Raw genomic sequence first — 71,730 nt, 5'->3', positions numbered from 1 at the left:
TTATTAGTCATCATGAGACATTGGGTTGACACCGAGTGGAAGCTCTGCGAGCTACTTCTTTTCCTCCTGCAATGAAAGGATCACATAGAAGTGCAAACTTGACAATCATAGCCATAGAAGCCCTCACTTATGAGGATCACATAGTATCAAAGCTTTGTGCCATTACTACAAACAATACATCGAAATGGTAATAATGTTAACCATCATTGTGGATTCATTGAAGACCTTGAATCCACACTTTACTATGGAATGTCATATACCTTGCATCATGCACATCCTGAATCTCATATTCCAAGATGGACTGAAGATTATTTATGATCCAAAGGCCCTTGGTAGTGAAATGCTATGAGAAGAAAATATAGATGCACTAACATACACCGAACAACCATTTGAACCACTAACAGATGCCAGTACGGCATCTAAACTTGCACCTTTAAAAGTGCTCTTTGCCTGGGTGAGAGGCATCATAATGATGTTCAAGGATCCATGCAACACAAGAAGACAAATGTTGACCTTTGAATATTTTTGAAATAAAAATTCAGAAAAAATATGGGTCGAATGTCCAACGTGTCAGAACTGCACGCTTGACATGTTGGAGGGCACTCGTGCCAAGAGAGAAGGACTTAAGAATATGGCGATGTAGCTCATCTCGACACTGATGAAGGACAAGGACATTTGTAAGACTGACTGGCCCATACTTGATGAATATGTGGGCATCCTCTATCCACAAAGAAATTATTGGTCACTGAGGTCAATACATTAGTCATTGCACTCACAATCCACCTTAAAAACAATATCCCAAGTTTATATTAATTATTGCTATTGGTGTAGAGGGATGTGTTGAGGACCGCATGTGGTGGAATGGATGTGAAGTTGTGGAGATCGAGAAATATTTGCTTTTGCAAAATCAAGTTGTTGCATGTGCGACAATAGTGGATACATTTTAAAATTAGAGGCAGTGGACCCATTTGGCCACCAGAATATGCTCTCCTAGCTTGGAAGTCTACTCAGCTCCAGATCAGGGAGATGGTGAGTCCGGGCAGGGATAAAAGTTACAAGGATGACGACCATCATATGACACCACCTCTACAGCCATGATCAATAGTCAACGCTCAAGGAGCTGGAGAAATACCCCAACATCACGTGTAGTGAGGAGGAATATACTCCCTTGGAATGGTGGAAGGAGGTCAACAAACTATAGCTTCCGAAGTAGTCCAAAATTTTACTCATGTTTATTGTCATGAGCCCAACAAGCACACTAGTGGAATAGCTGTTCTCCATCGGTCGAGGCATCGTCACATATCTCAAAACACACCTTGAGGCAAAGAGGGATAAGGAACTGATGATTTTTCAAGCATTGTTATATCAGCATGATCAATACACTTAGTTTGATGATACCACCAATGATGATGCACACTTTACAAGTTGGTGGCAATATGTTCAATTCATTTATTTCATGTATGCAATTATATTTCATATATAGATTCAATGCTACTCTGTCTAGCTGGTGAACCAAGTAGAATGCCAAGATGGCACTCTATTGGATGTGGCACACACCTTCATACTCATGTAAGGCAGTCTCAAACTTCTACTTCAAACTGTTATTTTTATTTCTAGAGCAAAAAAAAGATTACTTGCCTTGAATTTTTATTTATTTATTACTTGTTTCTGTAGAAATATTGTTAGAATTTTCTCTGAGATTATTTTCTGTATTTAACTCTCTATCCATCTCAATTCTCTTATCTCTATATATTTGTCTCTATTTAGCTTCCATATCTCCCCTTTTAACTTTCAGCATTTAGCTTAAAACTGGGAAACCTATTCATCCAGTATCTCTTTTCCCTTAAGTATGTAATAACATTGCTTTCCATTCATCCTCATCTCTCCCTCTCTAGATCCCTTTCTTCATGCATCTCCTGCCATCTATTTCTCTTAATTTGCCTCTTGATGTAGCAGGTGCAACACTAACTATTGTCACTCTCCATCTCTTTCTTCCATTGTCCCTTTCACGAGTATGAAGCAGGTGCAACACTAACTATTGTCCATCTCTTTCTTGATGTAGCAGGGCCGACGCCCACTATAGCAGAGAAGACCGCGCCACCCATAGGTCCAATTGGGGCCTTCTCTTCTCACACTCCCCCCTCAAGCTGGAGCATAGATGACATATAGGCCTAGCTTGCATGAGAAGGTATCGTAGGACGCCACACTTAGCCCTTTAGTGAATATATCTTTGAGTTGATCTGCACAGGTTACATATGGAATAGAAATAAGTCCTGCGATGATACAATGATGAATCACGTGATAGTCAATTTTGATATGCTTGGTACACATGGGTAAGGTCTGGTTGTTGGCAATGAACATGGCAGCTTGGTTGTCGCACATCATTGGCATAGCCCCTTTAACCAAAAAGCCAAGTTCAAATAAGAATTTACATACCCACAACATCTCGGATGACGTTTCTAGCATTGCTCGATATTCCACCTCGGCACTTGATATCGATGGGACAAGTTGTTTGTGACTTTGCCAAATCACAAGATTTCCACCCACGTACACATCGTAGCTAGTCGTAGACTTTCAGTTCAAATGATCTCCGGCAAATCCTGCATTGGAATACCCGCCTACCTATTGGTGACCATGATGTTTGAAGATAAGTCCTCGTCCTAGAGCATACTTAAGATATGCAACTAGCCGTAGAGTATCCTCCCAATGGACCTCTAGAGCGGCATGCATAAACTAGCTCAAAACATTTACGGTGAAGGCAATGTCAGGTCGAGTCAGCATATCATATATAAGCTTCCCAACTAGGTGTTGATATCGTTTAGGATCAATATAGAGCGGAGATGTAGTACTCCAGAGCTGAGGTTTGCTATTAATTGAATATGCATAGGTCTTTCATCCAAACAAGCCAGCTTCTTGCAAGATATCGAGGATGTACTTGTGATGGTTGAGGATGAGAGCTTCGGGTCTAGAGGCAAATTCAATGCCAAGAAAGTACTTAGGTTCCCCAAGGTTATGAATGTCAAGATGTCGATGCAAAAAGGTCTTGACATCTTTGATGTCCATACGATCACTGCCAATGATGATCATGTCATCTACATAGACGATGAGGATGATGCAACCAACTGAAGTAGTCTTGTGGAATACGGTGGGCTCCACGTCACAAGCCACCAGGCCACAAGTCGAGATGATTTCATTGAACTTAGCAAACCATGCTCACAAGCTCTGTTTGAGGCCATAGAGAGAGCAACGAAGAAGGCATACCTTAGTAGTCTCCCCTTCAACCGAATAGCTAGGAGATTGCTCCATGTAGACGCGCTCAGAATGGTCCCCATAAAGGATGATGTTGGAGATATCAAGCTGATGCAGCATCCAGTCAAAGTGATGGGGGACCATTCTGCCTTAAGGACATATTTTTTCTGTTTTTTTTTTCTGTTTGTTTGTTTCTTTTTCCCTTAACTAACATGGGCCCCCTTCTTCCCTATAAGAGGAAGGTTGCCCTTGTAAGAAAGGAGAGACAAGTGAAAATGATTAGAGGAAATGTAGTCATTTGAATTTTTAGGCATTTTAGAAGTATTTTTGAGAGTTTTTTTGCGAGTTTTAGAAGTTTGAGAGAATTACGAAAATGCCCTCAAGAAGGGGCAGTTAGGGTTTCTTCCCCTTTCTCGTCGCCGGAGTGTCTCCGCCGTCTTTGCCGGCGCCGCCGTCTCCGCCGGCGCCACCGTCTCTGTCGTCCTCAGCAGCTGCAACCGCCCGAAGCATCTTGGAGTCTTGCGCTGCTCCATCGGGGTGGCCCGGTCACCCCTCAGCCTCCTCGGCCGTCTACAGCCATCAAGGTCCCCTCAGACGCCTAAGCCGCCCGCGGCCTCCACGGGGGCCTCGACTGCTTTGGCCGATCACGGCTGCCATAGCGACCACGACCTCCACAGTCGCAATGGCCGCCATAGCGGTCACAGCCGCCAACGCCGCCAGGCAGCTACGGCTGTCCTGCCACCCAACCACCCTCAGGCGTCCGACCGCCGTCGGCCGCCCTCGGCCACCCGACCACCGTCGGCGGCCTGGCCGCCTTGGCCGCTCCATCGAGGTGCCTCATCAACCCTCGGCCGCCCCGGCCACCAAGGCCTCCTCGGCAGCCCCAGCTCTCTCGACCGCCAGCTACCGCCAAGGCCTTCCTCGGCCACTTCAGCCGCCCGCGGCCGCCACGCCCATCTTGGCCGCTTCGGCCGATCACAACCGCGAGGGCCGCCACGGCTGCTTGGTTGTCCTCGATTGCCCGGCCATCGTCGGCAGCGCCCAGCCGCCTTGATCTCGACCGCCGTCGTCCACCGACCACGTCGGCCGCCTTCGGTCGTCCATGCCGTCTCCGGTCTCTCCGGTTGCCTCCAGTCGACCAGGCTGCCTCTGGCCCTCTGACTGTCTCTGGCCTCTCCGGCCTCCAGCCTCCAACCGACCGTCACGGGCTGCCCGATCACGACCTCCACCTCCGGCCGCGCCAGCCGCCGGCAACCGTCTATGGACGCCTTCGGCCTCATCCGGCCAAATACGGCCGCCTCAGCTGCCCTTGGCCGCCCCGACATCCTCTCGTAGACCCGGGCCGCCTTCGGCCACCCTTGACAGCCGTCGACCGCTATGGCCGCCTTGCCTCCTCGGCCGCCTCGGCCGCCCTTAGCCGACCCAACCGCCCTCAGCTGCCTCCGCCGCCCTAGAGCGACGTGCGTCACCACCGTCATCCATACCGCGCACGAGTCCGAATCCCGTATCGGCACCTGCCTCCGCCACCGTGTCCACATGCGCCATATGGGCGCCTAGCGTCCGTTAGAGTAGTTTTGAGAAGAGCAATCACCGGACGACCCGTCGCTGCCACTTTACTTTCGTGAAGTACATGCCGCCGCAGTATGAATCGCCGCCGCAGTATGAATCGCCGCCGCCGTCGCCGCTAATGCTTAGGTCCGTCCACTACTAGTTAGTTACAGCCTTATTTGTCATGGAAGCGACGCCCGATATCTCCGTCGCTGAAGTCCGATAGACTCTAGATGCAGCTGCCTTATGCCGCTGCGCTTTTTTCCCATCACATACCCGCCACTATGGTCTCCTAGAGAAGCTTCAGGGAGACGATCGTTGGATGACATGTCGCCGCTAGTTTACCGCTGCGAAGTTCATGCCGCAATAGGATATACAGCCGCCACTCCACACCGCCAATGCCTATCTTTGTCGCTCTACAACAGAACGAAGCCAGGCCCAACCAGTCACCGCTACCGAAGGGTCCGCCCCGTGCTGCCGCTCCGCTGCTCTGCCCTCCACTCCTTGTGGTGTAAACATGAGCCGCTCGATCCCGGCACGTCATGTTACACCACAAAGTTAACCGCCATGGAAAGAAGACTGTGGATGGAGTTGAGTCGAATCACTAGGGAGAAGGTTTCCTCATAGTCGATGATGTGGACTTGCAAAAAAATACAAGCTACTAAGCTGAGGGTATGCCTTCTTCCTCAAGATTGTAGCGATGTGCAGTCCTATAAGGGTTGTATTTGAGGGTGAACACCTAGAGATAGCTGACAACATTAGTATCTGCTAGTCGACCGACAAGTTCCCAAGTGCCACGACAAACAAGAGCAGAATATTCTTCATCCATAGTTGTTTTCCAGTTAGGAAGCAATACTGCAGCCTCAAGAGATTGAGGAATAGTCTCAGTAGCCAAAGTCAGGGCAAAGTTGTGATAGGACAGTGACAGTCTGTCATACGATAGAGTAGGGATGAAGAGTGTGGGAGTGTGAACCTTTCTGAAGCATGATCGGATGATGAAGATCATCTAGCACTGAAGTTGAGGAGGGAGCAGATTGTTCGTCTGCGAGGAGCTCGTGGGGGTGAAGAGTCAAGGGCCGGAAGGCCAGGGAGGGGCATATACGGTAATAGGGGGGTAGTAGTCTCGGAGGTCGGGAGTAGATCCAGAAGGGGAGCGAAAGTAGTGGAAGGGGCAGATCATGCATAGGAGAGGGTACCGCCGGTGCTACTGGGGAACAGGGGGAGGTGAACGCAAATTCTCCCAATATGTAGAAGTCATGGAAAAATAAGGTGTCGACTCATGAAAAGTAACATCAGCCGAGACGATGTATGTATGACTATCGAGTAGGTAGATCTGGTAGGCCTTATGTGTGCGAGAGTAGCCCACAAACATCCCTTTGTTTCACGAGGAGCAAGTTTAGATTTGGTGGCCGAGTGGTTGTGAGCAAAGGCCACACACCCAGATACTCGAGCCAGCAATGGAAATAGTTCCTGATTGGGATGAAGTAGAAGAAGAGGCATGTCTCTGTTAAGGGGTGTGGAAGGAAGGCGGTTGATGAGGAAGGTGGAGGTCTGAATAGCATCAAACACAGTATTCATGAGGCACATACATCTCAGATAGGATCGTTTGAGTCATGTCGAGAAAGTGATGATGCTTCTGCTAGTTATTCCATTTTGCTGAGAGGTGTGAGGGCACGACATCTGATGAACAATGCCAGCGATTGCGCACAATTATTGAAAATATTTTTGGACAAGTTTTGCAGCATTATCTGTGTGAATGATCTTCAGAGTGCGGGAATATTGAGTCGAGACTTCCTGGAGAAATTGGCGGATCATTGGAAGAGCGTCGGTGCAGTCGCTCAAGAGGTACACCCAAGACACTCGAGAGTAATCATCAATAAGCACCATATAATACCGAAAAGCAAGTATCGATGGAACATGTGATGGACCCCAAACATTGCAATGCACCAAAATCAAAAGGTTTCAAACTAATGGCTTCAACACGTTCAAAAATGGCACGATGATGTTTCCCATTTGACATGATTCACATTCAAAATCCTTAAGTTTTACCCACAGGAGAGCTTGACAGAGCTTTGTGATACTGGGATGGCCAAGTCCGCGATGCCACTCTAGAGAAGTAGACGAATGAGAGAGGAGATAGTTCAGGCCCGTGGATGGTGCCTTGAACACAAGCTCATAGATGTCACCCCGAGTCTTACGCCCCAAACCAATTTGTGCATCATTCCTCAAGTCCTGAAACACACAATGATAAGGCAAAAATGTCACCAAATAGAGGAGAGCTTTAGTTAATGTGCTAACTGAGATGAGATTGACTGAGAAGCTTGGAATATAGAGGATATCATGGAGTGGAAGCTGAGATGTTGGTGATGTAGTGCCTTTGCCCGTAACCAAATAGGGGCCTCCGTCCGCAACAAACACGGATTCAGGGTTGGCGACTTTGGATAGTTGAGAGAGAATGATGTCATCACCCATCACATGATGTGAAGCCCTAGAATCAATGATCCAAGATCACGCTGAAGAGATTAAGAGAGTGCTACCTTGGCCAGATGATGGAGGATCAACTACAGCGGTGGTAAGTGCGATGAAGGAGGAGGCCTGCATATTGGCACGAGACAGATTTGCCTCATGAGGATGAGTAGTCAGTGCAAAGGAGGAGGGTTGCACAAACGCTTGAGCTGGCAGTAGTGAAGCACCCACTGAAGAGGGGACATTACGAGGATGTCCGGGAAGATATCCCCACTTCTGGTAGCATCGAGCGGATGAATGCATCAAATGAGAGCAGTGAATGCATGGAGGACTAGCATATTTGCTGCGACAATGTTCAGAAGAGCAATCACCGGAGTTGTGAGAATTTCTGGATCCTCTACCAGTGAGAACTAGAGCCGTAGAGTTCGAGGTAAGTAGCGTCGAAGAGTTGGATGATATGATAGGAGTGGCCAACGAAGGTCCCTTTAGGGGGGTGAGGCTGTCCACCCGTTTAGCTGCACTAACGACATCAGCCAAGGAGGGAAGATTCATACCACTAAGAATGGATCCGCAGATCTGTGTACTGATGGCAGCAGGAAAAGAGTTGAGAAACAACAAACCTTGGACCCCTCTCGATAGTGTTTTTGTTCCACAAGATCTGTTTTGTATGGCTGATACACTTGTAGGCGGGTATCACATCCACGAAGAGTAGTGTAGACTGTCTTGAGTGGTCCTTTAGAGCCTTGAAGCTTGAACATTTTCTCGAATATGTCAATAGTAGAGGCGATGTTGCTTAGGGGACCATACATTTGGAAGAGCTCGTCTCAAATCTTCTTTGTGGGATAGATGAGTTGCAATGAGTCGGCGAAATCTGGGGAGAGCATCTTGAGGAGCCAGGTGGTGGTCGTACGATCCCCTATGATCTAGTTTGCATAAAGAGGATCATCAGGAGGAGGTGGTTCTTCCATCAGTAGAGAATCGTGCTGATGGATCTTCAGAAATCTGTGGAAGCTAGCAGACCACGTGATGTAATTGAAGCCACATCCAGAGAAGATTGAGCGCGGACCCTGCAATAGGGAGATGAACGGATTAACTAGTCCATTACTAAATGGTGCAGGCATATGAGTATACATGTTGGGGTGCGGCGGATAGTCTACAGAAGAGGCCAGGTCGTTGACGAGGAGGGATATTAGCGAGGATTTCTGGTAGAGATATCGCCGGATAGAGAGAGAGATTTCAGTGAGTGTCCGGCGAGATTCCTATAGCGATATCACCAGATGGAGATAATGTGGATATCGCCAAGCCTGGTCGTGGAGATCAACAGGCAAAGAGGAGACCTGGACATGGAGATCGCCGGGCCAAGTGAATCGTCCGGAAGACGTGGAGATCATCGGAGAAGAGGATGCAAGGATCGCTGGTGAAGGATCGCTGGAGAAGGATCAGGGGAGCCCTATGGCTCTGATACCATGTAGAATTTGGACGTAAACAGTAATCACTTGCATAACCCTAGATTAGGATATTACACAATTTTATATAGTGAGAGAGAGAGAGAGAGAAGAAGAAGAAGAAGAAGAAGAAAAGGTGGGCGCCCACTATAGAAGAGAAAACCGTGCCACCTATAGGGTCCAATTGGTGCCTTCTCTTCTCACACTAAGATATACTATATCCAACATACGAGAATAAAATTAATTATCATACACCTTTAGGTTACATGCTTAATTGGGGAATAATCATAAGTCCTGAAAAGTAGACAATGTAAGGGAAAAAAAATAATTATATCTAAAAGATAAATGTAAGGGAAAAAATAAGCAAAAAATGTTGTCCATCGTCTGCTGTCCAAGGCCTTCGGACAGGACGGTTTTTTCATCAGGGGCAAAAGCTCTGTCCTATCCTACATCTGGCAAACGATTTACCAGCCTGTCAATTGTCCTACCCACCGTACGGGACGATTTTTTTATCCTAGGATGAAAAACAGTATTGTTCATGTATGTGCACTATACTCATGGCTAACCTGCACGGATACTGGCCAGTGGGGTTTTTCATCCTGGAATTTTAAAAAACCATCCTGTCCTGAGCCTCAGATGTTGCATCAAAGGAAATTCATCTGGTGGATGAACCATTTCCTCCACAAGATGGTGGTGCCCATATGGGTTCAGGATGGTTCCTAGACGGTTCCAGATGGGACAGTTACAGTATGGGACGAGATAGTTCCAGACGTGACAGTCCCAGGATGGGACAACTTTAGACGACCCAATAATAGGACGAGGGACAAAACAAGAACCATCCCCAACCATCTTACCGTCCCATCCCATACGACAATGCTCCACAGACTCGCGGTCTCCCAACTCTAAATCGTCCTACCCACCAAACGGGATGATTTTTTCGACCTGGGATGAAAAAACCGCATTGCCCGTGTTGGCGCACTAGACTCATAGCAAACATGCAAGAATCACTGGCTGGATGGATTTTTCATCCCAAAACGAAAAAACACCCTCCTCTCCTGGGCCTCAGACGTTGGAACATCGAGAAATTCGCTTGTCGGCCGCACTAGTTACTCCACAGGATGGTCACCAGATGGGTTCAGGATGGTTCCTGGACGGTTCTAGACGGGACAGCTCCGGGATGGGACGGGACAACTATGGACGACCCAAAAATAACGAGACGAGGGACGAGACGAAAACCATCCGGAACCGTCTTACTGCCCCATCCCAGACAACAATGCAGCACCTCAGACTCACGGCTCCTCAACTCAGCCATCAGGATCCCTGGGCGAAAAAATGGGGCAATTCACTTAAAACGACATCGGGACAGATCTGTCGTCCCCACCCTGTACATCATCCACTCAGAAGTCGTCATCCGAGTCCGTGCCGCCGTCATCCGAGAACGACGACCTGGAGCCACCGGACAAGAACCTCGGGGGCAAATTCGGAAACCGCGGCGGCGCCGGCTTCTTCTCCTCCTCCTCCGCCGCCGCCGCTGTCGCCGCCGCTGCGGCCGCCGCCCCCTCCTCCGCCATGGCCATCTTCTTCCTCCTCTGCTGCAGCCCCCTGGCAATGTCCACACAAGCCTGGTCCACCATCCCCACAAAGTCCCGCACAATGACAAACAGCTGCAGCGTGTGGGCCGTCTTGTCCTTGGACGACCCCACGATATAATACTCCGTCGTCTCCTTAACCTGCTCCATCACTAACCTCTGCTCCTCAGCGAGGGCGTCCAGCTCTCGCCCGGCGCGGTCCAGGAACCCGCTCATCTCGGCCGCGAAATCTCCCGCGCCGACCGAGCCCACCACGGAGCGCGCCCGGGCCAGGCGCGCCGCGAGCGACGCGCAGGCCCTGGCGAGCCCCTCCGGCTCGACCCCGGCGGCCTTCTTCACGTTGGCGTAGTCGACGCCGAGCCCGCCCACGACGGGCAGCCCGAGGGTCAGGTACTCCACCTCCTTCTCCTCGCGCCGGCCGACCGCGGACCCGGACCGGCTCATGGACCGGGCCACGCCGGCGCGGGCGGCGGCGCACCGCTTGCCCTCGCTCCGGACCACCGACTCGACCACGAAGTGCAGCAGCGTGGTCTTCCCGTCGGTGCTCTTCACGTCGGAGAGCTTGCGCAGAGAGGAGAGGTTGAAGGCCTGCGCGTTGCCCCGCGCCGTGCCCGCGTTCATGCGGTTCCCGGCCTTGAGAACCGCCTCCAGCATCCTCATGAACAGCCCCTGGTTCCGCATCTCGCCGCAGGCCAGCGCCATGGCTCGGAGCGACTCGGCCACGTGGCGGACCTCCGGCTCGTAGGTGGCTCGGAAGAGCATGGCCTCGGCGCGGGCGAAGGCGCCCGGGACCCGCCGCAGGAGCTCGAACAGGAACCCCTCCGCGTCGGCCAGCGAGCCCGGGTCGCCGTCGAAGGCCCGGACCGCGGCCTGCTCGTCCGGACCGGGCGCGAGCCGGACCAGCTTCTCCAGCGTGTCGGCGCTGAGCCCGCGGCCTTGCAGCAGCGCCGCCGTTATCTCGGCGCGGGTCGCGGCCAGGGAGCGGAGCACGATAGCCGTGTTCTGCGACTTGCGCGGGTCCAGCAGAAAGATCTGATGTGGCAGGCCCGAGGCTGCTGACGTGGCCGACGGCGCCGCCCCCGCCGGCTTCCGGTCTGCTGCCACGTGGCCGAAGAGCGCCACCATCTGCTCGTCGTCGAAGCGGAAGGACCCGCCTTTTATCCTGTCCCACACCACGCTGTGGTCTGCGTTCGCCGTCGTCATCTTGTCCCAGTGCAACGGCTTCAGCTTCGGCTGCGCCGCCGCCTCCTCCTCCGCCGCCGCCGCCGCCGCCTCTCCCGGCGGCTTTGGCGGCGCCGCCGGTCCCTTTGGCGGCGCTCCCGGCGGCTTCGGCAGCGCTCCCGGTGGCTTCGGCGGCGCTCCCGGCGGCTTCGGCGGCGCCGCCGGTGCCTTTGGCGGCCCTCCCGGTGGCTTCGGTGGCGCTGCCGGTGGCTTTGGCGGCGCCGCCGGTGGCTTTGGCGCCGCCGCCGGTGGTTTCGGTGGCGGAGGTGGCGGAGGGGGCCCCGCTGCCGGTGGCTTTGGCGGCGGAGCCGCTGGTTTCGGCGGCGGTGGTGGTTTCAGCGGCGCCGCTGACGGTGGGTTTAGCGGCAGAGTAGGAGAAGGGGGGAGTTGTCTGGCAGGGGGGAGGGGCAAAGAAGGCTGAGGTGGCGGGTGACGTGGCGGATGAGGTGGAGGGTGAGGTGGCAACGGGGGTGAGGTGGCGAGGGTGAAGGAAGAGGAGCCGGAAGCTTCTGAAAGGTTCGAGAAGAAGTCGTTGACGCGGTCGGGAGAGGAGAGAGAGTCGGATTGAAGGAGAGGAGAGGTCTGGCGGCGGGATTTGGGGCTACGGCGGGGCTCCGGCGGCGCCGCGGCGGCGATCTCCTGGTGGCAGTGCTTGCAGCGTTTGGTCAGGCGAGAGTCGTCCCGGCGGTAGACGACGTCGACGCCGTTCTCGTCCACGATGACGGCTTTCAACGTCCCGCCGCCGCCGGCGGTGGCGGCGCCGCCGTGGCCGTTGTAGCTCTCGATCTTCTTCTGCTTGAAGGTGTAGCGGAAGGCGGCGAAGAAGAGGAGCGCCGAGACGACGAAGGTGCTGGCGGCGGTGGCGACCACGGCCTTCGTTATCGTCACGCCGGAGGTCTTCCCCGCCGCGGCCACCGCCGCCGCCGGCGGCGGCGGCGGCGGCGGAGGAAGCAAGGAAGGAAACGCCGGAATCGAGCTCGGAGGGAAGAAGACTTGCACGTTGCTGGCGCCGGAAGCGGAGGTTATCGCCGTGGAAGAGAAGAACAGCAGCAGAGAAAGCGGGAGGAAGAGGTGATCAGCCATGGAAAATCAGAGAATCGGAACCGATCAATCGTAACAAGATGAGGCGGAGAGCCGATCGGGAGATCGGATCGCCATCGAGGAACACGAATTTCCGCGGATCAATCGAAAATCAGAGCAAGAACAGATTGAAATTACGGATCGAGAAAATTGGGGAAAAAAAGGGGGGGAAACAGATCGGGATTGGCGATTGAGGAGATTTCTGGATTGAAATGCGTGATGAACTCGGAATTCTAGGAAGAATCGGAGGAAGAACAGGCCGGTTGCCTCCGATTTTGCGATCTCCGCGCGCGAGATTTCTTCCTGGATCCCTCTTCTGCGTCTCTTCTGACTGTTTCAAATGGGCAAAGAGAACGCGTGGGATTTTTATATTACCCGATATGCCCTCCGTTCAAGAGCGGTGTACGGAGTAATGAGAAGGGTATTTTGGACTTTTCGGATTCCAACTCTCTAATATCTGAAGTGCGCCTACAAAGTTTGATTCTCCCCGGATGGGTTTGATATTTGTGGGAATACCCTTTATACTCGCATGGGTTATGGATACGGATACAAATATGTAAGAAGGGGGCGTGGTTTGTGGAATATAGAAGGGGTCTTCTTTGGCTGCTTCAAAGTTTGAATCAATGGGTCAACGCGCCTGACTAGACATGCGCGTGCGGTGCGGTGCGGAAATTCGCACCAAATGTGCGAATTTCCGCACCGCACAAACGGCCTGGGCGGTGTGAGGTGCGCTTTTGTGCGGGAAAGCGCACCGCACAACGCACCAAATTCGCACATTCTGAAGGATTTTTTTAAAAAATTTAAATACGATTTGGAAAATGAAATAAGTATATTTAATTCTTAATGTAAGGGGTATAATTACTATGTTTAATTATTAATATAACTAATAATTAATAATTAAAATTAATACGATGGGGCAGCGTCAGACGGGCCAGGGCGGCGCCGCAGTGTCGCCCAGACGGCGTCGCCGAAGAAGACGGTGCCGGCGAACGCGGAGGTGGTTGGACGGGGGCCGCAGGCGGAGGAGGGTGGAGAGAAGATGGGGGGGGTAGTTTTTGCCCGGGGAGGCGGTGCGGCTGTGCCGGGACTGCCCGGCGGCGCTGGCGGCGGCGGCGGGGTGCGGGGTGCGGCACGGGGACGTGTGGCCGGAGACGGTGGCGCGGGCGTGGGGGGTGGGGTACGTGGTGCACAGGTGGGGGCAGGCGGTGGTGGAGGAGCGGGACCGGCCGGGGATGGACGTGGGGTTCTCGTCGACGGGGGCGCTGGTGGAGGGGCGGATGTGCGCGGCTGGGGACGCGGAGAGCGTGGTGTACTTGGTGGAGTGGGCGGTGGGCGGGGGGTGCCCGGGGATGGGCTCGGTGGAGGAGGCGCTGCGCTGGCGCGAGGCGGCGTGGAGGCGGCGTGGGGGCGGCGGAGGGGGTGGAGGCGGCGGGGAGGGCCGGCGGGGGCGAGAGGGGGGGCGGGCGGCGGAAGGCCCGGAGGGGGCACGTGGGGAAGGGGAGGGGCGCGGCGGGGTAGGGGGCGGAGGTGGCGGCGCTGCGGGGCAGGGGAGGGTGGCGGCGTCGCGGGCCAGGGGAGGAGAAGGGGGGAGGGGGCGCGGCGGGGCAAAGGGATGGAGGGGGGGAGGCGGCACGGCGGGGCAGGGGGGGTGGGGGGCGGGGCGGTGGGACAGGGGAGGGGAAGCGGGGGCGCGGCGAGGCAGGGGGGGGGGGAGGGGGGCGGCGCGGCGGGGCGGGCGGGGGGCGGCGCAGCGGGGCACGGGGGTGGAGGGGGGCGGGGACGGCCGGGGGGGGGGGCAGGGGGGCAGGCGGCTGGCCGACGGGGGGTGCAGCGGGGACGACCGAGGGGGGGGGGGGGGGGGGTTGTGAAATGTAAAAAAATCGCACAGCTAAAAAAAATCGCACCCCACCGACCCCTGTGCGATGGGCGGTGCGGTGTGCGAATTTGTTGTGCGAAGGTTCGCACAAGCGCACCGCAGATGCGCCCAACCGCACGAGCGTGAACCGCTCGCACGGTTTGGCGCATGTCTACGCCTGACTTGGTAACATGCGACCCGGATGCTCTAGATGCGTTGACCTTAGGGTTTCATAAATGGAGATAGAGAGAGAAAGAGACAGACTAGAGAGAGATTTGTTTAGAAGATTACAATTAAAGAAAAACCAATTAAAAGTCTTGGAGAGAGAGAGAGAAGGATTTACTTGAAATATTAGAGAGAATATTAATTAAAACTGTCAGAGGAGTTTATAGGAGTCATACCTTTTTATATTTTTTTTAAAATTCTTTTCCCATGATAGATGTTTGCGTCTTCCTTTAGTAATTCTTTTTAGAGGAAGACTGGTCCTCATGGTCCCTACCTCATGGATTAGTCCCATCTTCTGATGTTTATTATTGAAAAGACGGATGATGATGTATAAGAAAGTGATAGGAGCGGGAAGTTTGCATTCTTATTGTTTTTATGTATGGATGGTCCCTACCTCATTCGGCGCCAGTTATGGCATCTCATATGTATTTGGGAATTGCTGGTTCATTCTCCTGCATATGTTCTAACACTCATTTGTTTTGTTGTCCACGAAGTCAGTATATCTCTCATCTCTTGAGATTTGTAGTGTGATATGTTCTTACCTCTTTCATTTAGCTCTCCCCTTTGAAACAAATTATATGAAACTTTCTCTCCTCTAGCACATTCTCTTTCCTGGACTTTTAAGAGATTTGTTTTCTTTTGCTCTCTCTCCCTCGAGACTAGTCCCTTTCTTTGACTTTTTGTCCTCCCATTATAAGCATACCTTTTTCTCCCTCTCCCTTTGTATCTTATGTATGAGAATTTATAACTCATTTCATCTACCTTTTTATCCTTAAGGACCAACTAATAGGAAAGTATCTCTTTCTTGGCCTTTTCTCTCACACAATACAAGAAATGTTTTTATTTTCCTCTCTCTATCTTTGTATGTTCATGCCTCTTTCATCTAGCTGTCTCTGTTAACAGTTTTAATAATAGGAAAGTATCTCTCTTTCTTTCTTGGCCCTTTTTTCCTATCAATTTCAGAAACTTTTTTTCTTCTACATACCTATCTAAATATCTCTCAAAAACCTCCCACAATAAATATCTTCCCCAAAAATGTGGTTATAAACCCAAAATATCGATATGTGTACCTCAAGAAATCTCTTCGAACATGATACACAATCTCTGTAAACCAAAGAAATCTGAAATCTAAAGTATAAATTAGCATGGATTACGCGGTACTGTACTATTATGTTTCTATTTCCTGGAAATTATATGAGCATATTTTGATGCATCTTAGGTTTCTACTATAATGCATGAGACCTCCTTAAGGACAAGTTTATCATAACTGACATCAAACAAATGCCTCAAACAGATAGTATGACATATGAGCAATGTGCATGAAGCAAAATTCCATGGGCAATAAATTTAATGCTGAATTTTCTGTTTTTTACTTGAATTTTCATTCTAACCATGATTGGGAGTAATTACAATGATATGATTTTCAGTTGAATGACTAGCTTATTGGATTTATATTGTCTTCTTTATCGTCCATCCACCAATATCCCAACATGCCACATCTCTATGTCTACTGTCGATCCCTCCCCAACGAATCCACCATCCCCCCTCCGTTACCCTCTTTTGGCCAATTCTTACTAGTTGATGTTCCTCTAATTCCAACCTTTTTCCGTTTACATCTTGCCAGTTTACAGACCCTTGATTCCCATTGTAAAGAATCTAATTGTGCTGTTGACCTACATTCCACCTTTGGTTTAGTCCTGCAACATGCATAGTCCCTCTAGTCATTTATTAGTTGTTAAGCTCTCCCTCAAACATGTCACTGTCACAAGATAGTTGAGGACCAACACTAGTTCAACTAGAAGGATTTATTCAACACATCATTGCACTTGAGCTCTCCTAGCACCATAAGGTAACTCAATCTTTACATTCCACTAAGTCTGTACACTACTAGTTTATGTTTGCCTCAATTTCAAGTGTCATCTCAGGTAGAAAAGTGAATATTTCCACCCTTATAGTATTAATTGAATTTGGGACAAACAACATTAGACCTATCAGAAAAATTAGAAAATAAGGCACTCAGTTATTTCTTATATTCTAAATCACACGCAATCATTTAATAACCTGTGTTACACATCAATTTATCTCGTAACTTGTTATTCTTTAAAAACATTATATCAAATTGAATGTACAAGTCATATATTTCTATAACTGTATCATTACTTTACCTGGTGTTTTAATGTTCTACATTCCTTATTCATGGTAGGAATTACACCTTATTGTACAGTTTTTTAATCATTCAGGTATGCAGTCTTCCTTATTTATTATATCTTAATTCTACGTTCATCATCTGCCCACCATATTCCCATTAATATTTGTTTTAAATTCAGATGAAAATATTTTAGAGTACAAATAAATGGCTGCAAATTTATTGAAAGGCATTATAAATATATCATGGCACTGATATATGTTTTGGAAACTTTTAACCTGATGAGTCAAGAACTACCAAGCTCAATTTATTCATTTTAGCTATTTGAAAGTTGACAAGTGGATAAATTGTGCTTCTGTATTATACTGATATACTCACTATATATTTTCCAAAAGTGGTATTTAAGTATTATTTCTCACCACATAAGATATGTACGATTTGCATCAATAACCAGATGTTGGAGTTTTGAGAATAGTTCCAAAGTTTTTATTGGGATAAAATCTAAAAAACAACTATAATTAGTGTTTACCTGATTTCATCATCTTCTTTTGTGAAATTTCATTGGACCAAGGTGTTCTTTTGGATTTATGTGCCTTGGTGTTGTTCATGAAATCCTTATCCAATCCATAATATTGATGGATTTATCCCATGCGTTTTAATATACAAAGGTGATGTGTGGAAGGTGTTGGGTTATGTGCCTTGGTGTAATCATGGAAAACATGGTTTCCATGAATGCGGAAGGGTTTTATCGATCACAATCGATCTTTCTAATCATACATCACATGTACCTTATGGGGAACTTGTTCCACCCTTGACTTGCCCACTTTGAGATTATTCTAAAGCCATTCATGTGTCCAGCCTCTAGAAGTATCCACGCGAGCACGACGCTCTTGGATCTCTACTTCTTCAATTCTCCTTGCAAATCTTTAAGATCTTCTCACCATGAAGACACTCTCCTTGGTTGAGTGGAGAAGAGAGTAGAATAAAGAAAGGAGGCTCCCAATTCTGGCTAGCTTGGGTATTTAAAATGAGTGCCCCTTCCCTTATTTATATTTTACTTAATTTTTTTCTCCAAAACCCATTAAAGTAAAATATATTCACCAATGCCCCTATGATATTATGTGCGTGACCCGCTAGGCTCATATATCATTCTAGTTAACAACTTTAGTGGCCCAATAACAAGTATTGACCAACCTTATTAATTAACAATATCAACATATATATATCAATTAACTAAGGATCAATTTAACCCAATCAATAGGTTAAGTTTACAGCCTATCAGGTGACAAGCTACACCTTGTGCTCTAAAAGATATCGAGTAGTCTTTGAACACTCTCATGGAACTTTTATTGGCATCGGTTATCGTGTATCTATAATCCATCATCCCTGCGAGACTCTCAAACGGCTTAGGATATGGTTGATCGTCAAACCCTAATCCGTCATTCGATTAGTATTGATGCATAACGGGGATCATTGGAGAACGCCTTCTCTAATATCCTCACTACCCTAGCCAGGGATTTATTGCATCATCTTCCTTGATTCAATCTCCTCTTATACAGAGGGTGGATGATCCCGTCTTGACCACGATCTACTTACTACATCTGAGCTATGGGTTATTTTAATCTCATGTTTAGAGGCTTGTAAGTCATAGTCAAAATATAGTCATCCATTCATGAGATATCATTGTTGATTTAGGTTGCTAGAGAGAACCTACGACATGAGGGGTGAATTAGGTTCTCCTTATTGACCATCTATATTTTATTTACTTATCTAAATGGTGATATTATATATATCTTAAATACTACTTAGATTTATGAGTAGGAGAATAACGAAAATTGATATTTTTTATACAGGTTAGGGCTATTCCCTTACTCCTGTCCCAAGATATCCACTTGGAATTTATAATCAATCCCTAACCAAGTTTTTAGCCCCCCAAGCTAAATCAGCCTGGTTATAGGGATACACGGATATCACCTATCTAAGAATTGAAATGGTGAGCAGCCTTAGGCCCCCTAAGCCCCAGCTCCAATTCACCCTAAACTAATGCAGCTGTTTAATGATCTTAATGTCACACTTCCTAAGTCACTTTAGACAATGATCAATTTCAGCGTTGAAACTCAAATAAAGCAATTTGTTAACGACTACACGAGAGTCAAATAAAATTTACCAACTGACTGTTAATTCATGTAAAGCAAATCAAATGATCCTTAGATGAGATAAAAATTTAACAAATTAATTTCTGCTCAGATTAACTAACTCAGAAATTAGACTCACACTTAGTCAATCTGCTCCAATGAGTTTAGACCCGACCTCAATGTTTAACAATTTGTAAACCCAAACGTAACTATTATAAACCGAACTCAATGAGTTTGGAATTTCTGTTAATATTCTAACAGATTTGATCAATGTAGAATGAAAATCGACGACTGATAGTGGTGGCGACGACGTCAACGCATCGACACTGGACATGTCACCACCGTCATCTGAAGTCAACACGACCGCTGAAGACATGCCGCCATCGTCACCAGATCAAGTCAACACGCCAGCATCAGGCACGTCTCCACCCACGCACGCCCCCTCACGCGTCCTGACACGTCACCAAAGGCAGATCCATAACTGCCCCCTGATGTGACGCGAAACTACGTTGCTCGTCACGTCGCTCGTCTTTATTTTTATTTCTTTTAACTGTATTTTCTCTTTCCTCCAAGGCCTACATGTATAGGCCAATGTTTCAAGAAACAGTTAGGCAGTCATTATTCAAGAATTGAGTTTGTTTTAACTCTTCTTGGAGGACTGCCCAGCCTCCCCTATCCCATCTCCACCCCTACCGCTGCTGCCGTCGCCGTCGTTGTCGTCGCCGACCTCCCTCCCGCTCTTTCTTCTTCTTCTTCCTTCGTCTCTCTCTCTCTCTTTCTCACCCTCTCTTCTCTCCTCCTTTCCGCCCACCACCCTCGCATCAGGTGCCGTGGCGCCCGAAGCACCAGGCTGCCCAGCGCCCCAGCGCAAGGATGCCCAATGCCCACGCGCAAGGCCGTCCAGCACCCACGCGCCTAGCCGCCTCGCGCCCTAGCGCCAGGCCACCCCGCGCCAGGTGCAAGGCCGCCCAATGCCCTAGCGCCAGGCTGCCCGCTCCCAGGCGCAAGGTAGCCCAGCGCCAGAGCACCAGCCCCCCCCCTAGCGCCAGGCCTACCCGCGCCCAAGCGCAAGGCCGCCCAGCGCCTTAGCGCCAGGCCACCCCCGCACCCTAGTGCCTGGCCGCCCTAAGCCAAGGCGCTAGGCCACCCAACGCCCACAACGTTGTCACCAACCGCCCACACAAGCGACACCGCGCAGGCCTCCAACCCGGTTGCCCACGCCCCAGACGCCCTCGCCGCTACAGGTCATCGTGCATACCGTTTTGGTGTCGGGGCGCTGCCCCGCACCCCGCAAGGGGGCGACTCCCCCCTTGACCCCCCGCCAATTGACCGCGCAGTTGGATCTGCAACACCCCATCGAAGCGCATGTCAATCATCCCGCCAACGATGCGTCGAGCAGCCTTGTCTACCGTCTGTCTACTTTCGCCTCTTGTCCACCACGTTTTTTGCCAGGGCTGCTCAATGCCCGAAACTCCTAGTTATTTTGTCCAGTGGGCCATACAACGCCCTGAACGCCGAGCCTCGCCACAATCAGAATTACCCGCATCCTCTTCACGCACTGCGGTGCCGAGGTACACCTGAACTCTTTGGTGTCGAGTGTTTTTCGTCCAGTGCTCTACGAGAATTCATCCACCGCCGTCGGATTTGTTTCTTATTTTCTTGGAATCTTAACAACTAGTGGATTATGTTTACTCGTGATATTTTCTCGCGACGTGAATTCAGATTCATTGAATTTGGAGCTTTGATTTCGTCGTGCTGGTTGAAGACAGTACTCCCGCCCTCGACGAGGAAAGGGACTGCACCACTAGTATTTCACCGGATTTAAGTTTTCGAAGCTGATCGTGTGAATTTTTGTGGTTTGTTTTATCCTTCTACCCAAACCCGTCCTGCCTTTTCCACCATCATTGTCATACCCAACTCCCTAGTCGTCTCTTCCATAGTCGTCTTGCATCAGATAGATTAGGCTTAGGTCTATTTCTTCGGTTTTAATTCAAGAAATACTCACTTACTTTCCTCTGGAGAGGATGTAGATTCTTGATTTTTTATGACTATTCTGCACCCCTGTTCCAAATCCCTTGGTTGTTCCTGCAGTAAAAAACAACAACAAAAATGCAAAAGCAACCAGGAGAAAAACCACCGATGTCTTATTGGGAGAGCTTGATCCCAAGACTCGATGGCACTCACACTTCTTATCACTCCCAACGCACGAGTGTGGTTTGTTTTCTTTCAGCAGATCAAAGCTTTCGTAGCAGCCGTTCTCCTTCTATTCGCCGTCGATTTTTTTCCAATTCAAAAAGAGCAAACTCCCCCTTCCATTTCATTTCCCTTTCTACTCTTCTCCTCATTTCAAATGTCTGTTCTTGTACCGAAAATAACCCTGCATTCTCAATGTGACGGCTATCTCCTCTGAGGGTAATAATGAGATGATACTTTTTATCATGAACATTAACAGAAACTATAGATCATGCATCAATCTTTTCCTAGTAAGCTTTAATAATTTACGCTCATTAGTTTTTACAGTGATCCTAGTTATACATTCATCAACATGGTCCTTGTCATAAAAATGGTCATAAATTTGTCATTAACTTATTACTGAAAATTCATCAAAATTTCAAACTGAAGTTTGATGGTTGACCATAAATCTTCAATCCTTGGTGTCTCAAGTCAATGGATCACTTAAACAACTATTACATGAATCAACCTGATTGACATTTAGGTATTAAACGATTTAGGGATTCTTCAGATCAATTCAATAAACTTTTTCTCCAAAGAGCACCCACTATTTGTCATTAGTGTTGCCACAGTAATAGCCATAGGACAGCTATACTTATCATACAAGTAGGATCAGTTAGTGCTATTCTATCCAGATAATTTGATGTCCGTCTTGACTATCCATCGAATAGGAATATTTAGAATAAATGTTTAAATACTAGTGATCATTGTATTATGATTCCATCATAATTCTTTTTTTTTCTTTTTTTTACCAAAAATCATGGTGCCGGGTACGTCCAACCCTAGGGTTGTGCCCGTAGTCCAATCCAGTCGTGCCCTGGATGCCACCAAGGGGGTTTTTATTTATAAAGTGTAGTGTTTTTCAATGTTTGTGGGCGTGGATCGAGTATATATATCCCAATTACACTCGGATCCCACTCGTCCACGCCCATAGTTAGGGAAAAGAAAAGATACATGAGTGATACCTCACGGACGCTCGAGGAAGTGTGTTCGTCGTCGGTTCTCCTGAGCGATTCCACGAGGTCATTGTAGCGCTTGGTGGCGCTCTAGTTGTGGTGGTTCTTCGTCGTCGTCATGTGTAATCGGAGTGGGCGGAGTGACGCTCTAGTTGAGGCGAGTGCGTTCCACGCCTCGTACGCCAGCACTCCAGGCGATCCTCCAATCCCGCGGGCCTAGCGTCGCGAGGAGGCGGCGTGTGCGGAGGGAGGGCAAGCCAAGACGATCGAGTCAATGACATCCTTGGGCCATGGGCGGAAGCTCCTGCCAAGAATAGAAAAGAGTGGAGTGGGTACGAGCGTGTACCGCATGGTTGGCGAGGGCATCAGCTGTCTGGTTTCCCTCTCTCAGCTGATGACGAAAGCACGCGATACGCGAGCGGCACCGCATGATGTCGTTCCACGCTTGACGTAGTCACCACTGGGAGCATGTGCCTGTACGAAACATATCAACTAATATCTGTGAGTCCGATTCCACGACGATATTATGAAGATTCTGTTCCTCACAGAGAAGGAGACCATCACGTATCGCCATAGCCTCGGCTACTGTATTACTTTGTACGCCATAAAAAGAAGAGAAGGCAAGAAGGAGGCTCCCTGTGTGATCGCGTAGGACGCCTCCGCCCCCTGCTGGCCCTGGGTTCCCTTTTGCCGCACCATCCACATTCAATTTGAGAAAGCCTACTGGCGGTGGGAGCCAATAAACTACTCGATACTGGATGCGGGTGGCGAGGGGGGTCACCGAGATGCCAATAGAGCGGAGGAGGTCGCATGCAAGTGGTGATCGGTTGTCTCGCGGTGTGAGGAGAGGTTGAGTGCGTCGAAGCCACAACTGAACTCGACGCCTGATGTCCACAGCTCGCATAGGTGTACCTGCAAAACGAGACGAATTTCGCCCTTTCCAAATCTCCCATAGAAGATAAGCTATGGTGATGGGGAGGATGGGGCTCCGTGCAGAGCGAGTCGGCGTGAGGATAAACTTGCCGAAACACTCAGACGATGTCAAAGGACGAAGACAGTCGGTGATGAGACGCCAGCAGTCCACTGCCGTCTCGCTATGGAAGAAAAGATGATCTATTGTCTTTGTGTGCGGGAGAGTGGGGCAGTAGTGGCAGCGCGAACTAAGAGAACAGCCTATCCGAGCCACTCGGTCGTCAGTCGGGAGGCCTCGGTGGAGGAGTCTCCAAAGGAAAAAGGAGACACGTGTATGGATCGCCGGATGCCAAATGCGCTGACCCCAGTGCTGTGGGGGAGATTTCACACGGAAATGCTCCCACGAGGAACGACACGTGTATGCTCCATGGGGTGTGAGTGTCCAGATGGCACAATCAGGACTAAGGTCAAGAGGGGTAGTCTGGACCTCAGATAAAGTAGCCAAGGGAAGGCCGTGCTGCTCCCATAGGTGTGGTGTGTTGCTTCTAAGCAACTGGGCCGCTGTGAGGCGCACGCGGTGTGGTACGAACTGAGGATGAGAAGCGAGCGCCGCATCAGCATGCCAGGTGTCGTACCAAGCGCTAATGTCGCCTCGGCCGATGTGCCAACGGGTCACGTGACTCATCTCAAGCCAGTGGCGCTGCCATGTCCGCCATCGCTTGGTGCCCCGAATATCAAGCTCGCGTCGGGCCCATTCTTTATATTTAGCTAAGATGAAACTCCCCAATGGGGAGTGGGTGGTACGCATACGCCATACCAGTTTATTTTGAAGCATGTCTTGGACATCCGAGAGGCGTCTGATCCCTAGACCCCTTCGAGCGTCGACCGACATACTTTCTCCCAAGAAACCCAATGGTGACGTCGCTCCCCCTCAAAAAGACCAGACCATAGGAAGCGTGCACATAGGCGTTCGACAGAGCGGAGAACCGTAAGTGATAGTGAGTGGACCGCCAAAGTGTGTAGCGGGATACTCATGAGGACATGTCGGATTAGTTGGATGCGGCCTCTAGGGGAGAGGAAACGTAGTTTCCATCCCTCTAGTTTTTTCCTTAGCTTGCCTAGCACGGCATCAAAATAATGATGACGAGTAGGGCCAAGGAAGATAGGGCATCTAAGGTAGTCAAATGGAAGCTGTCCTCGTGAGTATCGTGTGGAGTGCTGAATGATCCCAGAGTGCCTCAGAGTGGTGGACGGGCCCACAATAAAGTTGCTCTTCGAAGCGTTGACGAGTTGGCCGGAGGCTTGCTCGTACGCTGTAAGGACACTCATAAATTCCTTGATGAATTTTTTAGATCCATTAAGGAACATGATGGCATCATCAGCAAATAAGGAGTGAGAGATGATCGGGCAACCCCTCTTCGTAAAGTACGGTTGGATGAGGCCTTGGTTGATCGCCCGTGTGAGCGATCGGCAAAAGACCTCCTCCATCAATATAAAGAGGGTGGGTGAGATAGGGTCACCCTGCCTGAGTCCCCGCGTAGCCATGAAAAATCCGGAGGAATTTCCATCCATCAAGAGGGAGAAGTGATTCTCCCTGATGCAAGCGTCGACCAGTGCGATGAACGCATCCGTGAATCCGATGCGGCGCAACACTTCGAGGAGGAAGTTCCACTCAACTCGATCAAAGGCTTTCTCCATATCAAGCTTGATGATGACGTTAGAGCCCAGAATATGAGTGTCTATCGACTGGACTAGCTCGTTACTAGTGTGATGTTGTCATGGATCTATCGACCCTTGACAAAGCCACACTGTTCTGGCGAGATAAGTCTATCAAGGAAGCGTCCAAGTCAGTTTGTAATGATCTTTGATGCAACTTTATAGCATACATTACAAAGACTGATCGGACGACAGTCACGGAAGGAAGTGGGGGTGTCCACTTTTGGAATAAGCGCCAAAAAAGTGGATTTCCAACTCTTTGCGAAGACTTTACGTTGGAACGCTTCCTTGATAGCTAGGACCAAGTCGGTGCCTACCACATCCCAGCACGCCGTATAGAATTTGGCAGTGAAGCCATCGGGTCCTGGGGCTTTGTTACGGCCCAAGGAGAACACTACCTCTTTGATCTCCGCGCGCGTCGGGGTAGCTAGCAAAAGTGCATTTTCCTGGTTGGTCACTAAGGGGGGATGGAGGTGAGAATATCCTCGCTCATAACAGTGGGCTGCGAGGAGAGGAGGGAGTGATAGTACTCCACCCATGCACCTGCTAGCTGGATAGGGTCCTGTCCATGCGTCTCGAGGAGGGTCGTATAGTTCGGGTGGGCTCTGTGACGGATCGAGGCGTGAAAGAAACGTGTGTTCCTATCACCCTCTCGCAGCCATTGGATACGCGATTTTTGGAGATAAAAAATCTCCTGTCGTCGCATAGCATCCTCCAGCTGCTCTCTAAGTCGTAGCTGTCGCTCCCCCATGTCATCTGTCCAACACTCCTGTAGGTGACGGTCGACATCAACCAATTTCCGTTTAAGCTCCTCTACCGGGGAATGGACGTCTCCAAAGACATGGCGGTTCCACCATTTGAGGTGGAACTTGAGGTTGCGCAGACGGTAACTAAAGTTTTCCATAGGTGACGTAGAAATGGAACCGTGCCAATGACTACGTACATATTTATGGAAATCACTATGCTCCAACCACATGGTTTGGAAGCGGAATGGGGGGCGGCGGATTCGATGGCTTGAATCCGGGAGGAGGAGAATCGGTGTGTGGTCCGAGTAAAGTCTCGGAAGGAGCTCTACCGTGAGAGTGCACTGCATCAATGCGGAGCTATTCGTGAAACAGCGGTCAAGCCGTTCGTATATACGCGCATCCGCTTGGCGTTCATTGCACCAAGTCCACTTCTCCCCGGTGGTAGGTGGTTCCACTAACGAAGTGATGTGAATAAAATCATTGAAGGCTTGCATAGAGCGTAGCCGAGGTGGGCGGCCCCCTTTGTGCTCGCTAATGTCCCGTATGCAGTTGAAATCTCCGGCTATAAACCAAGGGAGTTCAACTAGCTACGAGTGAGAGTGAATATGGTGGGCAAGTTCTTCCCAAAGGGCCTCCTGCTCAGTTTGTCTATGCGGAGCATACACAATGGTAAGTAGATAAGGCTTTGGGGAGCACAGCACGTCAAAGGTGACGTATTGTGTTCCTTCGGCCAAGAGTGCGATCGAATAATCTCGCTTCCAAAGAAGCCAGAGTTTATTTGATGGATGGCAGTAAGCATGATCCATCCCAAGTTTCCTCGCGATGGTTGGGGACTGATCCGATGTAAGCATCGGCTCGAGTAGCCCCACGATGCCTAATCTATGCCTAGTAATAAGGGTAAGTAGATGGGTTTGGGTGAGAGGGTTACCTATCCCTCTACAGTTCCAAACAAGACTTGGAATCATAAGTCTATCGGCTCGCGTGACGCACCCGAGATCGGGTGTAGTACGTGCGGCGTGAAGGTGTACGTGATGCATGTCTCGAGCCAGGAGGGGTATCCACATCCGAGTCCTCGGAGAGGGAGATATCATCCTCCACGCCGGTGGAATCCCGACCGCTAGTACTGCTAGCACTGTCCTCCGAGCTAGTGAAAGGGGCTTGACAGTTTGTCAAGCGTTCCACTTGCTCAGAAGGAATATGCAATGGGTGGGGGGCGGGTGTGGGGGTGGGGGAAGGACGTGAAGGGTGTGGAGGGGTGAGGGAGGGGGCGAGAGCGGGTGCAGGGGCGGTGGTGGGGATGGCGGGGGCGGGTGCGGGAGGGGAGGGGGCGAGAGCGGGTGCGGGAGGGGTGGTGGGGATGGGTGGGGGGGATGATGTAGGGGGGTGGGGATTGATGCGGGAGCAAGGTGGGAAGAAGAAGAGGGGTTGTGTGTGGGAGTGTAGGAAGGAAGTGGTGACGGGGAGGATAGCGAGGCGATAGGTGTGGCAGAAGAAGGCGTGGGGGGCGGGGCAGGTGATCGAGGAGGGGCGGTAGATCGGGTGGGGGAAGAGGTGATGCTAGCCTGGGGGGCATCGGGGACCATCAGTAGGGTGAAAGAGTTCGAGGTACGCATGTCCTCGCTGACCTCTTTACCCTTGCGGGAGGAGGGAACTCTAGTGCATGGTGGGGATTTGGGGCGCTTCTCAGCACCCTTCCTCACCCACTGGGAAGTAGGGGGGGAGGCTTAGCCACTAGGGGCTTGGTAGGCCCGCTGGGTCGTGGGGGCGGAGGTGGTGCAATCGTGGGCCGCACCGATGTAACCACAGGTAGGGAACCGAGGGGCGGTTTCGCGCGTTGCCCTTGGGTGTCGGAGATAGTGGCTGCAATGTAATCATCGTAAGCCAAGGGCGGGAGATATTCCTCCTCCGTGGGGGTAGTCTGCGTCGCCTTTTGATGACATGTATGGAGGGTATGTCCTAGGACAGTGCAGTATGTGCAAAACCTCGGGAGGTTTTCGTACACCACAGTCTGACGGATCAGCTCATCTCCATTCCGGATGAGTATCATGCGGTGGAGAGGGGCGAGTAGGTCTATCTCTACACATACTCGTGCATAGCCAGGACGGCTAAAAAGTTGGACATCTTTGTCCGCACGTATGAAAGTGCCGACTGTACTAGCTATAGATTCTAATGCCGCGGGTGTAAACAAATGTGGTCGCAGGCCAGGAAAGCCTATCCACACCGGGACGGAATGGGGAGAAACATCACGTGAGTTCCCTGACTGCTCGACCACCCATCGAAAGGTATGCATCGTGGAGTCCTTCATCGTCCATGTCGTACGGCTCCAGGCCCATCGAAAGTCATCCTCCAGCTCGAAGCGAATGAGTACACTCCGGTGATTCCATGCTCCAATGACCACCGATCCAAGGAAGTTGCCGGGTGCTGCATATACTCTCGTGATGTCATCGATGAGCGGCCGCTTCATCGCGAACCGCCCTATCAGCGTGTAGGCAAATGACGCTGCCATACGTGTTACCTCCTCCTTGGAGAAGGTAACCAAGCGAACACCCTTTGTGTCAATATAACCCCAAGGGGGGATCGAGTTATCATAAAGAGGGGGAAGAGTAGGCTTTGGGAGTGAGGTAGTGGGTGGTGTACGTGTGACGCCCGCCACCCTCGCTGCCCAAGTCATAGTCGGGAGTGATTCTATGACGTTAGTAATGGCCTTGGGGGGGGCCTCATTCACCGAGGTAGGGGGGACATGGTCTCTCGTATCCGGATGATGTGAAGGTGTGGAGGATGCGGTACTATGGTTGACCAAATCACCATGTTGGTCAACATCGTCTGTAGTATCAACACAATCGTCCCGCCTCGAGTTAGCCGGTTGGTCAACGCTAACCAACTGGTCAATCGTAGCGTCGTGGTCAATGGTGATCATTTTTGCACCGTTGACTGTTTGGTCAACGTTGGCCGTTCGGTCAACATTGGCAGTTTGGTCAACGTTGAACATTTGGGCGACGTTGTCCATTTTGTCAAAGCTGACCGTGTGGTCAACGTTGATCGTTTGGTCAATGTTGACCATTTGGTCTGCGTTGACCACATGGTCAGCGGTGGACCGGTTGACTCGGTACGCATTGACCGAGTCAACCAGTTCGCTTCGGTCAATGTTGACTGAGTCAACTCGGTCAGGCTTGACCGAGTCGACCGGGTCGACTCGGTCCAGCTTGGCCAGTGCGACCGGGTCGACCGGATCACTCACAATCGGGTCGACTCTTTGATGAGTCGTTGAGTCGACCGGTTCGACTCGGTCGTTTGCGACCCGGTCGACTCGGCCTTTACTGGCTAGGCCGTCGCGTGCTGAGTCAGCCCAACCGACAGAGTCGACTGGGATTGATTCAGGTGCTGTGGCGAAGTCATTGGGGGAGCAGTGTGTACCCGATGACGCGGCTGCATCGCAGCCGTCGCTCGGGTGGCCTTTCGATGGATCGGACGGCAGGGAGATGTGAGAACGGTCAAAAAAATCAGGCGAGGGTGGCGTGGAATGGGCTTTTAATGCGGCCTCTAACTCTGACACAGTGGAACGGTCAAAGAAGGTGGGTGCTGGCGGTAATTTTACCGCCAACAGTCCAATTTTTTGACCGTTTGTGGTGTCCATCATGGGTCCACCATCTGGACCGTCCTCGGTGTGACACCTGTCGTCACCGACGGTCCGGATGAGCGGACAAGTTTCATCCGTCGTAATAATGGTGGATGCGGGCGCAAAAATGGAACTTTTTTGGGTTTTTTTAAAATTTGTTTTTTTTTGTTTTTCGTTTTTTTGTGATCGTGAGATCCATCCAGGCTGTCACCACCGACGGCCTGGATGGGTCCACATCTGATAATATCTAGCCCGCCAACATCTGATGTGTTAAGCACGTAAGATGGGTGGCTTGGCTGTTCCCTCTGGTTGCCTGACATGTTTGACACGTCAGGCGTCCAGCGAGGATCCTCCGCTGACTCAGCGGCCCGCATGGGATTGCGGGCCGCGTGCCTTCGTTTTTGTTGTTTTTTCGGCGAACGCTCAATAAAACGAAGATTTTACATGAGAAAAACAAAATAAATGTAAAATAAAATGTACCTTGCTATTCTTCATCTCGAGACGAACAATTCAAGCGCAGATTTCACCCAATTTCGTGTAGTATATCGTTCCAATTTCAAAAAATAAAATTCAAAAATAAAAACATACCTTCGAACTTAAAATCTCTCTAGAACGAGCTATACTGATCCGTTTCAGGCGATTTTTGTGTCGATTCCAATAGATTTCACCCTTCCGAATCCAACGAGACCAAAATCAGCTCGATCCGAATCTGACGCAAAAGTTATGAGCAAATTGCCAATTTCGGAGGAGAGAGAAGTTCGGGCGTCTTTCACGTGTTTGCTTGGGGATTCATCCAACCATACTTTTTAAAAACGGATCGCCCATCATAATTCACTAGTTCATTGTGTGTATTCATGGGCTTCATTATAAACATTATACTGGAATAATGATGATTGTAATATTTTATTCAATTATAAACATCACAAATATTTCATTAAATAAAACATGGTGGTTTGATTTGGCTTGATGGCCACATAATATCAATCAGACCGAAGTAATGAAATATTTGTGATGTATGACTTTAGAAGCAACACAAAGAAGCCAAAGTGCGATGAGCAATGTCATGATGTGTGAATTGAACAATTGTGAGTTTAACATGAGCAGTTAGAGATAAAATTTTCACCATGACCAAGACTTACTGAATTTTTGAATCCACTGGAATTTTGTGTGGATCAAACTGTCATCATTATTTGTGCATACTTGAACTGAAATACTACACACACTTTTTTAGAATTCTTTAGAAGGGTTTGAGACCACATAATAAAAATTTTAGGGACTGACTTGGAAGTGTTGGTAATCTAGCCACCCATCGAATATTTTATAAGTCAATGATATCGGAGCAGAACCGATTATTATTTTCTTGATGCTCACGTTAAGTGTCCTATTACCAAGTGCTTTGTCATAGGGGCCTTTCATACACCTTATCTCGTGATATGAGATTCTGAATTGAATCATCCCCAGTACATGATTAATAATTATACTAACATTTTAAAATCACCAAGTCTACCTTATCCTTAACCTCATTTTGTAGAAAGGGAGGTCAAAGATAACTTCTCAGAAACATATATTTAATGATGTATGAAATAAAGACGGGGGTCCCTCATCCCTTATACATGACGAAGATTTGGAATGAAACAGACTATGATTATAAAGTGATAGAGGTCCAAATGTGGGCGACACAAACATCATGGATGTCATGAATGTCTTGTCACATATGAGATACATTACTATGGCCCTTGAGTTTGTTCCATGCATTTGAGATGTAAAAAAAAGTGAGTCATGTATGTAGAAACAACAAAATTTTAGATTTCTAAACAAAGTGAAATACTGTAATTAATTTTTTAGTAACATTGAGCCAATAAGAAATATGGCATGTGACCTTCAAGATGGTAAATAGGAGGAGATTAGCACTGCTTTGAATAGTAATCACTTAAACATGTTATCAAATTAATGTGCTATTATTGATTAAAAAATTAGTATTTACGAGCTGTGTTGATTAATTTTTATAAGAATACAAAGAGGTTCTTCATGAAGAGTAAGTGGAAGCTGTTCTCAAAGTTCGTGACCTGGTGTGCAAAAAGGGATAACTAGAATGAGAACAATATTTTATATTAAAACAAAATAATTTATTTTAAAAGAGTTAAAGACAAAGCTTTTAAAAAGGAATATGTATTTAAAAAATAAAGTATTAGAGTTTTTTCTGATGAAAAGTTCGAGAGAAGATATATACCATATTAGGTCAACAGACTGAATATTTATTTATTATAAAGATAATGTTTTCAGGAAGGTAGCTGGGAATCAAGTTATTCAAACTTATATTTGGATGATCAAGTTATATTCTTACCCATAGATATGAGATAACAAAGCCTCATCTAAGCTTTAGGAAATGCATCTTCCAATTATATAGATATTATGAAGGGTTGTGGCTTTGGGATTCCGAAATTAAGAACAAAATTTTCGGAAGGGACAGTGTATTTTACATATCTCATTTGTTGACATCCTTATCAAAGATTAAAATGACCTGGACTTTTGATATTACAATTTCAAACAAAACATGAATGGAGATGGATAGAATTTTGATATCAATTTGAGGAATCATAAGATACATTTAATCGCATTGCTATTAGACATGGCAAGTATGCAATGGTTCTTTCTATTCTCATAAATGATTACGTCGCATTTGTTTTGTTTAAAGGAGATACCGAACCAGAGTTATTTTAAATAGTAGTTATTTACCTTACAAAAGGAGAAATAATTGCAAATGATAACGGACTTTTATCATTTGAGACTAACTACACATGAGATTCGGTAGAATTACCTCGAAGTGAGCAGGATAGTACAGCGAGTATTCAGTACTGAGGCACCATCAAGTCAGCCAAATTCACTGCACTAAAAGGCAATACTCATTGAAAAGCTTTTTCACAAAAATTATGGACAGAATTCTAAGATAATCTAATATGCATGAGGCAAAAGGCATAGTTTCCTTAATCAATAAGTATGAGGCAATAGTTCCCATAGTCTATCAAAGGTAAAAAATAATCTAATAAGGCAGCTGATCTCAATATGTAGATTTTATCTGTTCCATGCATTAAGATTTTGGCTTGGTAATGGTGTATACTTCATTTACAAGATCATTGTTGAAAAACCTTTTGTGAATAGATATTGTATCACACGTCTCCAATTGTTTAGAGACAAATGATGAATTGAGTATGAATTTTAAGATGATTTTCTGCAAGGTACGCAGTGGGAGCTGATGAACTAAAATAAAAGGCCACTATGTGCATTGGGTTCTTGTTTAGAGATCACAAGTGATCAAATTTTGTATGGAATACTCATGAAATAGAACAAAGTAAAACAAATAGATGTTGTTCATGTAATAGCAATGGGCAAATCACCTTCAAGGGCATTCAGTGAGCTCTATTAATAAGATAGGAGTACTGTTATGACTTGATGTCCAAGAGTAATGTATCTCAGGAGGCACACTACCATGGCTCCACAGATACCAGTCCTTGTCAAGCATATCAGGGACAGCAGAGATCTTTGTAATGGATTACAATGAATAGTTGTTTTTTGATAGTTCACTAGAAAGGTGGACATGAATTTGCTATTGTGGAACTGGAGTATGCACAAACCCATCAGGCCAGAAATGATTTAGATTCACCTCAACCCTGGTCAAGGTCAGTCTGTCACTAGGCCCAAAGTCCACGCAACCCAAAGTCACCTCAAACTCTGTCCTGCCCTTTTGGAAAGCAGACTTTGTAGAATCAAGGGTTAGTTGGGCTAATATAAACGCGCACCCCCCCCCTGTTGACTAGACCACTGAGCTGGCCCCTTGGACAGATAGAGTTACTGAGCTTAAGGGGGTCTATAGTGCCAGCCCCATTACTGGGAGGCGAGACTGGACTTGTACATTCATCCCAGGAAAAAATACATGATGAGAGGAAAAATATTCATTCAGCCCAGGAAGTTTTCAGTGAAGATTTTAATAGTGATATATATACAGTGGTAATATGTACATATGATGACATGAAGGGATGAAATGATCCCACATGACCCATGGGGAGCCATGGCAAGGGAACAATATCACAAATCAACCCACCTGTTTACTGTTTCTACACAGAAATGTGCCTAATTTCTTACGATCATATGACAACCAGATCATCTTATCTTACAAAAGATAATAATCATGGTTTCAGAAACTATGCCTGAAAAAAATCAACCGATAAAGAAACATGCTCACTTTTATTTACTTCATCCAAAAATAAGAAGATGTACATGTTCTTCCACCAGCTTCTTTCAGCATGGATCAAAAACCTTCACCCTTATTCATCACCTGCCACCTTTCTGTATCAGTTCTTGCTCTTGTTGTTTGAGGACTGCCCTGCTTGATATTTACCCTGTATAAAAATCACAGCAATAATCCTCCATCTCCATCCACCCATGAAGATCTGGGCAGCACCAAGAAACAATAACTTCACTAGCATTCAACTTTAAACATCCAGAAATCAAGGATAAAGTCTCTAACTCACTAGCTATTATCATCCCGGCTTCCCGGTTGCCCCGAAGCCGACTTTGACGGCTCATGGATCTGTGAGTACCTGCTCTCTGTCCTTCTCCAAAACCTTGAGCTTAGAAAGTCAGCCATAGGGATCCTGCAGCAATGGTTGGCTCTCCCATCTGATGGCACCAAGTCATGTGAAATCTCTTCCAGGGCCATTTCCAAACCTTGCACCCTTGTCTCCAAGGACCGGATTCCGTTCTGCGAGCTTCCTATGAACCTCTGGAATAGGAAAATGTTATATATTTTGAGAAAAACACAGAGCATAAATAGATAGATTGGATAGGTAGATAAATAGAGATGGAGGAAGGGAATGAGGGAGAAGGAGAGTGTGAGTGTGAGAGACTGGGCAGAGAGACATAGGGAGGGAAAGACAGGGAGAGAGAAAGGGAGTCTGGAGAGAGAGATCAAATGAGAGAGGAAGAGATGGAGGGAGAGAAAGAGAGAAGTGTAGAGTGTGGGAGAGTGAGAAGGACCAATACTGAGACAGAGAGAGTGGGAGAAAGGGAAAGAGAAGAGAAGAAAGCAGAGACTGACAGAGACAGAGACAGAGAGAGAGGGAAGTAGAGGAGGAGAGAGAGAAAGATGGGGTGAGGGACAGAGACAAAGAAGAGAGGGAGAAAGAGAGAAAGAGAAGGAAGAGAAGATGAGACAGAGAGGGCTGGAAAATAGGAGAGAGAGAAGGATGGAATAAGGAACGGAGAGAAAAAGGTAGAAAGAAGAGAAGGGAAGAGGAGACGGAGAGAGGGAGGAAAAGACGAGACAAGATTAGTGGAGAGAGAGAAGGAGCGGATGAGGGAGAGAGACATATTGAAGAGAAGAGGGGAGGAGACAGAGAGAGAGAGGAGAGAGAGGAAAGGGAAGAGAAGACAAGAGGAGAAAGAGAGATAGGGATGGAGTGAGGAAGAGAGACCAAGACAGATCAAAAGATGGAGAGAGAGAGAGAGGGGAAGAGGAGGAGACAGTGAGAGGGAAAGAGAAGAGAAGTTAAGAGGAGACAAGAAGAGAGAGAGAGAGAGAGATGGAAAGAGATGAAAAGAGATGAGAGGGAAAGAGAGAAGCATGGAGTGAGAGAGAGAGAGAAGGATAGAGTAAAGAGGAGAAGAGAGAGGAAAAGAGGAGAGAAGAGAAGAAAAAAGGAGAGGAGAGAAGAGCAGATAGAGAGAGATGGAAAGAGAAGAGAATATATGAAAGAAGGATGGAGTGAGAGAGAGAGAGAGAAATGATAGATAACTATCAATACTTAATCTTTGATAGCGTATAACCCAGAAAATGGAAGGTACTCTGCAGGAAGATGAATAGGTGAGAACTTTCACCTGAATAAGATCTAAAAGGTTCATCTGCTGGTTCTCAATCTGTAGGAGCTGCTTGCGGATGAGACACAGATCGCCATCTCTCACTTCACCACCTGTCTCTTCTCCTTGATGGGTCTGCTCCTGGTTCATCTCCTCAAGGCCAGGAACCACCCTGGAAGCCGGTTTCTTCATCCCCACTTTGCTGACCCGCTGCTCAGAATTCTTCTCAAACAGGATCTTCCTTCCACTCAACTTGTCACCAGTAGAGCTTCCCTTGTCTTCTTCCACTTGGCCTCCACAATCTATGGCAACACGCCTGCTCTGAGGTTCATCCTTCTCCATTGCTGCCAAAACTGGAGACCTCGGCATGGAGATCTCAACCTTCCAGTCTGGAGGCGATCTGTAGAGAGACTGAGAGCTGGTCCTCTTCTCATTGGACTGGGAAGCCTTCCTCCGGATGAACGGCAATTCTGTCGACGGCGATCTCTCTTTTCTCCCAGCGAATGAAGAACTACGGCTGGCTGACAACCGCCGCCCATCACCCTCGTTCCCTAAAGAAGAGAAAGAGGCAGTTAGAAGTTATAGCTGATAGCAAGAGCACTACTTCCAGACCCTTAACTCTTTCTAGGTAGGGTGCTCACATCCAACATCCCCCCTCCTAACACCTGCTTCGGCCAACAAACTGCATTCTTCTCTGATACCATGTTAGATTTTTTTTAACTATAACAACGGATGAACACCCGACGAATCGGTGAACTTCCCAACCATGTTAGATTTTAAGCTCCTACCTGTTTGCTAAAAACTATCGCAAATGGAAGAGCATCAATTCTCAGACCTTCACTCTTTCTGGACAGCCTGCTGACTTCAAACATTTCCCCTGACAATTGTCTCAGCCAACACACGCAGTTCGGATGGTGGCAAGGTTGTGGAGCTATATCTCACAGCAAGGTCACAATTCCAATGCTATCACTCTTTCTTGGGCAGGTTGCTGAATTCCAACATCCCCCTCAAATCATGCTGCAGCCTCCACAACCAATTTGACTCTGATTCCATGTTAAGATTTTTAACAGCGTGCTAAAAGCGATAGCTGATAACAGGGTTGCAACTCACAGACCTTCCCTCTCTCTACGCAGGGTATCAGACCTTCCTTCTCTCTACACACTGTTCGTCTCTGATACCATGTAACATTATAAGCCCCCTGTTAAAGGCTATAGCTGATAACAAGGGCACAACTCTCATTTCTTCACTCTTCCTGGGCAGCGTTTTGAAATTCCAACATCCCACTCAAAAACCCACTGCAGACTACACACTCAGTTCACCTCTAATATCATGTTAGATTCTTAATCCCAAACCTCTGCGACAAAATCTCTAGCTGATAACAAGAACGAAACTCTAAGGTTTTCATTCTTTCTGGCCAGGGTGTTGAATTCCCACATCCCCTAAACACCATGTCAGGTTTTTCTAAATTCCGACCTCTATGCTAAAAGCTATAGCTGATAACAAGGGCACAACTCTCATTCCTTCACTCTTCCTGGGCAGCGTTTTGATATTCCAACATTCCGAGGATCACCATGTCAAATTTTTAGTTCCCGAACACTGTGCTAAAAGCCATAGCTGATAACAAGGGCGCAACTTTCAGGCCTTCACCTTTTCTGGCAAGGGTGTTGAATTCCAACATTCCGGGGATCACCATGTCAAATTTTTAAATCCCGAACACTGTGCTTAAAGCTATAGCTGATAACAAGGGCACAAACTTTCAGGCCTTCACCTTTTCTGGCAAGGGTGTTGAATTCCAACTTTCCGGGGATCACCATGTCAAATGTTTAAATCCCGAACACTGTGCTAAAAGCTATAGCTGATAACAAGGGCACAAACTTTCAGGCCTTCACCTTTTCTGGCAAGGGTGTTGAATTCCAACTTTCCGGGGATCACCATGTCAAATTTTTAAAATCCCCAACACTGTGCTAAAAGTCATAGCTGATAACAAGAGCGTGACTCTAAGCGCACCACTCTTTCTCGCCAGGGTGTTGAATTCTAACATTCCCCGGAACACCATGTCAGATTCTTAAACCACTGTGCCAAAAGCTATAGCTGATAACAATTGCGCTGCAAACAAGCCTAAACTCTACAATCTACAGCTCATGATCATCACACCCAACACAATCTACAGCTCGCGATCATCATCATGATCATCACACCCACAAGAAAAAAAACCCACAAAGAACCGCTCACCGAGCTCGTCGTCGCCGGGGACGTCCTTCCACTCCTCCAGCATCACAGTCATGGCTTCTCTGACGATCTTCACCTGCATGCAGTAGAACAGCATAAAAAAGTCAAAAAAATCAAAGCAAAAAAAAAAAACTTTAAAAAGTCAACCACCTTGTCGAATTTCCGAGACTGGAAGAAGGCGAAATATGTTGACTTGAAGTCAACGAGGAGGCGGCGGGCGGCGGCGGCAGCGACCGCGGTCAACGCCTCCGCCGCCGCCTTCCTCGCCGCCCAGTCCTCGCTCTGCAGCGCGTCGGCCAGACAAGGCACGAGGATTCCCAAAGTCGCCGACGTGGACGTCCCATTGACCGCCACGATCCCCCCCATCAGCGATATCACCGCAGGCTTGGCCTTGTACCCTTCGCTCCTCGCCAGCCTCACCAGCCGCGGGATCAGACGGCTGAGATTCGCCGCCAGCCCGTCCTCCCCCGAGTCAACGTTGACCGCCGCCTCCACGGCGGCGACCAGGCAGAGCGCCGCCCCGGTCTGCGCGGTCTGCTCTTGCTCCAGCCACAGCGCCTCGGTCAACGGCTTCAGAACCACGCTCGAGAACGCCTCCGTGGCGGCCGCTGCGGCCGCCACGTCGCGCGCCGCCGCCACGCAGGCGGCCCGCACGGCGGAGTCCTGGTCGCGCAGCCGCCGTAGGACGGAGCCCACCAAACGGGGGAGCAACGGGGCGAGCGACTCCGTCGGGTGGGCGCGAGAGAGGAGAGAGACGAGCTTGAGACAGTGGCGACGGAGCGGGGCTTTGTCGGACGACCGCGTGTCCGTTATGGCGGAGACGAAGGCGGAGAGCGCGTCTTGGGGGAGGCTTATCGCCATAGCTTCGAGCTCGGCTGCTGCCATGGCTTCCGTGTCTCTGTCGCAGAGCTTGTTCATGAAGAAGTGGGTTCTTTGCTTCACGTCTTTGGGCGTGGCCGGCGGAGAGGACGACAAGCGCTGCTTTGGAATGCCCATTGAAAGAGGTGAGAGCAGGTCTTGGGATGTTCTCTGTTTTGTGGGTTCGATCTCTCTCCCTATCCCTCCCTTTCTAGAGAGATGGATAGCGACATCGCCATAGAGAGTGTCCGTGTGTGTTGAGAGGATGAGAGAAGAGAGAGAGACGGAGAGGGTGAGAGCTTTGAGAGAGTCGAGACAGAGAGAGAGAGGGAGAGGGAGCGCGTTAAGAGGAGAGAAAGCTGGGGAGAGCGAGAGGGAGAGTTAAGATGATGGGAGGGTTGAAAGAGAGAAGAGAGAGAGAGCGTTTAGAGGGCGAGAGAGTGAGAGAGAGAGTTGAGACGATTGAGAGAGAGAGAGATAGAGAGAGTTAAGACGATGGGAGAGTTGAAAGAGAGAAGAGGGAGAGAGCGTTAAGAGGGTGAGAGAGAGAAGAGAGAGCGTTTAGAGGGCGAGAGAGTGAGAGAGAGAGAGAGATAGAGAGAGTTAAGACGATGGGAGAGTTGAAAGAGAGAAGAGGGAGAGAGCGTTAAGAGGGTGAGAGAGAGAAGAGAGCGTTTAGAGGGCGAGAGAGTCGAGAGCGAGAGTTGAGATAGAGAGAGTTGAGACGATTGAGAGAGAGATAGAGAGAGAGTTAAGACGATTGAGAGAGAGATAGAGAGAGAGTTGAGACGATTGAGAGAGAGATAGAGAGAGAGTTGAGACGATTGCGAGAGAGAGAGTTGAGAAAACTAGGCAAGAGAGAGATAGAGAGAGATAGTTGAGACAAGAGAGATCGAGAGAAAGAGTATTGAGACAGTAGAGAGATAGAGAGAGAGAGTTGAGACAATAGAAAGATAGAGAGATAGGGAGAGAGCGAGTGGAGATAATAGAGAGAGATTTGAGAGCGAGTTGAGATAATAGACGGAGAGAGAGACAGAGAGAGAGAGAATCCAGACAAGAGAGAGATAGAGAGAGAGAGGCGTAGGGGGTGGTCGAGGCTACTGGAGGGGGGCTAGACGAGGAGAAAGGATGAAACAAACCACGCGAGGAGCGGCGCAAGAAGACGATGAAGAGGACGATGAGGATACTCTGTGCATGGATCTCCTTCTGCACACTGGTCCCTCTCTTTTCTGCGGAAATTAAAATTTTCCCAAAGTCCCAGAAAGAAAATCATGGATTTTATATTATCCCAGTTATGTCGACCTGTCCCTTTGTACCTCATCTCTACATGTTGGCATCTCTCTCTCTAGAAAGTGCTGTATTGGAAGAGGAGATGGCTGCAGACGCCACGGATAGAAAATCATAGATTTTCTATTATCCCAGTTATGTCGACCCGTCCTTTTGTACCTCTCTCTCTACATGGTGGTATCTCTCTCTCTAGAAAATGCTGTATTGATAGAGGAGATGGCTGCAGACGCCACGGATAATCTGTGATCATTCATGAGAGAGAAATGATGGCGGCCATCCGAAGGTAGAACTTTTTTCTGTTCTCGCCGTCTGCTTCACGGGCCAGATGCCGCCAATATTAAATGCCACGCCATCATTTACATTGACCTTGACCAATGCCGGCTCCTAGAGTGAACCTGCATTTAATTAACCAGCGTTTGAAGCAGCCAATAGATTCTCTATCTCCCTTCTCTCTTTTGCTCCAATCTCACTTCTAAATCTCTATCATCTCTACAGGGTTTTCCTCTCTCAGTTCATTGGGTAATCTGGTCTATCATTTTCTTGAACTCTTCTCTGGGTTGCTTTAAGATATTCATTTGGCTCGGAATTTCTAAAATGAGAGGCAGTAATATATACACCATGGGGTCTTCCTTTTCCTTCCCAATTCTTTTCATCTCTCACTTCTATCTTTTTCTTGAACTTTTTTTGGGTTGCTTTAAGATATTCATTTGGCCCAGAGTTTCCATAATGAGAAGCCGTAATATATATACATCTTGGGGTCTTTCTTTTTCTTCCCAATTTTCTCATCTCTCACTTCATTGGGCAGTCTTATCAATATTTTTCTTGAACTTTTTTTCTGGATTGCTTTAAGATATTCATTTGGCCTAGAGTTTCTAAAATGAGAAGCAACAATATGTACATCGTTGGGGTCTTTCTTTTTCTTCCCATTTTTTTCATCTCTCACTTCATTGGGCATTTTTATCTATCTTTTCTTTAACTTTGTCTGGGTTGCTTTAAGATATTCATTTGGTCCGAAGTTTCTAAAATGACAAGCTGTAATATATACATAATGGGGTCTTTCTTTTTCTTCCAAACTTTTTTGATGGCCAGATGGAGTACCCAATCAAGTGAGGACAAACATCTCATGGGGTCACCAATCTCCAATTGTTCCCACTAAACATGGAGTCCCCTGCTCATTGTATCCACTTTTGTTAGCCACTTATTTAGCTATTTAATCTAGGTATCTACATAGCCACCTAATCGTATATCTATTTGTATCTCTATACATCCTTATTTTTGGAACCCAACCCTCTCTACTTCCATGCACATAGTCTTCATCTAGGTTTCCAGTCTAATTCTAGGCATATGCTACATCTAATTGATTAGGCTTTCCAATCAATTTTCCTTGAACTTGGACTAGCCAGTCTAGTACTAAGCACATACTTACATCTAGTGATATTTCAGTTCACCCATTCTTTATGGGTTGGTTTGATATTGATGTTGAGCACACAATCTCCTTGAGACCAGCTTTGGGTTTCATATTGTTTTATCAGCCATGCATTGTGTGGTCCATTAGTTAATCATGTTTTATAGCCCTGTTTATAAATCAAGTCGGTGGAGCCTTATTTACTTGGACCATTTCTTATTTCCATGTAAAGCAATATCCAACGTGGAGGGCCCTACTCAAAGTCAAAGAATCTTAAGCCCCTTCACGTCATTCCTTATACACTTTGGCGCGTCATCACTCAAGGTGTATCCAGTTCATCTGTTCCACACTTGCGGAGCTTCCTTGGAATAATTAACCTTATATATATGTCTGTGTGTTTCTCTCCTATGCAATTGGGCAAAGTGTGAATCGATTCAGGCATCTAATTTCACTGGTCCCCCATTGTGTGGTCCATTTGCTTCGCTTGTTTTATGCCCCTTTTGTTAATATATAATGAGATATCCGCGACCATAATGGACTATTTCTTATTTCCAGGTCAACCCATGTCTGTAGTGGACTGCCCCACTCCAAAGTCAGAGAATCTTAAGACCTCCTTAATTGATTCATTCGCTCTGCAGTTTGACACTTCATCGTTCCTAAGTGTCGCCAGTTCATCTAGTCCACACTTGTGGTACCTCCTTGGCATGATTCAACATTTATATTCTTCTCTTTGTTATGCACTTGGTCAAATTGAGAATAAATTTATGCACCCTATTTTGTTGGCCATGCTCCGTGTGTTCCACCTGTTTATCTTGTTTTATACCCAAATTTTAAAATCAAGTGGGGGAGCCACGTCCGTCATGGACTATTTATTAATACATTTCAAACCGTGTCCATCATGGACTGTCCCACTCCAAATTCAGAAAATCTTTGGGCCTCCTCATTCATCCCTTGAAAGTGTAGCCAGTTCATCCACTCTTCACTTGGAGAACCTCTTTCACGTGCTTCACCATGTATCTTTTTTTCCTGGACCTATTTCCTCAAAATATTCATGAATTTAGATCCAATCCCTCCATGTTGCTAGATAAAATGTATACTTTGGAGTTCCCTATCTACATATCTATATTTATCTATCCATCCATCCCTCTGTCTGTCCCTCCATCTGTCCCTCTATCTATCCATCCACCCACTCATCCATCCATCTATTCCTCTGTCCATCTATCCATTACTTCATCCATCTATTCCTCCATCCATCTATCCATTACTACATCTATCCAGTCATACGTCCATTCATCCATCCACTCCATCCATCCATCTATCGGTGCCTCAGTCCATCTATCAATTACTGCATCTATTGATTCCTTTTTGTCCATCCATCCGTACCTCCATCTGTCAGTCTGTCTATCCATCAGTCAGTACGTTCGTCCATCCATCCATCCATCCATCCATTCCTCCCATAGTCCATCCATTCATCCATCCATCAGTCCTCCTTTGCATTAGCTTCCTTTAAGTTGGCTTCTCGCTTCCTCTCTGTGCCTTTCATTTAGTGCGCCTGTCTCTATCTTCTATATCTCTGCCCTCACATAGCCGTATCCTCTACCTCTCCCCTCCATTCAAATGGGTCTTTCTCACCAAAACAGTGTTCTCGCCTTTCTTTTCTGGGTCCCCTTTCTTTGTCTCCTTCAACGAGTCTTCATCTAAAACATTGTCCATATTTCAGTTGTCCCCAGTAAGATTCCATCCCCACTCTCTCTCTCTCTCTCTCTCTCTCTCTCTCTCTCTCTCTCTCTCTCTCTCTCTCTCCCCCTATCTCTCCCTCTTCTCTCACTCCCCGCATCACTCTCTAACTCTTCTCCATCTCTCTCTCTACCTCCATCCCATCGTCACAGCGGGTCCTCTCCATCATGCTATCCTCTCTCTCTCTCTCTCCATCCTCTTTCTCAATAGTATTCTCTCTCTACCGCCCTTCATACCTGTAGAACTCTCTCTTTCTCTTCATATCGCTGGGTTCTCCTCTCCCTACATCTCCCTGCATACCCATTGACCTCTCTCTACCTCCTCATCTCAGGATTCTTCTCTCTCTAGCTCTACCCAACACTATCGGTAGCCCTTCTCTCTCTTCCTCTTTCGCTTGTTTCAGTCGGTTTTCCTCTCCATTCTCTCCTCTCGTTACACTGATGTCTCTGTCTCTGTCTCTCTCTTCATCTGTCTATCTTTCACTGACTCCTGCGGTTCTCTCTCTCTCTCTCGATCATTCAGAGGGTATATCTCTTTCTTTCGTCATGTTCTGAGAGCATTTCTACAGCGATTTAGGACGTCACTCCGGGGACAAAAAAACAAGAAGCTTCCTCTCTTCTCCGCTCCCCTTCTGCCACACCACTACCATGCAAACCATATCAACAAGTCAACTGTTATCCTCTCTCTCGACTCTCTCTGCCCTAACTCATATCTCACCCTATCCTCGGTTTATCCCTAACTCATCTCTCTCTCTAACTTCGCTCTCCAACTGTTTTCTCTGAAAACTTCTTGCTCAGTATCTCTCTTCCATTTCTCTCTTCTCCTCGGGAATTCATAAATATCTCTGCATCATAAAATATTAGGGATTTGTTAAACATTTTACATAAAAGGATTTTGCAATCCCCAAAGCCTAAATATTTTCCTCCGATTTAATGCCCTTCCAACATATTCGCGACCCCTGCACTTCTCTCCATGTCTCTTTTTTCATCTATCTCTCATCCCATCTCTCTCTCTAAGCTGTTATAAATATCTCTCAACGAATATCCACACTTCTTCATTCCAATTCTCTCACTATCCCCTATTCTCCTAGACCTCTAGCCTACATCCAAAACTCTCTCTCTCTCTCTCTCTCTGTACCCATAACGATATTATTCTCTCTCACCCATCACAATCTCTGTAGTGATCAACCGTTTCTCTCTCACGGACGTCCTTCTACACTCTCATATGGAGGCATGCGAGTTGATTTGTTTAGATCATTGAATTGTGTGGAAGAGAACAAAAGTGATAAAAAAGGCTTCCACATATGTCCAGACTGGGAACAGTAGGCCACAACAGTGTCTAGGCCCATATGCCTAGGGTCACATGCTGAGTCCCTCGCCCCCGGGACCACCATCCGGATGACGGGTCCTCATCCGCCTCATCTAAATCCATCGTCCGTCATCCATGGCTATAGTTCTGGATCGTCCCGGACGTGGACAATGAATGGGACGGAACAAATTTCGTCCCGTCTGACGTCCGGATTCAGTGCATGGATGAAGGACAGGATGAATTTTCATCTAACGGTAAGAAAACCGTACTGTCCAGTCCTCCCGGGATGAATTTTCGTCCTGTCCCTTCTCCCGGACGAAAAAACCCATTTTATATTTTTAATATAATAATATATATATTTTAAAATTTTTAGGGAATTACGGATGAGAGAGAATGCAAAGGGCCGTATGTACAATTATTTCTGAGCGGTGTCCGTTTGCACACGGAAAAAAAGGGACTTTGATGCAAATTGTCATTGTGAGGCCACATGGCTACATCTCAACTGTCGGATGTGAATCCTGCGGTTTTCCATCCAGATTCGTTCGTCCAAAGTCTGAGACCTCCGGACGGACGGTTTTTTTGTCCCATGGGACAAAATCTGTCCCGTCTGGTGGTCACCTGGACGAATTTTCGTCCCGAAATTGGTCCGTATCTTTGGACGAGATGATTTTTTTGTCCCGGGACAAAATAATCGTCCCGTCCGCGTACCTGCACTATATCCACGGAACCCGTCTTTGGATTAATGGACTCAGTCATTTCCGTCATTTGTCATCAGTCATCTGTTTGAAAAGGCAGAAAATCGGGAGGGCGCGGGTGGAGTGAAGAGCGAGAGATTAAGATAAGCCAGAAAGCTAGTGGGAGAGAGTATCAGTTGAGTCACTCATCCACATTTCTTCGAAAACGATGAAATGGTGACGATGAAGAAATGTGGACGAGTAACTCAACTGACATCAGTTAAGTCTCATCAGTCTGTAACTGACATTCGTCATCCTTATCAACGGACTAGACCAGGCCCAACGGAAAGTAACAATGTTTCGTCGATAGTCTAGACAGAACAAATGAATGACATTTTAAACCTTGACCAAATCACCTCTACATTATGACATAACAGAATATAACATTAGGCATGAAGGATTTTGTTCCATTGTCATGAGGTCTAGACATATGACGGATGACGGTGAGAACGGAATGGATGACGGTTAGGACAGAACGGGTGACTCGGTTGTGGTGGCCTCTAGTAAATAAATACCTTTATTTGATGGTTGAAAAAGACATTATATTTATATTAAGGGGTTATGAAGAATAATGCAGAGACTTAAATATTTTTTGGCGCGCATTTCTGTTCATTTGAATTCGAATCGGAGACTGCGAAAGGGGCGAGATCTTCGACGATGGCGGCCGAGATCAAGGAACGGGACGCGCAGCGTCTGCTCATCGATCTCATTAGAGACTTTGCATCGAAGCAATCTCAGGGAGGTGAAATTTGAGCATATTTGTGCAATTTCTGGTCGATCATTGCAATTATATAGGTTAAAGTTTATGCTAATTCTGGTTTGATGTTGCTTTGTTTGATCGCAGAGAAGAGGATCTCGGAACTGAAGAAGCAGTTGAATGATATCAAGGATCGGTTAGAGGCGGCGAATGACAGGCTCGCTGCGGCCAAGCAGTCCAGGGAGGCCGCCGAAAATATTCTTCGGGGTTCGGAGGTCGAGCTTTCTATGGCCGATGCATCTGTTCATGCGCTGGAGGTTTACTGTCCAATCCTACGCTTAAAATTGATAATTTCGCAACCGCTTTTTGGTAATAATTTATTTCCTATATGCAATCTCGCTGTTTGCAGGCGAGAACGCATCTTCTGCAGGAGCAAGTGTCGAAAGTTTCTTCTGATTTCTCCTGCCTCAAGGTTAACTTTTGTCCGGATTCTCATTTGTTCTCTGAAAATCATTTAATCCTCATCATCTTACCTCATTTGATGCCATTTGGTGAAAAAGAACGAGGAAGAAACTCTCAGGTTAGTATGCAAACACCTACATGTTCATTTTTTTATTTATCATGTTTGATTGACAGTGGATAATTTTTTTTTGCTTACTCAGGGACAAATTCTTCATGGAAATGTCTGAACTAAATAAGAAGATAAGGTAATCCCAGAAACTATTCCATTGAAAAGTATTCATCTTTCGGTTTCTCACTCAATGGCGTAATTTAATGGTGCGGACTCTGTTTTTCAAAGACCGAGTTTGTTTTAATTTGTTCGATGGACGAACTTAATTTACTTCAATGTCGGATGAATCAAGAACGATTGAACTTTTCATCATTCAGGAATTTTCGAGAGTTGGAGTTGCTCCCTCCCAAGAAAAACAATCACGTTTACGAAGGTAAGACGACATCATCACCTTTTTCAGCCTTGGCAAAAAGAAAATTCATTGCGTACCTAACTTCAATTCAGGAAACCCGAGAAAGAATGAGCTGGCGGAGAATGTTAAATCTCAGTTGCGTGCTCTCGAAGAAAAATACCAAGAACAACTATATGCCAACGCAGAGGTAACTTACTTAAAATTTCCCCCAGTTATGAATCCTAGAATCAGCAGTTGTGCCCCATTCTACAGGCTAATAAAACTCTTACCGAACTGGAGAAGAGAGCAGTCCTCTGTGAATTCATCATCGAAGAAACAACAAAAATGAAGGATCTCTCTAGATATCCTCCCTTATTTTTATTAAATTTCATACAAATAAAACCTATATCACTTGATGGAATTTACCCTTTCGCCCTCCTTAGCGAGAGACAGGCAGACCGCAGAATCGGAACAGGTATACGCGGCTCTTGGGGGAGAGATCCAGAGGAGGTTCACGTGCCCTAGCTGTAAAGTCAACAATGTAGGGTTTTGGGATGCCCGTTGACCAAAGTTGCTAGGTAGGCGGATTAAACCTATCTCGGGGGTAATTTTTTATTTTCTATTTTTTATTTGGCTGTTTGTTTTTGTTTCAGAAAATTCCTCGGACCCTGTTTGGAGGCACTTTCCAGTCACGTGCAGTCCAAGGCAAATTGTGAACTTCAGATAAAGGTACCGTCTCTCTTGCAATAAGTGGGAAGAGAGAGAAATAGATAGAGAGAGAGTATTAAGATGTCCGGGTGGGTTAGAATGATCTAAAATGATTCAAAACCGTAAGATCTTCATGAGGGTAGTCATGATTCTCTTGAAAGGGTTAATGTCTATGCCTATCTGAATATATAGGTTTTTGGTAAGCACTTTTTATTATAGTTTAGCCATCAATGAGTATATCTTCGGCATTTTGATAAAGGTATCTCGATGAGTATATCCCTCAAATGTGTCTCCATAGGGTTAATCTTAATTCAAGGTATCAAGAGCATCAGGAAATGTCTAACATTGATGTCTTCTTCATCAATCCATTATTTTAAGTTTCGTTCTACGAATGACCTGAAACAGTTTTAAACATTCCACAAGTCAATTTCCAAACATTTCGTCTAATTATTGTTTATCCAAATATAATTCCTCAAATCCAACTGTGTTTCCTTAACTTAATGTTGAATCCTTTTATCATTCTAATATTCAAAAAAGCTCAATTTTAAACCAATTCACAATTTTGAAGTCCCCCATGTATTGGTAGATTTTGCCGTTGAACACAGATTTCCATTCAACTTTTGGTTGTGGTCTTAAAAGATCTTCTTTTAAATAAAAATAATATTTAAATGTTAAATACTAAAAAATATGAATTATTATGCCCACTTTTTCCAAACCTTTAGTTTAAACTTCACCATAAAGAGTTACAATCTTGTCTCTACTCAATTTTTTAAAATACTTGATCTCAGAATTTTAAAACATATCTCTTATCATTTAATAATATTATATTCAAAAGGGCCTAATTTTTTGCCTGAACCTTTTATGATATGTTTTCGCAATTCACTGAATTTATATCAGTGTATCAAAACTTGAAGAATGAAATCAATAAATCAGATGAATAATTGAATATATCTGAAAACAATGTGAGTTTTATGGTTAAATAAAAACACCATATGTATTCTCAAAATAAAATATTTTTATGAATATTCCAAAATGTTTTATAATGATATTATTCTAAAATGTTTTATACCTAGTGATTGTATATCCTAAACAACTTTTTTTCATAATACTTTTAAGAAAGAATAAATCTTGTTTATCACTTGATGTCACACTTGAAATCAAAAATTTGAAACGGATACCGGTTGCCCACATTTGAAAGATATCAAACTTGAAAGAAATTTTGAATTATTTGATATTATAGCATATAAAAAAATACATAAGATGATAAAATCATAAATAAGAATTTGAGAAATAAGATGACCTTTAAAAATTGTGGACTCACAAATTTTAAGTTTAAAGATATAATATAATGATAGATTGATATCAGAATACTAAAGTTGTTATATTTATTGGTACAAGTTTCAGCTTGCGACCACCATTCAGTCATGTTTATTCAATAGTGCTCTCTATCCTATTCTTGGTGATAAGGATCCCGTAGAGATTTAGAACAAGTTGGCAAAGCACTTTGTATCAAAGTTGGTGGTGAACAAGTGGGCATTTAAGAGAAGATTATTCAGGCTACAAATGGCTGAATGTGCTGATTTATCTGTTCATATTGGTTATTTTACTCCATTGATTACAGATTTGATGAAGATAGTGGAGGCGTTCTCTGATGAGAACAAAGTTATATTTCTGCTTATTTCTCTTCTCAAGTTGTACGATCACCTCGTGATGATCTTGTTGTATGGAAGAAAAGCACTAGTTCTTAAGGAGGTTATCACAACGTTGATGAAGTATTATTAGGGGAAGAAAGAAGCTGAAGATACTCATGGCGAGGTACTCTAGATGAAGAAACAGGCATGAACGTGGAAGTTAGAAGGAGAAGGGGAAGTCGGAAGAGAAAAACCATTGGTCCAAATCGAGGACCAATTGGTTGAAGACTGTGACATGTCAAAAGTGTCATATTAAAGGACATCTGATGAGAGACTATCCGAAGTTCAAGAATGGGGAGACGCTTGTTGGTGAGACGAGCACTGCTAATGTCATGAGGGTTGAGGAGAATATTGACGCCTACTCTTCCTTGGTCATTACTAATGAATTATTAGACTTTTGGATTCTTAATTCTGGTTGCTCATATAATTTCTGTCTTCATGCTAACTGGTTTCACTCTTATTCGAGTGCTTTAGGAGTGGTTTCTATGGGGACTGATAGACCCAAAATGTGTCATGCAATTATACATATTTTAAAGTCATTTTTTTATCATTTCATGTGTATTATCTTCAATTTCACAAGATCTTGCATTACATGCACTAAATAGAGAAAGTAGTGAAATAATGCATTTTATGTCATTTTTTGCATATTCTACATACTCAAGAATTTTGCATCTCTAATGTTCTGTTTAGTATGTTATCTATGCAATTGCAGGGGTGAAGTCGATGTAGAAGTTGGAGAAAAAAATAAAATAAAAAAGAAAAAAATAAAATGCATATTTATAAATATAGTGAAAAAGAAGACTAGAAAAATAAAAATAGGTATTGGGCCAGCTAAGGAGCTGCCTGGTGCGCCCAAGCAAGCCACAACAGGTGAGCGCATAGGGTACTCAAGCCCGCCCATGGCCGACAAGGGGTAGCGCGCTCGACAGGCCAAGCAGGCTGCATGAGGTGAACAGAGGCCCATTGTACCAGAAGGTATGGCATTTTAGTTCATCAAGATAGAGTTGTTGGCATTTATATAGTGTCGTATTTCTTAGAAGTTTTAGGTATGGGATTTAGAATCCCACTATGTTTTTTACTACCTCAACGGTTCGGGCCACCATTGAGCAACAAACAGATCGGGGCCCAACGGGCCGCGATCTGAATAAAACAAGAACAAAGTGAGACGGGGCTTCAAGCCAAATCAGCCCGAAGCCCATGTCTTTTCGCGATATCTTTAAAGACGGATATGATCTTACCCGTCTGATCTTCTTTAAGAAGATCGGACAGTGAGATATTATCTGTTTTTATTTTACTTACTTTATTATTTTCCAGGTCCCTAATTGGTCTGTGGCAGGTGATGCGGATCGATGGACCATCGACATGTAAATCAAAAGAAACGTTGCTGACGGAGAAGCTGATGGGCCACTGACATAGCGACGACTGGGGTGCACCATAAGAAGGGTCCACTACTGCGAGTTAATCACAGTTGTTGGACATTTATAAGGAGGACCGGACGGCCAGGGGACAGTTCCATCCATCCATGCCCTTGGCCGTCAATGCCACTGGCCGGAGGCCATTTGTGACTCGCGGGGGGACTGCTAGGTGATCCAACAGTCAAGGAGGACCCCTAGAGCCCTCCTCTATCGGACGGCGTGGGAGGACCCTCTTGGGGGCCCGAAGGCCTCCAATTCATTATCTTGACCATAAGCTTTCACGGCGGTAGGGATCCCATCTGGCGAAGGCGAGAGCAAGAGCAAGGGCGTGAGAACCTCCTGACTGCTCTAGAAGCTTAGGGCGGCAAGGGGGGATGTCAGAGCATTTCCCCCGGACCCGAACAGAGGAGAAGAACGAGGGAAATCCTAAATCAAAGCTCGGCGGTGGCGATCGGCAGCTGCCACCCTCGCCTTTGAGTCAGAGTGATTCAAGTTTCTTTATGAATATCTGTGTTTGATTTGTATATTTTCATTCCATATCGACGATTAATTTTTAGTTGAATCTAGATAGAAATCTAGTTTTCTTTGAAATTTGGCACTGTGATTTCTCTTGGACATTTCATCGAACACCTCACGTGTTCAATGAATATATCTCGATTTATATAAGTTCTACCCCTCTTAACCTTATAAAAAGTAAAAATAAAAATACATCCCTCTTACCCGACTTGTTACGGGAATTCTATTGAACACTTCACGAGCGTTCGACAAAACTACCCTTCTTAATTTGATTTCCTATTATAAAATCATATATATATATATATATATATATATATATATATATATATATATATATAACACCTAATCGATTTCTATCGAGTATTCTGTCAAACACCTCACATGTATTCAACAGAAGTATCCTGTTATCTTCATTTTCTAGCCTAAATAAATGTATATAAACTACACAAAAATCATATAATATCTAAGTAAACTATATAGCTATCTTATTTCTACCCTCCTCTTCGGAATTAGGTCGAACACCTTCAAGGTGTTCGACTGAATCACCTTTTACTTCAGAATCGATTATAAAATATAGCTTAATAAATTATTAAAACATATTAAATATAATGAACAATTAATCTCTATAAGCTGTCTTCTGCCACTCTAGGCGACCTTATATTAATATAAGTACTGATTAATTACTATTAACACCCCTTTTTCCCTTTCTTAATAACTCTTCATACTTATCTAACCACTTATTTAGTTACACAATTAGTTAATTCATTCCCTGTCTATCTAGCTTGTTCTTCTTCTTCTTATTGTTGTTCCTTATTCTTATTAAACTACTTACTCTCATTAAATACTTATCTATCTTTTCACTAACCACATTACTATAATTATTAAATATAATATCTAATATCTTAATTCTTTATTATTCTTAGTATCCGTAATATTTTCCATATGATTCCTAGGCAGAGGCCATTTAGATGACGTCACATTTGGTTAATAAGTTACCAAATTCTACTATTGACGAGAAGGTGGCTGAAGAGGTATGGACTTAAAAATCTATGGACTATTCCATGTTGTATGTATTTGGATGTCCAAGTTATGTCCTTAATCTTGTTGATGAAAGATATAAGCTTGATCTAAAGTCTAAGAAGTGCATCTTCTTAGGGTATAACGATGGAGTGAAGGGCTATTGGCTTTGGGATCTAGAAGCACATAATCTTGTGTTCAGTAGGGATGAGTTTTTTGGTGAAAATCGCATGGTGAAGCCTTCTATTAAGCAGGGAGGTCAGAATTCTAGTGGCGGAAATGTGCAAGATAGGACTTGGGTGGAGGTGGAGAATGTGCAGATTCCATCCAATTTGGTTGACAGTGGAGTATCGGCTAAGGAGGTTGTAAAGAATTCTGATAGCATTGAAGTTAGGCAGGTGAGGCGTGAGACGAGGCCGCCTATGTGTCTTGATGATTATGCAAATGTTTCTTTGTTTCCTTGAAAGACGTCGAAATAACATCTTTCAAGGAAGCACTAAATTACCCAGAGAACATTAAGTTGGTGGAGCTCACTTCTTAAATTACCCAGGCGGCTATAGGCGATATCTAAGGAGCGCACATCCTTGGACAAGAAATCAAACATGGGAGTTGGTGGAGCTTCTAGTTGGGAAGTGAGCTATCAGATGCAAGTGTGTATTTAAGAAGAAGGGCACTTTACGATAAAAAGTAGCCATCAATCAAAGCATGACTTGTCGCAAAGGGCTTTGCTAAAAAACATGGAGTTGATTATAATAAAATCTTGTCACCTTTTGTGAAACACATCTACTTGTATGGTTTTAGCCATTGTTGCGCATGAGCACATGGAGTTGGAGTAGTTGGATGTGAAAAAGGCATTCCTTCATTGTGATTTGGAGGAAGTAATCTATATGCACAAACCTGAAGGCTTTGGTGTACAGAGGTCAAAAAACCTTGTGTGCAGGTTGAGGAAGTCATTATATGCGCTGACGTAATCTTTGAGGTAGTAGTACAAGAAGTTTGACTCATACATGATGTGTATTGGCTATTGTAGGTATGAGTTTGATCGTCACATCTAGATGAGGATGTGTGATGATGGTTCTCCTATATATTTGATGATTTATGCAGATGATATGCTCATTGATTTAGAGAATTTACATGAGATTGCACGGTTGAAGGCATCGTTGAACAAGGAATTTAAAAAGAAGGATCCTGGAGTTGTGAAGAAGATCCTTGGGATGGAGATTTATAGAGACCGTGTGAAGGGTCATCTACGGTTGACTCAGAGGAGTTATCTTGAAAAGATTATTGAGCTATTTGGCATGCGTAATGCTAAAGCGGTGAATATTCCTCTAGCGAACTATTTCAGGTTGTACATTGCTCAAAGACCTAAAGCTGTCGAAGACATCATTAAAATGAAGTCAATTCACTATGCTAGTGCCATTGGTTCTCTCATGTATGCTATGGTCTGTACAAGACCGGATGTCACCCACAGAGTTGGACTAGTGAGCTAGTTTATGAGCAATTGGGGGAAGGAGCATTGGACGCATGGTGTGGGACTTCTCTTTGATGCGCGCGATTGATGTGGGACTTCTCTTTCCCAAAGGGAGTTCACTTTTTAGTATGTGGTTATGTTGATGCTGATTTCACAGGTGACTTTGATAATCAAAGATCCACACTGGATATGTATTTAGGCTCGCCAATGGACCTATGTGCTAGAAGTTGACACTTCAGCCGACTGCTGCATTGTCTACTATTGAAGCGGAGTACATGGTGGCAACAAAAGATGTTAAGGAGGCCTCGTGGTTGAAGGGTTTGTTAAAAGAACTCGATACTTCTCAAGGCAGATTTCCTTTGGTATGCGACAACATTAGTGCTATTTTCTTCGCAAAGAATCAGGTTTATCATGCGGACAAAGTGCATTGACATTCAGTATCATGAAATTTGGGAGTTGTTGAATTTTGAGGAGATCATTCTTCATAAGTTGCACAAGGAGGAGAATGCCACTAATATGTTGACAAAGGTCGTCACGATAGAGAAGTTCAAACATTGTTTTAACTTGGTGTGCATTGCTGTTACCTTGATGGAGGTGGAGCACCTATAACATGGGGAAGCGACAAGAACACCTAGAGTGACTGTGGTGTTTGCGAAGGTAGAGTTTGTTGGGGATTTGTCAGCCCCCCATCGCAAGAATGTGGGACATGGGGGCTTGATTGGTAAAGGCCCCCTTCTAAGAGGGGGGGGGACATAGAAATTTAAGCGCCCCCACTCTCTTGCTTTTTTGTGAGGAATGGACCCATTTGGGGCTTATTTCCTCTTATTTAAAGGGGTCTTCACCCCCCCTTCAACCCTAATATGTTTTCACAGCCGTCAAGGGTGTTTTCTTTTTCATTATTATTGTCTCTTCCTCTCTTCTACTCTCTCTCTCTCTCTCTCTCTCTCTCTTGTTTCTTGTCTTCATTACGCCTTGGCGGCTACTCTATTGTCTTTGGAGTTCAAGGTGGAGCTCCTCTATTGCAGCTTGTGTCCTGCACCAAGTGCCTTGGACATTGCCGTCACCCCTATGACATATGGAGGTTTCTTATCTACCTATACTCTGTCTTATTGATCGTATCCAAGGTGTTATATTCTGGATTTTCCCATAGCATCTTGGCACTTCACTCAACAAACACACACACACTCTTTGCTTCTCTCTTGCGCTCTCTTCCTCTCTATCAGTTTTTCCCACTGATTTCCGCATACTATCTCTTTCTATTCCTCTATCTTATTTTCTCCCACATACTACCACACACTCTTTCTCTTCCTCCCTTCCACTTTCCCCCATAGGGTTGCTCTCCCTCTCTCTCTCTCTCTCTCTCTCTCTCTCTTTCTTTCTGTTCTTCTTTTTGAATTTCTCCCGTAGACTCTCTCTCTTGCTCAACCATCTCTTTGTCTCTTTTGTTTTCTAGTACGGGCTCGATCTCTCTCTCTCTCCCTCTCCACCATCTCTTCCCTTCTTTCTCCTTCTCTCGCACACCCTCTACTTCTCTCTCTGCCATCTCTTACTTTCTTTCTTCTTCTTGTTCTCTTGCACACTCTCTACCTCTATCTCTCATCTGTCTTTTCCTGTGTTTCTCCTTCTCTTGTGGACTCTCTCTCTCTCAGCATCTCCTCCTTCTGTGTGCGTCTCTCTATTTTTCTTGCAGACCCTCTTTCTGAGCCATCCCTACTTATCTTCCTCCTCTTTCACAGAGTCTTTGTCTCTATCTAAACCGTCTCTTCCTATCTTGTCCCCACACTCTTGCTTTCCCTCTCTCCCCACAATCTCTTCCTTTGTTTCCTTTTTTGTTGCAGGCTCTCTCTCTCCACCCACCATGTCTTCTTATCTTTCTTTTCCTTCGGCATACTCTTATCTTTCTATATTTTCTCCTCCTATTAATCTCACTGACTCTCTCTCTCTCTCTCTCTCTCTCTCTCTCTCTCTCCCTCTCTCTCTGTGTCTCTCCCTTATCTCTTTCTTTCCCTCGAAAAGGAGTATTAACCCATCGGGAAGTGTTTAATAGAGCCTCGGGTGGAAGTTGGCAGTCTAGGTTTTCTTTACATTCATGGCAGATCTGTACACACTGCAGCTTCACGAGACACTACAGGCTGAAGATTTTGCAGACATAGTAGAGGTAAGAAGGAAGAAGAAATAAGAAAGACATCCTATTGTTATTTTCGAAGGGTTAGATGACCAGCAAAGGCGGTGCCTGAAGAAGCTCTACTATGGCATTGTGTTCTAGTAGAATAAGGATGGATTGGTGGCACTAGAGACGACTTTGTGGTTGGTGCCCGATGGCAACGTGCTGGCAGATGGAAGGTGATTGTTTACGGCATTATTGAGAGCCATGGGATTGTCAGAGATTTTTACTGGTCAATAGCACAAATGTACTAGGAGGATGTTTCTCGAGGATGTCTACGAGCTTACCTCTTCTTGGCGGTGTACCATTTTCCACCTTGACTCCACTCTTTTTTGTGCTAGCAAGCGGCGATGGCCTTCCCAGATAGAGAGATGGAGAGAAGTGGAGAGTACAGAGAGTCCTATCACTCCGTACACAGCCCGTAAATGTGTAAGCTCCTTCTCCTTGTTGCTTGTTCATACTCTAAAAAATATAGAATATAGAAATCATAGAACACCCTATTCACGAGTAAGAATGTGTGAAGTGTTAAGTTCTTTTTTACTTCTGCTTTCCCGCGACAACTGAAGAACATATATATATTGAGAAGTAGATAGGTAAATAGATGAAAATAGGGTAAGAAAGTAAAAAATAGGGAGAGCTACACAGATAGACAGATATAGTTATAGATAGATGGATAGGTGAATGGAAAGAGTGAGTATATATATAAATTAATGGATAGAGAGACATAGATAGATAGAACAAGACATTGATATATTGGTCAATCAACAGATTTATAGATGGATTGAAGGCGAGGGCGAGAGAGGGAGGGAGGGAGGAAGGGAGGGAGAGAGAGATATGGTTTGTGAAAGAGAAAAAGGGAGAGCAAGAGAGAGATTGTGACACAATAAAACAGAGTGCAAAAGACACAAAAAGAGAAAGAAAATCAAATTTGCGAGGGAGAAAGAACCAGTTTGACGTGACAGGGAATGATACAGAGAGTTACTGGCCCGCGTAGGATGGTCCCTTTTCTGGTAAACGCGGCATCGCCCCTGTCCACGATGCTCTTGTCTAAATCGATGAAGGTCATTGTCCATTTCATCAACGAGAATCATGGTGTCCTGTAATAATAATTGCCATCACGTTCGTTTACGGTTTTTGTCCCCCTTATTGACTGTGGTCGTCCCCCTCATGGACGGTCATCATTGCCTTCGTCCATGGTGCCTGTCAATTATGTCTGCAGCCATCCTCTCGTTGTGGTAGGTCATCGTCCCTGTTGTCCTCCATTGCCTTCATGCCCATCATTCATTGTTCCCATTCTCATCGTCTATGGTCATTTTTCCGGATATCCATGGTCCTCATACCACTATGGACGATGATCCTCCTCCGCATCCATAGTTGTCATCCCCATCGTAAACCTTCATTTCCCCCGTCGTCAATGGTCGCCAACCCCTCGTGGGCTGTGGTCTGTGGTCATCGTCACTGTTGTTGACGGTTGGCGTTCCTGTCGTTTGTGGTCATCATCGCTGTCAACAAGAGCGGTCGTCCCCCTTGTTGGAGGTTGTCATCCCCATCATGTACAATCGCAATCCCCGTCGTCCGCGGTCACCGTCTCAGTCGTTGACGCTGGTCATCCCCCTTGTTGGAGGTTTGGTCCCCATCGCCGTGTGATAACATACAAATAATCGTGAAAATCATGCTTATTCCATGCATTTTAGAGCATAATTTAGTTGATTTATCCATTTTTAATAATCTTTAACTAAAAGAGAAAAAAAATACTAAATACCCATTTTATACATTAAAATGATGATATTTTAATATTTTATGATTTTAACGAAAAATAGATTTAAAATTAATTAATTTTGTGAAAGTTTCGGGTAAAACAGAGTTGTAGATCAAAAAATATTTAATTTTGAAATTTTCTGGAATTTATTGAATATTTTCTAAGCTTTGAAATATCAGATTTGCGAAAAAAATGGGGTCCATTGACCACTTGGCTGACGCAACAAGCGGAGTTTACATGACATGCCATGTATGTAAACAGGGAGCACGAGTGGCATTGATGAGGCAGAGGTAGAAGCAAGTTAGTGTTGGGTTCTAGTGGCCTAGATCTGGATGAACAATACAAAACGATGCGCAGCGGAAGTCTTTTGCGAATCGAACGGCATCAACGAAAACCATTAAACGAGGTACCTTTGCACGAATCTCATTCGTGATTTCTTCGATCCCGGAGCGAGACGAGTCGAGCTGCTCAAGTGTGCAGCCTCTCGACGTATCCACGCGGTCCTTGACACGTCGGATCTCCTCCTTCTCACTGACGAGCCTCGTTCTTTCTCCGTTGGCGTCGTTACGTCGTCCCGATCACATCAGGGATGGAGAGGGGGTGTGGGAAGAGTGGAGAAGAAGGGGAAAGGCCCCTGAACAATTCTGGCCTGGGTGAATTTCGTTCAGGGCCTTCCCCTATTTATACTAAGTGGGTACTTTTCATAAAACCCCCAAAACTTAAGTATATCTTCCAACGTCCAAAAGGCCATTTGCGTGTGACCCTCTAGGCCCATGTATCAGTCTAGTTAACAACTCCAGTGGCCCAATAACCTTTATTGGCCTTCCAAATTAATTAACTATATCATCATATAGATTAATTAATGTCGGATCGATTTAACCCAATCGATAGGTCGAGACTCCGACACGTGGGGTGCCAAGCTACACCTCGTGTCCTAAAAGATACAAAGGAGTGTGTATCGACTCACTCATGGAACCTGTTCATCATCGGTTACCGTGTATGTATAATCTCTCATCCACTTGACGCTCCTTGGACGACTTAGGGTATTGTCAACTGTCAAACCCTAATCGGTCATTCGAGTTAGTACTGATGCATTCGGAAATCATCGGAGAACTCTTCTCCGATATTTCACTGCCTTGGCCAAGGACTTCATTGCATCATCTTCCTTGAGCTGTCACCTCTTATACCGAGGGTGGACGATCCCATCTTGACCACTCAATCGCCTTCGTGTACTTCTTGATGCACCCGAACTAAGACCGTTTAGAATCCCATGATTAGAGACTCGTTGGCCATAGCCAAAGTGCAACCATCCGTCCACAAGACGTCTTTGGTGTCTCAGGTCTAAGGACCACTTACACAACCGTGACGTGAATCAACCTGATTGACAGTTCGGTATAATACCATTCAGGGATTCGTAAGGATCAATTCAGTGAACTCTTTCCACTAAAGAGCACCCACTATCTATCCTTAGTGTCGCCACACTAATGGCTACGGGACCGGCCATTCTCATCATATGAGTGAGGCTAGATAGTGCTATTCTATCCGGATACTTCGATGTCCTTCTCGCGTATCCTTTAAATAGGAATGTTTAGAACACATGCTTAAAGACTAGTGATCTCCGTATTACAATCTCATCATAACTCACTAAGTCTGATCATGTATTCATGGACTTCATTATACACATCACACGTGCACTATAATGAATATGTTCTATTAATGAACATGTTCTTTATAGCCAAAGTGCACTATAATTTAACGAGATGTGGAATGTGTGATTGGCTTGCCAGCCACATATATTTCTATCAGTTAGCGGAGCACGAGGCAGGTGTATTAAGCAGGTACACCGATCGGACGGTCCAAAGCCAGCCTGCTCTAAGCAGGGCGGATCCGATGGCCAGAATCGAACCCACATTTAAAGAGGAAGATTCGACGCCCGTGCAAACCGATCGGACGGTCCACGATCAATCCGATCATAAGAGAAGTAGATCCGTCGTCCATAATCGAATCCACATTTGAAGAGGAAGAACCAATGCCTTGGTACACCGATTGGACAATCCGATGGCTGAGGATCGATCTGATTAGTGGAGGCATACAAATTAAAATATTAATTTGTATGGAGGCATTTTCAAAGGGCCATAATTTCTCATTCTAGAGGAGTTTGTGGCTGAAATTTTTTTGGCAGTTTTCTCTCTTCTCACTCTTCCAATGGACTAGAGGCCCCTATAAATAGAGGTGCAAAAGTCCAAAAATAAGTTTTACTCTTTCCACTTTTCTCCATTTTGGAGATCTTGTGAAACAAGGGTTTTTGAGTTCTATTTTAGGTGTTTTATCTTCTTCGTGAAGTGAACTCCTTCCCTCTGTTGATCTACCTTCGTGTCTGCTGCAAACGGCAAGACACCAGGGGCAAGATATGGGCTCATGAAGAGAGATTAGTGTTTGGGAGCATCACCAAAGGAGGTAAGCCCTAAAATATTTTATTAAAGATTTCAGTCCACTTTATTTCATTTCATCCATCCATTCCACGTTCACCTGTCTTTCTAATTTCTATTATATGTTATTTAACCCTATGAGTAGGGATTAATAGCTTATACCACCTATTCCTAATTAGGGTTTTCATAGGAAACCCCTAATTAGGGTTTCTTCATCACACCCATTAATTCCTATCATCCTATCTTTACTCTAGGATTCTAATACTATCATAAATTGTGTTGTAAATCCATAATTCTTATGAGTAAATTAAGAATTTATATATAGAAAGAAATTTAATTAAATCACAATATGTATTTAGTATCTCTTATTTCCACGTTATCTCATCTTAACTACTCCCTTAGTCATTACTTTGTTCTAAATATCAATCTTAATCGTGAAGCCTTCTCTGTGGTTCGACTCTTGCTCACCAATTAACATCAGTAATAAGTGAATTAGGTTTAATTATAAATTTTATCACATTAGTTTCGTAACTACACATCGACTAGGTTATCCACCTAAATTTCAACTTATCACTGGGGTTCTCCTCCTAGACAAACGGGCGCCGGGGTTCACATTGTAGGCATATGGTCACTGTCCACGTTGTCCAAGGACGCAGTCACCGACGTCCACGACATCGTCCATATCATATGCGTATGTCATTGGTCTTTGACCACGATCATCGTTCCCACCTATGTTGTTGTCAGTCTAACCAAATGTTATGTTTGTGCTTGTCATCTGGTTGTGAGAAGATCCATAGTTTTTAATATTTGAACTTAGTGGCAGCTATGTCTTCTAGAACTCCATGGGAGTGATCTTCATGGGTCTGTCAATATGGAAGGGATAACTAATGTGGGAGTAGGGTTTGATGGTCTCAATCGTATCCGGTTTTTTGGCATAGATCTAAACCTTACCTGAAGATCGGTCTGGTTCTGGTCTGGTCTTGTTCGGTTCTAGTTCAGTCTAGTCATGTTGACTAGTTAAAGTCAAAATCAACGTCAAAGATGAAAAATTGGCAAAAGAACTTTTCCTAAAAGAATATGGCATTACAAGTTAATTTAGAATGTCCATCTTAGAAAATGAAAGACACCATTTAGATGTTGCTTCCGAGCTTTGTTCAGTTTTATCGCCTCACAACCTCCAACATATCACTGCTTTGGCACCACCTTATTGCTACAACCTAAAATAAGCATGGACATACATCATGATTAAACAACAAAGAATTGGAAAAGACAATATAAAATTTGAATAATATTAATACCATAACATGATCAAAAAAACTTTTAGTCTTCATCGTCATCCTCTAAAATTTTCCCCACTTCACCATGTTCCTCTTTGTTCTCCTCATTGGTTTTATAAGCCGACATTTTAAAATCATCAATATAGATATAGATTTTGTATAGAGCCATCCTCTTTTGAAAGTGGCAATCCCTCTTCCTGTTGTAAAGAGACACTCTGATGGAGCACTCGAAGCACAAATAGGGAGGAACTCCTTTGTGACAATTACAAGCCCTGGATATTTTGCAAACCCAACTTCAGACAACCATTTGAGGGGGTCATCACGAGGACCAATGCAAGGCTCTTTCAAGTATTTATCTAATTCATCTCTAGTGGATCTTTGACTTGGACTTGTAGTTGTTTTGTCAGGCTCCATCAATGCAACCATTAATTTTTAGAAATTCGCATGCATCGAGTGGTTATTCTTCAATAGTTTGTTGGTTGGTTGAAGTTAAAGAGCTGGACACTTTATTGAGCAATTTTACACTGCTGTGGATGATGAAAATTTTTCATCATCGGGAATAAACTCATGCTTTTTTCGTGGGTCTAACATTGTCGCAACGGGGAACGTATGCCTTAACTTCAAGTGATGTTGATAATCTATCAATTTCTCCTTTAATTCACCTTATGAAATTCTAAGTAACCTTGTTCGTTCCTTGTTTGGTGACCTTTAGAATTCAGGATGTGTAACGCCCATCTCATGAATAGTATAGTCTAATTGATCTAACAGAAGTTGACTCATCCTCAAAACAATAGATGTTGTAACGGTTTGTGATTGTGAAAGGGTGTTAGTGGCATCATGAAAGTCTTCTAGTTCATCAGAAAATCATTTCAAGAGATCCCACTCTTTAGCCATGATTGAATAGCTAACATTGTTTGTGTTTAGATAAGCACTGGCCATCGTGTCTAACACACTTCTCTTCTCGTAAACCGCTTTAATCATTTCATATGTAGAGTTCCACGTGGAGGGAACATTTTCCATGCCCAAATCATGGCATAAAGTACGATAAAGGTGAACTCCCTGTGGTGAAGCTCGAGCTGCAATGATAAGTCTTCGAAGTCTATGTAGAATTTCATTTAATGAAAGCAGAGTATTATTGAGGAGGATATTTTGGTTGTCTAAATCTTCACAAAGCGAGCTTGTTGCCCGTGTAATGTGAGTCAAATTATGTGCTAAATGTTTTTCAAAAGAAGGATTTTCATTAGAATAAGTTAAGAACCTTAAATACCTAGCTCCTTCAGGCCTCTTTGAACCGCCAAATTTAGAACATATGCCATGCATGATGTGTGATATTGGTTAGTGAACTCCGAGTAAAAAATATTCATGAATCTTTCTAAAGTTTCAACTATGGTTTTATTATTACTGGCATTGTCATCTGTGAGAGTGAGCACCTAGGAAAAAAAGGAAAAAACATTTTAAATATGAAATTACTACATAATAAGTATTAATGATGATATATTGTTTGTGAGATTGTAGTCCTTGAACACATTCTGCACTACCTCCACCAAGTAGGTGCCTTGCTGAGAACCAATTAATTGGTAAACACTTAGAACTCGTTCATGAAGTATCCACATTGTATCAATTCAATGTACAATGATCCCAAGCATAGCTACATGGTTTAAGGTTGTCCAAGTGCCCATCGTGAGTGACACTTTTTCTATTGGCCTGAGTACCTCTTTCAGCTTCAATTTCGTTGGGAATATATGCATCATCACGTTGTATAGCCTTAAATTTTGGATGGTCAATAAGTGAGAATGGTAGATCCACACTCACAACAAGGTCCAACAAAAGTACTTTTGCTTCTTTGGGAGATCTGCTTGAATACTTTGCAGTCTTTATCAAATAATCTGATACAGGTTTTACAGCAGTAGGATGCTTTAAGTCATTGTATTCCTTGATATGCCATGCTTTTATGTGCTTCCATAGCTTTGATGTGCTCCACGTCTTATCCCTGGTTACTATTCTATTTCTTCTTTTAAATAGTTTGCATTTGTAATTACCATCACTATTTTTAATGTAGTACTGCAAGACATGCGATCACATTTGATGATGGGAAGTCAGGGAGTCATCCATTATCTCTAAATCAGTTCTTGACAGTTCTAAGAATGAAAAGAGCTTGGCCTTTTCATTCCAAAACCTTATTATGGTCAAAACTGGTAAGAGAAATAATTGGAAAATGGGATATATATGTGAATTCTTGTTGTCGAATAATGAAAATACACGAGTTCAAAATTTTGTGGCAGAAATAGAATCAGATTTTATATTGGAAACTGGGTTATTCCGATGTAGTTATTTAGGAAACCACTTTCATTTTTTTAGCCAGAAGACCTGCCACCAATTCGAAAAGGGGCAAATCAAATAGACAAGATCAAATTACCTCGTACTAAACAGCCTAGAAGGTCAGACACATCAATTAATGGAAGAAAAAGTCAATAAATCCTGCTCCAAATAAAAAACATTTAAAGAGTATTGGGGAAAAATTAAGAAATCCACATGAAATCTTTCTTTTTCATGATAATTTTACCATGTGCACGAATAACTCATACCATCAGCACAATAGTAATATGGTAGTGATTCGCATTTATCATCATGCTCGCAGAAGGTCAGACACATCAATTAATGGAAGAAAAACTCAATAAATCCTGCTCCCAATAAAAAGCATTTATAGAGTATTGGGGAAAAATTAAGAAATCCACATGAAATCTTTCTTTTTCATGATAATTTTACCATGTGCATGAATAACTCATACCATCAGCACAATAGTAATATGGTAGTGATTCACATTTATCATCATGCTCACAGTCCATGATATGTCATTGGCATTATAAGATTCCTACGAATCATAATATGTATCCAAATATTTAACAAAGGAAAATAATATACATTATCTCCATTTTAAGGTTTCCATGTAGCACCCCTACAGATTAGGTGACGGAGAGAGAGGCCAGACAATTGAAGGCTCTTACTCTTTACCTTGGATGTGGGTTGGTCAGTCTATTCGAAACAGTAAATCAGGTTATGTGGCATGAACACACCATAGTTTAAGCTAGTGCCGCTTGTGACTTTGATCAGGACAGCTTGGCAATGAACAGGAGAACCAAAACCTGAATTGGAAGGATCGGTCAGAGATAGTAGTTCAAATGGCCTGTGCAATAGGCAGTCAAATGGTGCATAATAAAAAAAGATATTCTATCAAATGCTGAAATTCAAGCCTAGATGGCAAATTTGGACAAACAGAAAGGGGAAGGAAATAAAGAGAAAAGAAAAGAGAATAATTTGAGTTAAAGGATTGAAATCTATCTTCAACAATGTAAAGCAAATTATTTAAAGCTGATGTCCCTTAAAGCAACCCCGAGATGCCTAGGGGTGCAGGAGTAAAAAATGGGGGGGGGATGTCACAAATCGTACTTTACTAATTGGGATCCAAGGTTGAATCTATTTTCAAGGTGACCAGGATTGGACACCTTTTTTCTGGTTTCAAATGTCAGGATCATTGAAAATCTGAGGAGTCATGTGAGGATTATCTTATATTTTTGAAAAACTATATGCATGTAAAACTAGGACTTTACCATCCATCCTAACTTATCAAGTTGATATAGCTCCATGCAAACTACTAAGTTTTTAATATAGATTAATTTGTGCATGCATCATCATGAAAAATATATGCATCATGCTTATACCACAAAGGGGGAAAACTGAAATTATATTTAGCTAGATCATTCATGCCCCACTACAACATGCTCTTTTGCAGAAACATGAACCTTTGTGTGAAGCCTCTGAGTTAAATGAAGCTAGCATGGTCAACACGTTACAACCCAGAACACATGAGCGAAACATTCTTGTGAATTCGAACCTTTGACATAACCACATGGAAAAAGTGGTGAAACAGGAATTTTGATACCTCACATGATTCAAGTACACAATGCACCAAAGTCAACATGAAAGAGACATAATGCTAGAAATAGCAGAACAAGCTGAATGCCACAATCCATGTGAAAGATTCTTTGAAAAAAGGGAGCCCAATGAGAATGGAGAAACGACCAAGCATTCAACGGGGAAAACCACAACAATGATCCAAAAACCTCAACAAGGTACTCTTTACCAAGTCCATCGAAGCAGAAAATATCGCATCAATGGTGATGACCCACAAGGCATTGCTATCAATTTATTTTCACCATCATATCAATAAATTCCTTTTTTTTTAAAAAGTAGATAGATAGATTAATAGAGAGAGAGAGAGAGCAGGTGATGAGAGGAAAAGACAAGGGATAGGGAAAACTACAGAACAAACTTGAATGTAAAATGAATCAGTTAATGAATCTAAAATTGGATAAGTGGAAGCTGTGTAGCGAACTTAAAAGGTAAAAACAAATTTGAATCAATGTAATTCTGCATAGTTGATATATTCTGATCTTTCCCTAGATGTCAAAATCAAAGGCTACAGTTACAGATGGCTTTTAATTTGTAGTTGAGTATCCAAGTTATCATGGGATAGTAAAGCTGGAAAATACTCTAGTTATCCAGATGCAGGAATTAAGATGGGTACATTCAATGAGGAAAAGGTAGATATAGAGAGCAAGAGAGAAAGATAGTGAAACAGTGAAAAAGAGCGGAAAAGAGAGAGACTGTGACACATCAAAAGTAAGAGCAAGAAAGACGAGAAGAGTGATATAAAGAGGAGTGTGTGAGAGTGCGAGAACCAGAAAAATGGATAAGAAAGAGACTGTGCGAAAGGAAAAAAAGATAGAGAGAGATGCTGAGAAACTATTCGAAAGAGAGATCAAAGGGGCGAGAGGGTGCACCATGGATAAAGGGGGAAAGAAAGAGATGTTGGAATTGGTCACTTGGAGAAAAAAGTACTCTAGAATGCCCATTTTTGCTTTTCCCCTCTTATCTTTTGATATCCTTAATTTGTGTGAACTTTTTTCTGATTAAAAGATATTAAGATGGTTGCAGAACGACAAGCTATAGCCATTTTTTATTTTTGTTTATCATTTTCAGTTTTCCCAAAACCTCTTTACACCCCTCTTAGTCGTCTCTTAGTGAGATTGCATTGCTTCTGGTCTTTAGTAGGTATCAAAGAGTGTGTTCATAGTGTCATTAGATCTTGGTGATGAGGAGGAGATTAAAGGGAGCAGGTAAAGAAGGGGGACCTACTGTGGAGGCTCTAGTGTAGCTCTATGTGCTTCAAGGTCTGCAACAGGACAAATGACGTCAATTTGTTTTCCTATGTCGATAAATATGTGGTCTGGGCTATGAAGATGAAGGTGGTTTTAGAATCACATGGGCAATGGGAAGTCGTTCAGCACAAAAGACAAAGGACAGGATGGCCCTTAGGATTCTCTATGGAGCACTACCAAAAAATAAGCTGGAGCAGCTGGATGATGATCTCTCTACTTGGGAGAGGTGGCAGGTCCTACGAGAGACCACCATTAAAGTGGATGGGTGAAGCAGTCAATGATCCAAATCGGATCGGCAAGGCAAGAAAAACAGGTGATGTAATACGACCTGCCGGGATCGGTCGGCTCGTATTACACCACAAGAATTCGATGAATAATTTCGTGAATGATATAAATATATGACGATGAAGAAAACGTCAAATGAGCAAGACTCGATCGTTTACAAGCAGGGAAGAAGACCTCACCGATCAAGGGGAAGATATTGACCCTAGATCAAACTCCCAATGACCCTCTTGACCGACTAGATGACTACGAGGTAAGGGGCGTGTGACGGCCCTAAGATATTCGGCGTTCAAATCAATGAATATCCTTTCAACCACAAAAATAAGATCCTATCTCTCGACGAATGTGGCTAACCCTATCCGTAGATTATATTGAAAGAGGGCAGCGGACGAGATAGGGGAAGACGACACTGAAGGCGGTAATAGTACTGGAATGACAGAGGGAAGACGAGAGGGTACCTTGTATGCCGATAGTCCACGGCGTGGGAAATGGTCTCTCGACGTAGTCAAAGGCGATGGGAGATTCCGCGTGTGTGAGGCACAACAAGGGCGGAGGATGGGGTTCTTGGCTTGTAATCACCCCAAGAATGCCTCTAGATGGTGGCTCGTGTCGATTCTTGAATTTCTTGTGCAGTAGTTGATCAGGAACGCCAAGAAGGTGACGATTTCTTGAAGCCTTGATCGTTCTTGAGCGGTAGTAGATGAACAATGCCAAGAAGGTGGTGGTTTCTTGAAACCTTGGGGTTCTTGAGCGGTAGTTGATCAAGAACGCCAAGAGGGTGGCAGTTTCTTGAAATCTTGGTGGTTCTTGGTGGATGGCGATGGCGGAGGCGGGGACGATAGCCTCCAAGAAGAGGGTTCTTGAAAATAACCACCCAAGAAGTCTGTGATAGAGGGCCGTTTCTTGATCTTCTTGGATGGATCTTGGAAGAGGTTGATGGTGGCGGCGGACGACGGCGGCGGCGGGGATGATAACCTCCAAGTAGAGGTTTCTTGGACGGTTCTTGGGGACTAACAACCCAAGATTCCCAAGGAGAGGGCGTTCTTGGGGGAGGTTGGTGAAATCTTGGGGAGGAACAATGGCGACGCGTACCCGGAGTGATCTCGACGGTGACGGTTGACGATGCTTCTCCCTTGGTGACGCTTTCTTGAACCCTTGAGACCCTTCGGAGTGATCTCGATGGAGGGCTTCTTGGCTTCAAGAAGTAAGGAATTCTTGAATCTTTTAGCTTCTTCGGAGTGATCTCGACGAAGACGTTGAACGCGTTCCCACGGAGTGGGGGACGCGGGCTCTACTCCACGGAGTGGTCTCGACGTGGGCGAGAATAGCCAATTCCTTCTACTCTACTCACTATGATAGGTGGAGACAAGAGTTGTAAAAATTCTTTCAACAAATGACTCAAATGTTCCTTGGGCATGCTATCCCCTCATATAGTGAGGATAGGTTCCAAGTGAACGTGGGTAGAGGACGAACCGTCGCAAGACGTGGTTCGGCCTCTCCTTACAATTTGAAAATAAAACTGAAATTTCAAAAGTAAAAGATAAAAGGCGAGGCCCAACATTGGCCCAGTCCATGAAATCCAAAGACACAAGCAAAACATAAACAAACACAAGGGAAGATAGAGATGCTTACGCGGGTTACTTGAACCCCGGGTGGCGAGCGTCGATGCGAGCTGCTCGGCGTGGCTGATGTCATCCCGTCGTGCCGTCTCCAAGATGGTCCTCCATCAACAGGCCTTGTTGACCCAGTACATTTCTAGGAAAGGTGATAGAGTCATTTCTTGTGGATGTGTTAGAGGCAAGGGCAAGCTAGATGTCGAAGTCACAGCCACAGCCAAGGCAAGAAGTAAAGATGGAAGTGAGAGGCCACATGACCAATCAACATTCAAGTGCTACAATTTTAGCAAATATGGACACTCTGTTGCGGGTGATAACACCCTAATTTCGGTTTTTATTTCAAGTAATTTAGCACAATTTAATGCATTTAACGAGATTAAAAGGGTTTGTTATGTTAATACTGTTTTTATTTCATATATAAATGCATTTATGTTTTTATTTCATATATTTACATGAAAATACTGTTTTCAAGTGATTTCTGACTTTTTTCCTAATTTTCTGTTAATTTTATGAATTTTAAGGGATTTATTTGAGCTTGAAATAATTATTTTTAAATGAAAATTACAGGTTTAATATTTAATTTCAATATTTATTAATACGGGGATGAATCAAGGAAATTTCTAAGATTTTTTACGATGTTTTTGGATTTTTTTGAGATTTTTTTGAGGAAGAAATACATTTTTATGAAAAAAAAAGATATATTTATAAGGAAAAAATGAGTATTAAGATTATTTTCAAACTTTGAGGGGCTTTTCATAAATTTTAATTGCAATGACGCCCTCAAAAACAGTTCTCAGTCGTGGTTGCAGCCATAAATATATTATTTAAACTATCCGAGGGTTTTATTGAAATTATTTAATATTTTTTTTAATGTTTTTAGGAGAAACCAGAGGCGAGAGAGTGTGCAAGGGGCATATACACAATTACTTTTGGGCGGCGTCTAGCAGCAATTCCAGGCTTTTTAAAGGACTTTTCTGCAAAAAGGAGAATTCAAAATGCGCCAGCCAATGAGAGAGCGACACGTCATGGCATGTAAAAAAAAGAAATGAATAAATAAATGAATTTAAATCCAATGGATTAAATTGGTTTAAAATTCATTTATTAATAACTTTTGATCTTGAAGTCCGATTAAAATGATTTTTTTATGTATTTGCTCGTCTTGATCCCCTCTTTCTATATGTATGGTTGTATCATTCAGATCCAACCTATATTTATAGATAAAAATTAATTACTAAACGGTGGTAAAATGGTGATTTTTACTATATAACCTAAGTATAAAAGCTAAATTTTGAGAGGGGGAGCTCATTCTTGATGGTGCTCTATCACAGCTGCAAGACAGAGAGGAGCACCAGCTTGGATCAACCTATTGGTACTTTTTCCTTCTTTGTATTTGAATTTTTGGTGTATTTTGGATGTTGTTAGTTGAATTTCTTAATCTTTCTTCTTGATCCCTGTCTGAACTTCTAAATTGCTTGGCTTGAGTGGAATGTACAAGCCCTGACTAGGATTTAGAGGAGAAATTGAGCGATTTCCTAGCTATTCCAAGTGCATATAAAAGAAAACTATAAAAAAACTTATAAAAAGGGTTAACATTCTAGGATATTAAATTTTCCATTTCATTATCCAATAGAGTAGTTATTACTGAATTGTCAAACCTAAAGAACCAGCCAAAACATGTCTAAATTTACTTCTTAATCTCTATAATTGAATTCTTTGATCCTTTCAATAGGATCAATTAATTCAACTTAGAGCCCCTTATTTCATCTACTCCTCTCATCTCTTCTACCCCCCTTTCCAAATTTCTCATCTAATTAGGGTGATTTAATATCTGTTGAAGATTTAATTAACCCCAATTAGGTTCAAATTATTTCAAAAATAACATCAATTGGATTCCTTTCTAGCTTCCCTTGGACGACACTCGTACTTATCACTACACATCTTAAGTAGAGTTTTTATAAATTTTATTGTATAAGCTAAAATTGACAACGACAAGGGTTTAAAATTGCATAAAATTTAACCCTATTTTTGGCTTATCAGCGGGTAACAAGGTGAGGAGGAATCACGCTTTGATGATGGAAAAGGAGGAATTGACACTATTGATGGTTGCTGTTAAAAAACCAATTACCATGAAAGTACTAGGAGACTGCGTAGCCTAGCATGCGACTGGTATGTGATATCTTGACACGAGGCGAGTAATTATATGACCTGGGGATCTGGCTCTATTGCGCGAGTTAGTTGAAGAAGCTTTTGGAATAGTTTGCTTTGGGGATGACTCTATAATTAACATTCATGGGTGAGGATCACACTTGATCAAGGGTTGGGATGGAGCATCACTCAGGCTTAGTAATGGTGTTTTTATTCCAAAATTGCATTTGAATATTTGAATCATTCAACAAGGGGATAAGCAAGAATGTTGAGTGATATTGGAGTTGGGGATGTTGACTCTTGATGACCAAAGTGGGAGATTGTTGATAATGTAACACGAAGAACGCCGGGTCGAATGGTGGGCGTTACACCACACAGGGGACAGGGGCAGTCATTTCATGCAAGGTATTACACCAACGACCACTAGGCTACATGGTAAGCATGACTTGGGAATGCCACTAAGCTCCCGATGACCTAGACAATGGGTTGAGGGCCGATGGTGTGAGTATGATTAGTATCGATCGGGCGCGCACCGTTCGTCGTGCCAACCAAGGTCGTACAGATAGAAACCTATCCCACTATATGTTATTCCTATCTATCACTAGCCTAACCTTTGTGTTGGAGACACGCTCAAGAGGTACTGAAAGAAATAACTTAACGTGTAAAAGGAAGATGTGAGAGCGTACCAGATTCATTTTCTGATGTCTGTGTTAACGAAAATGGTGTGTGGTCGTGGCGGCGGCACACACAACGGTGGTGGACGCGGAGGCGGTGGGCAGGGAGGCAAGGCACATCGGCATGAGAAGCGGGAAGGGAAGCCTGCGTGCGCGGCGGCTATGTGCAACGGCAGCAACGATGGCGAGGCACTACGGCAATGGGCATGGCGACGGAGGGCCAAATGGCAGGGTGTACTGCGGCTAGCCTGCCCTGGCGGCTTCAATGGCTATGGCCGGTGGCTGCTGCGGTTGTAATTGGCGATTGCGGCAGTTGTGGTCGCTGGTTGCACTGACCGCTGGTCAATGCGGTTGTCGTTGACTACGACAGCCACGATCGCTCAATGCGACTTTCGCGGCTACTTGCGACAGTCGCGGCTAGTCCCTGTGGTTGTCGCTGACTGTAGTGGTCACGGTTGGTCGCGGCTGCCATGGCTTGTACCTAGCGACTGGGAGGGTGCGGTGGCTATGCGATCGGCCGAGGCTATGGCACAAGCTGCCCCGTGCGAGACAATCCGAGGGGATGTGGGGAATGGCTGGTTGCGGCGGTGGGGGGAGCGACTCTATGGTTTTCATTTTTTTCAAATGTGCAGTAGCATTTTTTTAAATATGGCAAAAATCTAAAAAATTATCTAAAAACACCTCAATTGACAAAAAAACCAACAAAATTCATTTTTTTTTCTTTTACCAAATCCTCATTTTTCCTTCTTATGGGCGACCCCCATCTTTTGGGATAAATATGGTCCTTCCCCCTTAGAAATAAAGGGAAGAAGACCCAATTAAAAGAACCTAAGCCCCCCCTAATAGGAGAGATACCAACTAACATGCCCGCACTCGGGCTCACACACACACAAACATCTAGATCCGTATAGCCACCCAAACACGAGAGAACAAACAAAAAATAAACACATACGCGGCCGACATACAAGGCCTAATAAACAAGGAGAATATAAAGAAATGTAACGTCAAACGTCTATGGCCCGTGGACTAGGCCAGGTACTCTGATGGCTGGGTTTTGCACGTGAGCCCTCACATGATGAAATGGTGTGATCGGGTCTTCGAAGCTGGATGGTCCCCTATTAGTTGATCAAGGTTCTAAAGACTAGAAGAGGGTCGTACTTGCTAAATTTGGATGTGATGAGAAAATATCTAGTTGTTGAT

General features: G+C 44.9%; 3 protein-coding genes and 1 long non-coding RNA gene across 7 annotated transcripts; 2 read left to right on the top strand and 2 right to left on the bottom strand.

Annotated features, from left to right (window-relative positions):
- Positions 1–10,031: 10,031 nt before the first annotated feature.
- LOC144708195 (formin-like protein 4) lies at positions 10,032–13,031 on the bottom strand. Its single transcript, XM_078581400.1, has one exon. The coding sequence runs from the start codon at positions 12,599–12,601 to the stop codon at positions 10,106–10,108; it is 2,496 nt and encodes an 831-aa protein (XP_078437526.1). The 5' UTR covers positions 12,602–13,031; the 3' UTR covers positions 10,032–10,105.
- Positions 13,032–33,360: 20,329 nt separating this feature from the next.
- LOC144708511 (TORTIFOLIA1-like protein 4) lies at positions 33,361–39,253 on the bottom strand. The gene is made up of 5 exons (XM_078581882.1): positions 37,370–39,253; positions 37,223–37,295; positions 35,012–35,541; positions 33,667–33,917; positions 33,361–33,585 (listed from the first exon to the last, which is right to left on the bottom strand). Coding segments are annotated over exons 1-5 (1,701 nt in total). The 5' UTR covers positions 38,216–39,253; the 3' UTR covers positions 33,361–33,584.
- Positions 39,254–45,021: 5,768 nt separating this feature from the next.
- Positions 45,022–48,985, top strand: LOC144708538 (uncharacterized). Of its 4 annotated transcripts, XR_013582805.1 has the most exons (11): positions 45,023–45,290; positions 45,393–45,562; positions 45,655–45,717; positions 45,806–45,825; positions 45,908–45,952; positions 46,134–46,189; positions 46,261–46,355; positions 46,421–46,509; positions 46,601–46,725; positions 46,801–46,876; positions 48,477–48,985. XR_013582805.1 is itself a non-coding variant. In XM_078581909.1 (10 exons), exons 1-9 carry the CDS (start codon positions 45,206–45,208, stop codon positions 46,710–46,712), a joined length of 735 nt encoding a protein of 244 aa, XP_078438035.1. In that variant the 5' UTR covers positions 45,024–45,205; the 3' UTR covers positions 46,713–46,725; positions 46,801–47,058. The 4 variants fall into 4 exon arrangements, 1 of the variants encoding a protein (XP_078438035.1); XR_013582804.1 differs by having other exon boundaries at positions 45,022–45,290; positions 46,421–46,725; XM_078581909.1 differs by lacking the exon at positions 48,477–48,985 and having other exon boundaries at positions 45,024–45,290; positions 46,801–47,058.
- A 241-nt stretch (positions 48,986–49,226) lies between these two features.
- On the top strand, positions 49,227–50,552 carry LOC144708724 (uncharacterized). Its single transcript, XR_013582846.1, has 2 exons — positions 49,227–49,521; positions 49,883–50,552. It is a non-coding gene; the product is annotated as an uncharacterized LOC144708724 (long non-coding RNA).
- Positions 50,553–71,730: the final 21,178 nt, after the last annotated feature.

The sequence above is a fragment of the Wolffia australiana genome, chromosome 10 (assembly GCF_029677425.1).
Source record: "Wolffia australiana isolate 7733 chromosome 10, ASM2967742v1".
In the NCBI taxonomy this organism is placed as follows: domain Eukaryota; kingdom Viridiplantae; phylum Streptophyta; class Magnoliopsida; order Alismatales; family Araceae; genus Wolffia; species Wolffia australiana.
This window is presented reverse-complemented; position numbering and strand designations above follow the sequence as displayed.

Coding starts and splice junctions, on each gene's coding strand:
- LOC144708195 (XM_078581400.1), bottom strand. CDS start 12,601: ATGGCTGATCACCTCTTCCTCCCGCTTTCTCTGCTGCTGTTCTTCTCT.
- LOC144708511 (XM_078581882.1), bottom strand. CDS start 38,215: ATGGGCATTCCAAAGCAGCGCTTGTCGTCCTCTCCGCCGGCCACGCCC. Junction 35,542..37,222: donor CCCCGGCGACGACGAGCTCG/GTGAGCGGTTCT, acceptor TCTCTTCTTTAG/GGAACGAGGGTGATGGGCGG. Junction 33,918..35,011: donor ACCTTTTAGATCTTATTCAG/GTGAAAGTTCTC, acceptor TTCCTATTCCAG/AGGTTCATAGGAAGCTCGCA.
- LOC144708538 (XM_078581909.1), top strand. CDS start 45,206: ATGGCGGCCGAGATCAAGGAACGGGACGCGCAGCGTCTGCTCATCGAT. Junction 45,826..45,907: donor AACGAGGAAGAAACTCTCAG/GTTAGTATGCAA, acceptor TTGCTTACTCAG/GGACAAATTCTTCATGGAAA. Junction 46,510..46,600: donor AAAATGAAGGATCTCTCTAG/ATATCCTCCCTT, acceptor AGCGAGAGACAG/GCAGACCGCAGAATCGGAAC.